A 68,340-nucleotide genomic window follows, 5' to 3' on the forward strand; every position below is an offset into this window, starting at 1 on the left:
TTTCTAGAAAACAGATCAATCTGAGGTTCTCCGAACTAACAAAACCCAAGAGATTTCATGACACACGTCCTGTCCTGAGAGTCCTAGCAAACCAAACCTCATGTCTTTTCTTTCCAGCTCCCACTGGGAGCTTCCAGTAAGAAAACTGCCTGGTTCTGGAGACCCGAGGGAATTTGGTCTTTCCTGTGGATTTCATTTGGATTTGAACGTCCCACCACAAGCTCACATTCTGAATCTTAGCCACCAGCTAGTGGTGCTAAGTCAGGAGGCTGTGGAACCTTTAGGAGATGGGGCCAGGCCGGCAGAAGTAGCTCGCCAGGGGTGGGTGTTTGAAGGTTTCCCCTATCCCCCGTTCTTTCCTTGTTCTCAGGTCTTCTGTGCTGTGAGCAGCCTCCACCACACGCTCCTGCAGCCATGCTGTCCCTGCTGTGATGAACCAAAAACCAAAAGGCTCTGAAACCAGGAGCCAAAATAAGTCCTTCCTTAAGGAAGTTCACACTGCAAAAGTCGCTAGCATTGTGTCAGTGCTTCTGAGCCTGATCCTGAGTGCCCGGCAACAAACCAAACCTTCACTCAGCGATCATCAGGGTCCCGCTTTGGGTTCAACTCAAACATGAGGCTCAGTTTGTGTTCCCAGAGGCCACGCAACTGCAAACACACACAGAAGTCAGTGGGCCTGTTATGGAGGTGTCACCCCACAGAGAGCAACAATGTGGTCTCAAGCAATAAGAGATGGTAGTGAGGACAGGCCCCAAAGTTCTCTGGGAGCAGAGATGAGCCTAGATGGGAGACTGAACTCTGAATTTAAGCATGGGAATAGGGGGTCAGGGGAGGACAGAAAGAGGAGCCAGCTGGTAAATCCACAGCAGCGGAAGCAGAGAAGCAGGCACAGGTGGCCTTCAAGAAATACAGTTACAGGGGGCTGGGGAGATGGCTCAGAGGTTAAGAGCACTGGCTGCTCTTCCAGAGGTCCTGAGTTCAATTCCCAGCAACCACATGGTGGCTCACAACCATCTGTAATGAGATCTGGTGCCCTCTTCCTGACTGTAGGCATCCAAGCAGACAGAATAGTGTATACATAATAAATAAATAAATAAATAAATAAATAAATAAATAAATAAATAAATGAAATACAGTTACAGAGACTCGCTGGTAGAGCAAGGAGCAGAGGGCAAATGGGCCTCAGAACAGAGCTGGTTACGGGAAAAAGAACTGGGCCTCAGAACAGGGCTGGCTACGGGAGAAAGAACGGCAGCAGCAGAAGTTAGACACGAGATGCAGTAGGCTTTGAGATCAGGTAAGAGTAAGGGAGCCAACCCCAGCACTTATCAGTCATGTGATCTACGGCAAGTTCAGCCAGCCAGGCTTTGATGAGAGGAGCCGAGCCATTGTGCATGTACGTAAGTGCACGTGTGTGTATGTGAATAGGATATTATAAAGATTTGATCTGACACCATTATAGGAGTTGAGCACAGTCTGTGTGGCCTTGTCTTTCCTATGTCTGAGGAAGAAGTGCTTAGGCAGGAAATTGGGAGGAAGTGAGCAGGAAGTAGGGGAAGCAGCGGTGTCTCTCCACTATCAGGCCTCCAACTTGAATATTCATGCAGGAATCTTGCAGAGATGAAGCAGCCGTGTGGAATATCCTGCAAGGGCTCGTTCCTGCCATCCAGGATGCCAACAGGTAAGCCATGCTCTGTGAGCTGTGACCCGATTCCACTCAATCCAACCCTCCCAAGAATGAGAACTAAAGCTGCGCACTCCCTGCTACCCAGTGAGCCCTGTGTAGTAACACTTGTTCCCCTCATTCTGACTCAGGCCGGGAGAGGAACTCTAGGAAGTGGGGTCACAGGTCACAAAGATGACACAATACAGATTCACTCCTGGGAACAGTACCTAGCTCTGATGGCTTCCAAATCTGTGCAACGGAGTCGGAACCTGGCGCACTGAGGGACCCAACAGTAGGAAATCTTTGGGAAAGGTGGGGCATATCCAAATCTTAGAGCCAAAGTTCATATAATATTATGTGAGCTCTCTTCATATATAATAATATACAATAAAGAATATAAAATTAGGCAGGATGGTAAATATTAATTTAGAATGGGAAAATAAACAACAGATAACCATTTTAAGGCTTCTAAATACACTAGCATTAAGGCTGCCAAGTACACTAGCTTCACAAAACCTAGAAAAACATAAGGAAATGTTGTGACCGCCCACCATGCTCGTAAGTCCCTTTGCCTGCTCTTACTAGTACGTCACTCTTGCCTCTGTGCCGACCTTGCACAGGATCATCTAGAGACAGGAAGGTGCTTGAGTTCCTTCTGAGGCATGACTTATAAATTATAAGTTAGAAAGGTCACTTTTAACGTCACAGTTGAGATGTGTGTGTAAGTGCGACATAAAATGCCAAGAGCTGATCTCTATGTATGTGAACACGTTCACATGTGTGTGTATTTACATACAATAAACCTCGTCTTTCCTCTGGCATGATTAGCCAGAATTTGCTTTTTAAAAATATTTTGCTTCAGAGTATGTGTGTCTGTGTGTCTGTGCAATGTGAGTGCAGGGCCCAGAGTCCTAAAGAGGTGCTGGATCCCCTGGAGCTGGAGTTGCAGGAGACAGGGCTGCTGCCATGGTGCGGAGAACTGGATTTGGGTCCTCTGCAAGAACAGCCAGTGCTCTTCCTGCTGAGCCAAACCTCTAGCCCCAAAACTGTTTTTTTGTTATTGTTGACTTAGAAAGTTTCTTTTTCAATTTCACAGCTACAGCTACTCCTGATCCGCATCGACATATTAAACATCACGGCATTTCTCAAGACTCAGCGACCTCAACACTTCCCTACATGGCAAGGGTGTCAGAAAGAGACTCGAAGAGGAAAGACACAGAGCTCTTACCAAAGCGGCTCAAATCTCCTTCTGACTTTGCAGATTTCACAAAAGCACATGACCAGGAGCTGGAGAGATGGCTCAGAAGTTAAGAGTGCTGGCTACTCTTACAGAGGGTAAGGCTGAAGGAGGGCCACTAGTTAGTTCCCAGTCTCTTAGCCCCGAAATATCCACACAGAAACTATATTATTTAATACACAGCTTGGCCCATTAGCTAGAGCTTCCTATTGGCTTAATTTAAGACATCTCCATTAATCTATGTATTATCACGTGGCTATGGCTTACCGGGTAAAATTCCATCTGGCTCCAGCGGGCTACATGGCTTCTCTCTGACTCTGCCTTCCTTCTACCTTGCTATAGGCCAAGCCAGTTTCTTTATTCATTAACCAATAAAAGCAACACATAGACAGAAGGACCTCCCACACCAGAGGACCAGGGTTCAATTCCCAGCACCCACATGGCAGCTCACAACCATCTATAACTTCAGTTCCAGGGGATGTGATGTCTCTTTTGACCTCACAGGCTCTTGCACACATATGGTACACACACAGGCACATGCATACACACACACAATGTACATACACATAAAATAAATATTTTAGGATTATGTAACTGTGTGCACACAGTGCCAAGAACAGCTCTTCCTCTCACAGTCTTGGAAGATGCGAATAAATTGCCCTGTGGTTTAATCTTTTTACTGTGGCCACGGTAAACTTGCCTCCAAAGGGGAGAAGGAGCTGGGAACAAAGAGAATACCCAGGAAGGAGGCACATGACTCAGGGCTGTACAGGTGCACAAAAGGGAAGACAGAGCCAAGAGTGCCATGCGCTTTCACAGGAAATGCCAGTCAAACCGGGTTCTTGTTATCGTCAGCTGCCAGATCTCAGTAGAAGTTTAGAGCCCGCTATCAGGGACATCAGGAAGGGCAGGAGAGTGCAAGCCAGCACTGAGTTGGCTTTGCCCTGACAAAGTCGCCTTGGGAGAGAATCACTTGCATTTGGGGTACTGTATGCTTAAGGCACAGGGTGCCAATCTGAGGAACACACATTTGCACAGTGTTTATGACTTCTGCAGGGAAAACAAATCCTCTTAGTTTCTGCAGAGGAGAGCTCAGGAGGGACATTCCGGAAGGGGTGGGGTGGGGCGGGGTGGCAGCGGTTCCCAAGATTTCCCGTCTAAAAGGCTCAGCGGCCACAAGCCCCTTATGGCCTCAGCTAAGAAACACGTTCCCTTTTCCTTAACCTAACACCCTGCATCCAAAAACAAACAAACAAACAAAACATGATTAATGGGGGGAGGGAAAGGAGAGAGAAAACCACTTCTCACTCCTAATCCTCAGCCTCTGGGTTAGACTTTCTCCCCTTTGCGTTTTCAACGCATCGTGTTGAAAAGATCCTGACAAACCCTGCTGTTCTCACTTGGCCTATAAGTACATGTTTGTGTCTTGAAATAATAAAGGCATAGTTTGAATTCTTGCTATGTATTTCACCACATATTTTTTATAACAGGCTGTTTTAGCTAGGGTTCCTATTGCTGTGACAAAACACCATGACCAAAATGCAAACTGGAGAGGAAAGGGTTACCCAGCTTACGCATCCACATTGCTGTTATCACTGAAGGAGGTCAGGACAAGAACTCAAGCAGGGCAGGGACCTGGAGGGGAAGCTGCTGCTACTGGCTTACTTCCCATGGCCAGGACTTCCAGCCCAGAGATGGCATCAACCACCATGGGTACCTCCCTACCTCTAAATGAGAAAATAAAAGCCTTCCAGCTGGATCTCAGGGAGGAAGCTCCTAGCTTATGTCAAGTTGCCACACAAAACCAGCCAGTACACAGGCCAACTTCAAGAGTTGCACACACAGAAAAGGAGGGTGTCTGGGCCCCTAGAGGAAATGACTGGATCTGAAGTTCAAGGCTAACTCGCTGACAGCCAGGCTACCTGCGACCTTATCTCAAAACACAATGAAGGGAATGGGGAGGACCCAGGGGCTAAGTGCAGCTGATCCCGAGTGGGAGGACCCACGTCTTTGACTAGGTCTCCATCTTCCCCTCCCTTTTGCTGCCCCTTCCTTGTGGCTGAGCTGGAGGACGGAGGGAAGCAGGTGCAAATTTCTCTACTAACAGGCTTGCCACTGCGAAGGGGTTGGGAGCCTCTGCTTGCCCCATTCGGGGTCACTTCCTCCTAAGTTTCACAGCACACAGGGCCAAACCCACAGATTCTGAAGCAAAGAGTCAAGTTCCTCTAGCTTTCCTTCCTCCTTCTCCTAGCGGGTCCTCTCTACTATACCCCTAAGTAACTTTCTGCTAAAAAGGGTTCAAAGGTTAGCAAGTACTTTGGGGCCATTAAAGAGAACAGAATTAAAAATAAATGGGCAGATCCTCCAATTTTGGGTAGCGGGAGTTTGGAAGCGGGGTAGGTGGGGCTTGGGTGTTCGCAGGCCCCCAGAAGGACGGTCCCGAAGGTCCCTGGCTACGCCTGGAGGTCGGCTCGGCGGGGTGCGGCCGGGGCCCCCGCTGCAGGGTGCTAGGCTGGAAAGGGGGGTGCTGGGCTGGAGCGGGGGACCGTGGTTCCCGGGAACACCCGGGAAAGTCCCGCGGGCAGGGCGGAGGCGGGGCGCGGGCGGAGCTGGGCTGGGCGGCTCTGTGGCCCGGCTGGGAAGAGGCGGGCGCTCGGCTCGCCATGGCCGCCTCGGTACCGGTCTGAGCGGCGTCCACCCCGCGGTCCCGGGCCGCCCGGGCCATGCGGCCTCCGCCGCTGTGGCTGCTGTGGCTGCTGCTCTGTGGCCTCGGCGCCACTGCGCCTCCGCTAGGTAAGCGCGGCCCTGGACCCCGGACCCCGAGGACTCGGCGGGTGTCGCGTCCACGCGTGGGTGACACCGGGAGCTTGCACCGGGAGGGCGCAGGGTGGAGGGGTCTGCAGCGGGTCCCGATCTACGGGCGTCCGCGATCGGGCGGGGAACCGACCCGAGGAGTCTGCGGGAGGGAGCCGCCGTGACTGTATGGCGGACCTCGGGGAATTCCAGGCCTGGAGCTGACCGAGGTCTCGGTCTCTGTTGGCTGCTGGGTGCCGGGGAGAGCAGCTGAAGGGCTAGGGCCAACATTGGCTTTGGGCGGCCTATAAAATCCTGGTACTCAGTTTCTCGGAGTCTTATAAATGAGGAACAGAAACGTCCGTGTCCCCTGCAGTGTATGAGGACAGGGGATCCCGTTGAGCCTGACTTTGAATTCCAACTCTGCCCTATCCCACCCAGATAGCCCTTTACCTAAACTCTACCTCCTGCCTCGGTCACTACCTCACTATATTTATGATCCAGGAATCAAAATCAATGAAAGAAGACCTCACTGGCCAAGACCATTCTGTATTTGTATATGCTCTGCTGGGTTCTTTCCCATGCGGAGATCGTATCAAAGCCCGGATTGCTGGAGTCTACAGCGAGTGCACGGTGCATGTCTGTGAAAAACACAAATAAACAAAATCCCCACAGATCTCAGGATGAGACAGGAGGGTCCTGAAGTTTCCTGGCCACTGTAGGCTACTCGCAGCCAGCCTGCTTTTGTTGTTTGTTTTTAATAATTTATTTAATTTTATTCTATGTGCATTGGTGTGGGGGTGTCAGATCCCCTGGGAGTGGAGTCATAGACAGTTGTGAGCTGCTATGTGGGTGTTTGGTATTGAACTTGGGTCCTCTGGAAGAGCAGCCAGTGCTCTTAACCTCTCCAGCCTCCCCCCCCCCCTTTTTTTAAGCATTCCCTATTTTGTTCTTTGATTTGCCATTAGTTAAATAATCTCATGAATTAGGAAGTTCCCTCCCATTTGAAGGTAGCTCTGGGGGGTCGGACCTTCTCATTGCATCCCTGGGCCTTAAGTTCCCTGTCTCCCTAAGGGCAGAGATTCTCACAGAGGGATGCACCCTGGTTACATGGTTAACTCTTTCTCATGAGTCAGACAAATGGTTTAAACCCACACTCTGATGTTCCCCAATTTTGCCTTGAGCAGTCTCTGGCTGCCCCTCCCTAGGTCTCCTTTGCAAGAGCCTGTGATTGTCCAAGTTGTGTGTGATGGACAAGTGGCAGTGTGGGCTGGGGCCACAGAGGCTGTTTGTGACTGTTTGTAACTCTGTGCTGTGAGCTCAGAGGTTGATAGACATATTTAGAAACTTCACAACTGACATCATGGAACATTATCATTTTCTAATGATTAACTTTTATTATATTCCATAAAAGTTTTGATCTGTAGCTTCTTGACAACAAACTGGATCCTTAGGTCTTCTGAACATGGGAGCCCTTTGTGCAAATCTCTTAGAGTCTCATACGAGGGTTTTAACAAGTAACAATTTGAAATTTTCATACTTTTTTATGAAAAAGACTTACTGGGACAGATATTAAAAACAAAAACCCTGCAGATCAGGGGATGGCTCACACCTTTACTCCCAGCACCCAGGAGGCAGAGGCAGGTGGGTCTCTGAGTTCAAAGCTAGTCTGGTCTACAGAGCGAGTTCCAGGACAGCCAGTGCTACACAGAGAAATGCTATCTGGGAGCTTTTTAGTCACAATGCAAAGTGGACAATATTCAAGGTGATCCTGAAGACAGCAGGAAATGGGAAGGAAGAGTCCCATAGGTTACAGACGGCTTCCTTAAGCTGCTTTTAATGATATATGTGTGTTTTACCTGCATGTGTGTATGTGCGCTGGAGTGGACGGTGCCTGTAGAGGCCAAAAGGGGGCGCCAGATCTCCCAGAACTGGAGTTAGAAACAGTTGTGAGCTGCTGAGTAGGTACTGGGACCCTGATGGAGTAGCAAGTAGCAACTTAAATGCTGAGCCATCTCTCCAGCCCCCAGAAACAAGGCTTTGGAAGGAAGGTTTATAATATCAAGCTCTTCCAGTGAGTTCAAGGGTAGCATAAAAATATTGGACCCAAAACAGTCCATGGTTGCTCTCCGTTGCTTTGCTAATTGGCAGCCCTTTGCTGTAGATCAGAAAAACAAAAACAAAACAAAACAAAACAAAAAAACAATGACAGCATGAAGCCCTTTAGTTACTTAATCACCTGCCCTGAAGAATCGAGGCTTCCACTCATACTGTGGATTGGCCATCGTTCCCAAGCTTGGAGGAATGTCTAGTGTCTCTAACAGGCCTGGAGGAATGTCTAGTGTCTCTAACAGGCCTGGAGGAATGTCTAGTGTCTATATTAACCACTGGCAAGGACAGTAAGTCCCAGACAATCTAAAAGCCATTGGAAAGGAATGGGCATTAGGGAGTCCCCTGTCCAGGTGCTGTCTCCGGCTCCAAGGGGAAAACTGTCTGCATTGTAGCTAGATAAGTAATAATGTGGGCTCCGTTTATTAAAGCAAGCTGCTAAGCTTTGTGTACATTTTCTTTGTTTTCAACTGTTCTTTTGAAGTAGGTAATCTTCAAATTATCTTAGAGGCTGGGAGGAGAGGAACCAACCAGACAAAACAAACAAACAAACAAACAAAAACTTGCTCTTGGGGGTTTACTAAAAAGGGTAACTTCCTGGTTTCGTTGCCGGCACATTTAAGGTGCTGGAGGTAAGACCGTGGCATTAGTCATGATTCACAGGAGGCTGACCAGGAGGCAGAGAGAGCAGGACTAGAGCCAGGGAGTGGGTGTAACTTTCAAAAGCTGGTCTCTGGTGGCCTACTCCCCCTAGTCAGCCCCTCATTACAGGTTACACAGCCCTGTGAGGGCGCCACAGGCTGCAGCCCCCATACTCACAGCATGAGCCTGTGGGGCATCTCAACTCCACACAAACTTTCTTAGTGGTGATGAGGAAGGCAACAGGATGCAGTGCAGGGACGAAGGGGCTAGAGCCACAGAATCCCGCCAGTCGGCACCTGCGCCTGGGCTTCCTCCCACAGAGCTGTCAGAGGCCTCGGATCATTACTCAAAGTGGAGCGGGAGAGATGGCTCAGCCCCGCTGTTGAGAGCACTCACTGCTCCTGCAGAGGACCGGGGTTCGGTTCCCAGCACCCACGTCAGGTAGTTCACAGCCACCAGTTCCCTCCATGGGCACCTGCAAACACGTGGTACACACAGCCACACACGGGCCGACTCACATACACATAAATAAAAAAATAAGTGAAAGGCAAGAGCAGACAGCAGTCTGTCATTGTTTTAAAGATGTGATTATTTTCAGGTTTAAGATGTCATTTTTTGGACAGTGACATAGCTGCTTGCTGCCAAGTCTAGTGACTTAACTGTGACATCTAGGACCTACATGGTAGCAGGAGAGCTAGCTTCCACACGTTGTTCTCTGTCTCTCTCAGTCCCACATACATATTAATTAATTAATCAATCAATTAATTAAAAATGATTGGCTAATAATGAATAATTGAAAATGATGCCGTTTTTAAGATTTTAAGAACATCTGTTTCCCCATGCCTGCCTCTGCAGGTAGTGAGCTGGTTCCTGAGATACGCTTGCAGTGACCAGCAACAAGTGGCCTCAGGCTGGTACAATATTCAATGGCTCTGCCCTGTCACAGGCCAGATTAGTATGCCTTCTTACCCAAGTTGCCAGTGTCCTGTGACTGTTAGGCTGCATGAGAAGTGGCGGGTCCTTAGACACAGGATTTTAGAACAGAGACGATTTGGGCATATCTGGTTCTGTCCGGTATGATTTTGGCTTATCTGGTTGTGTCCAGTACGATTTTGGCATATTTGGTTATGTCCAATATGATTTTGGCTTATCTGGTTATATCCAGTACGATTTGGCATATTTAGTTATGTCCAGTATGATTTTGGCATATCTGATTATGTCCGGTACGATTTTGGTGTATCTGGTTATGTCCGGTATGATTCTGGCATATGTGGTTATTTCCAGTACGATTTTGGCATATCTGGTTATGTCCGATATGATTTTGGCATATCTGGTTATGTCCGATATGATTTTGGCATATCTGGTTATGTCCGGTATAATCACCCGGGAGACTGTTTCAGCAGAGTCTAGCCAGGGTAAGGGAACAAATTCTTCTACTTGCAGCTCCTAGGCCCATGACCTTTGCCCCGAAACACCTGCTGCACTCCGACCTACAGAACTGTAAGATAATGTTTATTGTTTCATGCTGCCACCTTGCTGGTCATTTGCTGCAGCAACAGTAGGAAACCAATGTGGTGCCCATGGGTGGGCGCAGGGGCTTCAAAGACAGGGAGCTCCTACCTGGAAAGTGCCCAGACCTGGGAGGGGGAGCAGACACCGTGGTAAAGAAGAGATAAGTTGGGTGGAGCTCACTAGAGCACGCCCTCTGCACCGGGATCACAGGTCCTGCCAGCCTGCCTCCCTGCCCCACCCCTGTCGTGGGCCTGGGATCCAAACACTTGAGACTTCACATATACTTAAATAGGTTAGCCAGGCGGGGGATGCAGGCGGGGGATGCAGCCACACAGTGAGCTGCCAGTGGCAGCCTTTCTCACGTGCTTCCCCCCTCAACCAGCCAAACTCGGTCAGATGGTTTGGTATAGTGACATAAAGGTGACTACCACAGACCTTTGGAACCATCCGGAGAAGTCTCTCACCCAGAATCGTTAGCACCCTCGCCCTGGCCTGTGAGATGAGACAAAACTGTGGGCTCAGACACAAAGCAAGCAAGGACGAGAGAGTCTGGCCTGCCATGGCTTCCAAGTGGAAGGGCGCAACGCTCATTCCCACATCTTCTGTGTCTGTCATTCCAGACCCCAGGAGAAAACACCCCCAAACCCAACAACACCCCACCTTTTCAAAGTGCATGCTCTAGTGCTGAGGGGAGACTGACGGACTGGGGGTGCCGCTGGTGGGACACACCTACACATCAAATGAACTCCCTCCTTCCTCTGGATGGCCGGATTAAGAGTGCACTGTGAAGTCGGGCATGGTGGCACACACCTTCGATCCCAGCACTGGGAGGCAGAGGGAGGCAGAGTTGAACCCAGCCTGAGACAATGACAAAGAAGTCCAGGCAATCTAGACTTCAAGTCTATGCCTCTGACTTCTCTGGTGTGAGGGACTCAGGTGGGAATTGCACCTTGGGGCAGGTTTGCGAGTTGACATGTTCCAGGTGGTCACTGTGCTGAGGCCATGACTGTGCAGACCAGGAGACTTGATGGAGAGGGAAGGGCAGAACTAGGTCCCAAGGACAGGGTGCTAAGCGTTTCCCAGGGACAAACCGGGCTGGAATGGAGAGGCTGAAGTTCAAGGATGGGCCCTCCAGGCCGGGAAGAGGGCTGTTTGGTAAAGTGGAATATGATGTGTGGATTAATCTCTGGCACTTCCTGGTGGAGTCCACAGTCCTCAGACTCATTTTCTTCAGTGACTGTAACAAGATAAGGGTTTCCAAGACGGCCCTCGTGGAGACACAGCTGTGCTGGGTGACCTTTCATGCGCCTAGTCTGAAAACTCCCTCTTTCCCAGACATTATCTTTTTGTTGCTGGTTTTTGTTTTGGTTTGGTTTTTGAGTTTCTGGACATCAGACTCAGGGCTTTGGGCCTGCTAGGCAAATGCTGTACCTTGAGCCCCATCCCCCAGCCCTAACAAGTGTATAAAGCGAGGACCTGCCTGCTCCCAGCTGTGGGTGAGGCATGGGCTTTTGTTGTAGATATGAGAGAGAATACAGCTAGAGACATCTGGAGAAGGCCAAAGCAGGGAGAGAAAGCAGTAAACAAACATGGCCAGCAGATTGGACCAGGCTATGAGATGTGCAAGGAAGGGGGGGGGGGGAGGAAGGGAAGACGGCAGAGGAGCCCAGAAAGCGCATGGATGGCATGGCAGGTTATATAGGAATGAGGAGCTGGGGGAAAGGAAGCCCACCAGCGGGCTGGGTAGGGGTGGAGTGAGAAGAGCTGAGAGGAGAGCCTGGAGGTCAGCAGACACTTCCGTGTGCTAATAGGCACCACAGTTAGCCCTTGGTCCTGAGTTTCTTTTGAACCTGAGAGCACCTGTGTGGGCAGAGCAAGGTTCGCCATAGCTTGGGTCCCCTGGTGTTGCTTTTCTTAGATGGGTGTTTAGATTGGGAAGAGCTGGTCCCTGGCAGGCGCCTGCAAATGTGTGAGATAGTGGGGGGAGGTATGGCAGGCCGGGTAATGGGCCCGTTTCAAACATCTGACCAGAATGATGATAAACGATGCATGTGCTAAGATGATAAATGGGTTGTTTAAAGCTCTCGCATTTGGGGTGATAGGTACAGCAGCGACAAACCCCGGTGCAGGCAGGCAAAGTGCGTCCCTGAGATTCCTCTCTGGGCGCCTGGCCGCGGTGAGCTGAACCGGTCTGTCCTCTGCCAGGCTACTTCTCCTGGCTGGCTCTGCTGCACGTTCTCCTGCGGCCCCGCGTGAATGGGCAGCGGTGTTGACAGAAGAACTAGGCCGCGGGCAGCGGAGCTCGCAGAGGTGGAGGCGCTTGACACTCCGTAACTAGACAGGGGCTGCAGCCCGGTGGCAGGCGGTGCGGTGTGCCGCGGCGGGCGCGGGGGTGGGTGGGGTGGGGGTGGGGAGCCGGGTCTGGAAGCGCTTTCGGAAAACATGTGGTTTGAGTTTCCGGCTTTGAATTCTGGAGCGGTATGTTTTTCTTTCCACCTTCTGAATATTTCTCATTAATCTTTCTCGATCAGAGAAAGTGTTATGATCTCTTTAGAGAGAAGGTTCCACCGTTCTCAGACTCTAGCCCCGCCTGCAGAGGGAGTATCTGACAGGGTGGGTTGGAACTAGTTTGTCACCCCAGGAGGGGGAATCTGCTACCTCGAGGGAATGCCTTATTTTGTTATCTGGGTTTCTCAAAAGCTGGGAGGCTGAGAGCGCATCTCCTCATCCGTGGCATGGAACCTGGGATTTAGAAGCTGTCCCAGATCTCGGGGACGAGTACTGAGGGGTCTCGGAGGAGCAGGTGATGTCGCGTGCTTTTGGCGGTCGTCTGCCTGATGTGGGGGCCTCTGCATCTCCACAGACGTGCAGGGTCATCTTGGTACTCTGCCCGCGCCTGTTAGTTCCTCACCGACAGAATCTTTACCCAAGCTCTATGGGTGTTGCACTATTGGTCTGGGTTAGGGTTATTCCTGTAGGAAAATGGAGGCTTGGGCAGCTCAGAGTCAAGCACAGTCACAAATGGTAGATCTCAGATCCCAGTGGAGCCAGGCTGTGGTTCCCACCACCTGCTCTACCAGCTGGAGCCCGCAGGTGAAGGGTGGCCTCAAACACTTCTCCCACTGTCCCTAGTGTCCTCACCATCAGACCCAGAGGGTGTGCCAGGAGAACAGGTGCCCCCATTCCTGCACTGTGACGAGGGCTGTACTGCATAAATGCTTTGATGACATGCTCTGAAATGTTTTGTGATTGAGCGTTCTCTTATGCAATCTTCCTCTTCTCTCCCTGTCCATTCCCCCTCATCTCTTCTTCACCTCTTACCTCCCTCTCCTTCCCTACCCGCCCTCATCCCCCTCCTAATTTGCCCCATCCCCCCTCATTCCCTATCTGCCCCATCCCCCCTCATTCCCTATCTGCCCCATCCCCTCTCATTCCCTATCTGCCCCATGCCCCCTCATTCCCTATCTGCCCCATCCCTCCTCATTTCCGGTTCCTCTCAAGACTCTTTTTCCCAGCTTGCTGCTCCTCAGCACCTGAACCTTCACCTGTACAATGACGAACAGATTCTGAGTTGGGCGCCGTCATCCCCCACCAACGACACGAGACCAGTGGTTTACCAGGTGGAGTATAGATTGTAAGTTGATGTTCTATGAGTATCCTTGCTGGGACCTGGTGGGGAGTCAGACGGAGCAGTGGAGTCAGCAGGACTGTGGAGAGACCTGTGCATGGCCAGTATTTCTCTCATGCTTTTAAAAGCTCCAAGGACCGAGCTCTAACCTCCCACCCACCAGAGGTCCGTTCAAGTGTGTCTGGTGGCCCAGGGAGAACACTGGCTGCTGTGTACCCTCCCTTCCTGGTGAAAGTTAACCCCTTTACTCTCCTTACAGTGAGAACTGACTTCCGCCTAGGAAAAGGAAGGGGCGGCTTTCAGGTTTAAAAACCTCAAAGTCCAAATTCAGCCTACGAAGGAATTTACTCTGCAGACTACAATGAATTCTCGGTTTCTCACCTGGTTTTTCTGTTTTGAATGATGTATTGTTCTCGCCCTTTGTTCTGCCTCTCACCTCCTTTGCCTGTCTCTCCTTAGCTGGCTGGCACTTGCTGTGCTCCCTAAGAGCTATGCCCTGGGAGAGTGTGCTCAGTTGTAAGCCGATGGAAGATCACGGCCAAGTCACTGCACACGTACCACGTGAACAAAACTGTCTGTTTGTATATTTTGAGACAAGCATTCGTTTTGCTCATGGAGCCCCCGGAACTATAGATCTTCCTGCCTCAGCCTCCTGAGTAGCTGAGATTCTAGTCTGATGCCATTGTATTCAGTCTACTGAACTTTGTAGAAAATGTTTCCGTGTAGCTTCATAGTCTAGAGTAGCTCGTTTGACTCTAAGTCGTGTGTGTGTGTGTGTGTGTGTGTGTGTGTAGCTTCATAGTCTAGAGTAGCTTGTTTGACTCTAAGTCGTGTGTGTGTGTGTAACTTCATAGTCTAGAGTAGCTTGTTTGACACTTAAGTTGTGTGTGTCTGTATGCATGTGTGTGTGTGTAGCTTCATAGTCTAGAGTAGCTTGTTTGACTCTAAGTCGTGTGTGTGTGTGTAACTTCATAGTCTAGAGTAGCTTGTTTGACACTTAAGTCGTGTGTGTCTGTATGCATGTGTAAGTGTGTGTAGCTTCATAGTCTAGAGTAGCTTATTTGACTCTTAAGTCGTGTGTGTATGTGTGTGAGTGCACGTGTGCGTGTGTGTGTGTAGCTTCATTCTAAGTCGTGTGTGCATGCATGTGCGTTGCCTGTGTGTGCGTGGGGGGGGCATCTGGAGGCCAGAGAGCATGTCCAAGTGCCTTCCTTAATTCTGCCCCCCCTTTTGTGTGTGTGTGTGGTTTTTGTTTTTTTTTTTGAGACAGGATTTCGTTGTAGCTTTGGAGCCTGTCCTGGAACTAGCTCTTATAGACCAGGCTAGCTTCAAACTCACAGAGATCCGCTGCCTGCCTCTGCCTCCCTTATTGCTTGAGGCAAAGTCTCTCATTGAACCTGGAGCTCTCCCATTCAGCTAGATGGGCTGGCCAGGGATCTGCCTGTGTCTGTGTCTTGCTCTCTTGCCTGCTGCACTGGCGGCTTACAGGTTCCGTTGGGTGCTCAGGTCTAAACTCACGTCTGTGGGTTTAGGGTTGGGGGAAAAATAAAGAACTGATAGATGGACCAGAGAGATATCTTAGGGAAAGGGTATTTATTGCCAAGCCTGAGAACCTGGGTTCAAGTCCCTGGAACCCACACAGTGAAACTGAGACCTGTTCCACACATGTTGTCTTCTGACTTCCATGTGTGCTGTGGTACACATACACACAGAAATAGACATAAAATGTAAAGAATTTATACATGGGGCTAGAGAGATAGCTCGGTGATTAAGAGTGCGTACCTTCATTTCCTAACACCCAAATGGCGACTCACAACTGGCTGTAACTCCAGTTCCAGGGGATCCAATACCCTTTTCTGCCCCTCCTTAGGCACCTGGATGCAGACGGAATACATGAACGCTCAAAAGCACATACACATTCACATAAAAATAAAACAGAAATTAAAAAACAAAAAAAAAACAAAGCTAAAAAAACAACATTCTACAGCGTGAATAGGCCCGTCATGGGCAGCCATCTGATATGTATGGTTCCATTCAGAATGAGGGAACCTGTTGAAACAGAAAGTACATCGGTTGTTGCCTGTGACTGGGCACCAGGTTGAGGGAAAATGGAGAATTCTTATCAATGGATACCAGGTGGAGGTTTTGTTTGTTTGTTTGTTTGTTTGTTTGTTTTTGGTGTGGGGGATAGCAATATATTTTAAAAATTGGCCATAGTGGTAGCTAACTACCCTAAAACCATTGTGCCGAGTGTATCTAAGTAGGGATGGCATAGGAACTAATCCTTGGTAAACAGTATACTTGACCTATGCCAAAAGGAGAAACAATTGCGGCTATTTTGTAGAAAACAATGTTTCTGAAGAACAGTGAATTGAAATCTTGTTTTCTTTCCCAGCATTTCTGGTTCTTGGAATAAGGTCAAGGACGTGAATTGTACGGACATCACAGAGACGAAGTGTGACTTCACAAGAGGTGGCGGCTTGAACAGTTTCACAGGTTTACGCCAAGTTGACTTGCGAGTTCGAGCCAAGCAAGGAAGCCTCACTTCTGAGTGGGTCACCTTGAGCCACTTCGTGCACTATTGCAATGGTGAGAGGTCTTGGGGAGACACCTTACAGGGGCTAGAGTGATGTTCCTGCAGAGGACCAGAGTTCAGTTTCTTTTTTTTTTTTTTTTTTTTTATTGGTCTTTCGAAACAGGGTTTCTCTGTAGCTTTGGAGCCTGTCCTGGAACTGGCTTTTGTAGACCAGGCTGGCCTTGAACTCACAGAGATCCACCTTCCTCTGCCTCCTGAGTGCTGGGATTAAAGGAGTGTGCCATCACTGCTGGGCTAGAGTTCAGTTTCTAGGGTGATACTCCTGCAGAGGACCGGAGTTCAGTTTCTAGAGAGATGCTCCTGCAGAGGACCAGAGTTCAGTTTCTAGAGAGATGCTCCTGCAGAGGACCGGAGTTCAGTTTCTAGGGAGATGCCCTGCAGAGGACCAGAGTTCAGTTTCTAGAGAGATGCTCCTACAGAGGACCAGAGTTCAGTTTCTAGGGAGATGCTCCTGCAGAGGACCGGAGTTCAGTTTCTAGAGAGATGCTCCTGCAGAGGACCGGAGTTCAGTTTCTAGCACCCACATTGGAGAGCTCACGACTACCTTAAACTTCAGCTCCAGGGCACCCAGCACCCTTTTCTGGCCTCCTTGGACACCCATGCACCTACACAGAAATTTTTTTAAAAAGGGAAAAAAATTAAATGAATATATCTTTAAAAAGAAATGCTCTATGGTGCCCAGGTTTTCTTTTCATGCCTCTTCAATGAGCAATGTTGAACCTGCCCTAGGCCTTGGTTCTGGCCCTCATCCTAAATAAGTGGAAGGCAAATGGATAGGGTCATGAGAGACTGCTGGCTCTGGAGGCTGATGCTAAAGGAAGGTGATTTGCTGCACCAGGCTCCAAATTGACCTGCCTCCTGGCTACTGCAAATACTGTGTCACTGGGAGGCAGCTGCACCCCTTTTTTGTTCTCTTTGCTGTGGGTCTGGAGAGCAGGGACCTGATGCCTGCTGGACAGGTGCTGAAGGACAGTCCCCACCCACCCTACTGAGAGGGCACCCGCCTGTGTGTGTCAGTTCTCATCACCCTTCCTGATCCAGCACACTGACTTTACGAGAGAAAAATTTTCACTCAGACCTGAACAGGGCCTCTCACGTGAGGTGTCCGCGAATGTTGAACTGCAGAATGAAGCAGTGCATCTTGGGTACTCAGGTTCTGTGTCCGCCATGGTTCAGCCATGTCCGAAGCTTCCTCAGTCTGTGGCTGGTTCACACACAAAGAGGCTCACTTGTATCCTAACAAGTAAATCCAGGCTCAGTGGCTAAAGCTCTTGCCACACAAGCCTGAGGACCAGAGTTCAGATCCCAACACACCTATGCAGTCGCCAAGGGCATGGGTCCCGCCTCTGCTTGTAATTCCAGCCTCTGAAGGTGGAGGTGGGATCCCCAGGTGGGGTCCTCAGAGGAAGCTAACAGTGAAGAAGGGGTGATCAAGCATGAGTCCTGCTATCAACTTCCTGCTGCCACAGGCACGAACACACAGCCATATGTGATACTTACACACTTGAGTGTGCACACACATGCACGTGCGCACACACACACACATGAAATCCAGGTATAAGACAATTAGCTATGTGAGCACTGTCTAGATGCTGTATTAAATAGAGTTATTTATTTGGGCTAGTTTTTTTTTTTCAAAAAAATATTTATTTATTTATTTATTTATTTATTTATTATGTATACAATATTATGTCTACATGTATGCCTGCAGGTCAGAAGAGGGCACCAGACCTCATTACAGATGGTTGTGAGCCACCATGTGGTTACTGGGTATTGAACTCAGGACCTTTGGAAGAGCAGGCAATGCTCTTAACCACTGAGCCGTCTCTCCAGCCCTTGGAGAGAAGGGCTGACAATAAAGCCGAGCTTTTTATTATTGTTGTTTTGTTCTTTTGGTTTTCAAGACAGGGTTTCTCTGTGTAACTGCCCTGGCCATTTTGGAACTCACACTGTAGACAAGGCTGGTCTGACCAGGCTGGCCTTGAACTCAGAGATCCACCTGCTTCAAAGGCGTGCGTCACCACTGTCCAGCTGGACTAGGTTTTTTTAAAGATCTTGGGTAGCATGGCATATTTTATTGCTGCTACCATTACAACACAAAAATATAATAAAAATTTTAAATGAAAATAAGTAAATAAATTCAACTAACTAAATAAAAATTCCCTCCAAAAAATCCAGAACCATTAAACTGTCAGTTTATTAAAAAGTGACCTGAGATAAGGGTGGCACACGCCTTTAATGCCAGCACTTGGGAGGCAGAGGCAGGCGGATCTCTGTGAGTTCGAGACCAGCCTGGTCTATATAATGAGATCCAGGATAGCCAGGGCTGCACAAAGAAACCCTCTCTCAAAAACCAACAGTAAAAGAGAAACCAATGATATAGCAATGTTATACTACACCCACACTCAATCTTTTTTGCTTACACACGCACACGAACACTATAGACTAGGATCTTCATGCTATATCCTTTTCACTTACACACGCACACGAACACTACAGACTAGGATCTTCATGGGTGGGGGAGAACATGCATGCTTTTTCTTTCTGAGTTTGGGTCCTTCACTTAGTGTTGTGCTTCCCAGATCCACCCGTTTCTCTGCAGACTTCAAGTCTTACACAGCTTTTCCTACTCTGGGTGAAAACTTGACCTCTGACTTAACTTTCTGTCCTATTTGTCTGGGATTCTGATGCCAGCCATGATTCTGGAAGCTTTGCTTACTCTCAAAGACTTCCTGCTGAGAGCCAGCACCTCAGCCACCGTCATCCTGAAAGACTGTGCAAGGCCACAGCCCTGAGATGTGCCTTGTGCAGATTCTTGTAGCTTGGCCTCTCCCTCCCTAGCGGGAGCCAGGAAGACAACTTCCATGTGGTACTAATAGAAGCAGCTCAGAGGACATCAGCGGGGGTGAATCCTGCACCTGCCAGAAGCTGGTTTGGGGCTACATGTGGGATCGCAGGAGTGTTCCTTTCACTTGGATGTTGGCTTTTCAGAAAACAGCACATTCAGAGCAGGCACTCAAACGAGTGCAAGCCATTGTTTATCTAAGCATAAACGTGTGTGTACACACACATACAGAAGTAGATCATGCAGACTGTAGATACAAAGTGTGCACATACACAGTCTATATGGGTATGCATATTGAGTGTTTGTCGTTCATGTGAGCTTTTTTGTTTGCAATTCTATTTCAGTTACTGTTGGGCCTCCAAAAAACATCTCGGTGACCCCAGGAAAAGGCTCCCTCATCATCCACTTCTCCCCTCCCTTTGATGTGACGACAGAAGTAACTTTTGAGTATCATGTCCATTACTGGGAAAAAACAGGAACCCAAAAGGCAAGAACTTTTCTCCTTTGTCTAGGGTTTCTTTTCTTTGGAGTTTCTGACTCAGAAGAAAAACCAGGGCCCCCTGTGTCTCCTTGAGCTTGACCCTGAGCCTGTTTTAATCCTCCTTGCTGAAGATTAATCCTTCCCTCTGAGGGTCTGACCCATCTTTGGTGTCATGCGTTCCTGCTGTCTGGTTCCTTGCCTATAATGGGTTTGCTGTGTCTGGACTCTGGGGAGGTACAGTGACCTGTTTTCCTCCAAACCAGTTAGATAGTTAGGACTTGCAGACGGTCAGAGATTTGTGATGTCATTTCAGTTATGGTCAGGCCACAAAAACCATGGGAGCAATCCCAGGACAAGGCCTTCTTGACATCAGGCTCTCTTCCCCCCTTGATGGGACCACTTTTGGCATGGACTACATGATCTGCAATGTCATGCAAGTGGTTTGAATGGTTTGCAGAAAGGCCCCATGCATGACTAGGTGGGGATCACCTGGAAGGAGAAAGAACATCCAAGGATAATGCCTCCACCATGGGACAACATCGCCGATGAGAGGGCACACATGGGGCATCGCAGATGCTTTGATCAGTGTAAGCCGCGAGGCAGATGTGGTCAAAAAGAAGGCTGACAGGGACATCAGATCCAAGGGACCTTGTCAGCCTGAGACCATTGTGTCCAGCTATCTCCTGAGGACATAAATACCCATGGTCACTTTGGCCAAAACTATAAAGGGATCAGCAAGTTTTACTTCAAACCAGAGGCTGTTTTGGAATTAAAGGGAAAACATCATAGGATGTTTTTTCTCTGTTAAGACACAGATGTCTAATTTATTGTTGAGGGTGTGAGTGCACATGTGTGTGTGCACAGGTATACCTATCCACGCTTATGTGTGCGGAGGACAGGGGTCAATGTCAAGTGACCTCTTCTGTTGTTCTCCACCTTATTTTGTTTTTGAGACAGAGTCTCTCTTTGCACCTGGAGTTCACCATTCAGTGACTGGATGTCCACTGGGCTCCAAGGATCCGCCTGTCTCTGCTCCCCCAGTTCTGGGGATACAGCCGAATTCAGCATGCATGATTTTTACATGGGTGGTGATGATCTGAACTCAGCTGCTTGTTACTGATTGCACAGCGAACATTGTGCCCACCAAAGCATCACCCAGCCTAATGTATTAATTTTCTAGGAGAATTGTGTGTGTGTGTGTGTGTGTGTCTGGAGAGACAGCTGTGGGTGCTGGGAACTAAACTCTTCTATCTTTGGTTGTGAGCCTAGCCTTTAACGGCTGAGCCATCTCTCCAGCCCAGAGAATTCTTACCCTAGAAAGTAGGATTTGTTAAGTTCTGGTTGCTGCACAAGGCTGACGAGAGCTTCCAGCTCTGCGGTCTTGTTCCCGGTCGGCCATGCTCACTGTGCATTTGAGGAGGTACTAGAAAAGCTAGCAGCCACTGGCCCTGGCTGGCTGGCTCACCTGTGTGGCCATGATGCTGTCTACCCAGGTGAGCGGCCCCTTCGAGAAGAACTCCATTGTGTTGGATGATTTGAAGTCGGTTAGAGTTTACTGTTTACAAATTGAGACGCAGCTGATTGTGAAAAACAAAAGTAACTGTCGACCTAAGTCTTCGTTCAGCAACGTATCTTGCCAAGAAACAACAGCAAAGGGTAAGGCATCCCTTCATTTATCTGTCATGTGCTGTGTGGAGCGGTTGTGAAAATGCTTCTCCTGAAACGGTGAAGACGGGCAGGCTGCGGGGCTGCAGGCAGGCAGGCTATGGGGGCTGCAGGCGGGCAGGCTATGCGGGGCTGCAGGCGGGCAGGCTATGGGGGCTGCAGGCGGGCAGGCTATGGGGGCTGCAGGCGGGCAGGCTATGCGGGGCTGCAGGCGGGAAGGCTGCGGGGCTGCAGGCGGGCAGGCTATGGGGGCTGCAGGCGGGAAGGCTGCGGGGCTGCAGGCGGGCAGGCTACGTGGGGTGGCAGGAGGACAGGCTGTGAGGGGTGGCAGGCGGTAGGAGCAGAGAGGTCCAGAAGTGCTTACCTGGAAGTCTGATCATGTGACTAGGCTAAGTAGCCTCCACAACACCCTGGACCCAGAAGTATGTCTGATTTGAGGTTTTCTTGTTTCAGATTTTGGGATATTTGCATATACATAATGAAGAGTCTTAGGAATGAGTCCTAAGTCTGAACACAAAATTCCCTTATGTTTCATAGATACCTTATATAGCCTGAAGGAGGTTTTATATGATATTTTGAGTACGCTGGTGTTTTTATTTTTATTGGGAATTTTTATCGCATTTGTGTGTGTGTGTGTGTGTGTGTCCAGCTGAGCAGAGGTCAGAGGGCAGTTCTCCAGGATCGCACTGAGCTCTGTCATGGGGAGGGACCAGTGCCTTTACTTACTGAGCCATCCCACTGCCCCGCATGCACTCACGCGTGAACTGTGAGCCATCACGTGAACCTGGGTGAAGAGCTTTCCACGTGTGATATCATGACAGGGCAGGTTTCTATTTTGAAATAGAATTGTTCAGACTTCGCATTTTCAGATTGAAATTATTAAGTGCGTAGGACAAGGGCAGGAGAGGGTTCCTGTCGGTTTTACTGGGACACGGACATGGCAAGCAGTGGCGGGTGGCCCACACACTGCAGTTCGCCCTGCTCACGTTTATGTCGTTGCTTTTAGCCTACACCCTGCTGCAAGTCATCCTGATCCCCCTGGGCATCTTTCTGTCGCTGCTGGTGCTCACGGGGGCCTGCTTCTTCCTGTTCCTCAAATACCAGAGCCGGGTGAAGTACTGGTTTCAAGCTCCCCCAAACATCCCGGAACAAATAAAGGAGGTGAGTGTGCAGATTGGAAGCAGGGAATCCAGCTGGGCAGGGTGGCACACGCCTGAGCCAGCACCCACACGGTAGGAGGCACTGACTCCCGAAAGTTGGCCTCTGCTCTCCGTAGGTGGGCACTGGCCCACACACGTAAATCCGCACAATAAAGACGTGATACAGTGGATGTTGGGTAACATCCAAGTCCGTGTGAGCACGTGGCACAGTGGAGATGGGTTTAAAGCTCTTTGCTCGACACTGTCAGAGAGTAGGGTCCTGATGGCCCCTGGGGTTTTGCTGGGCTCGTTCTGCCTCTCAGGTCCAACCCTCAGAGGAGCTGAGTCAGGGTTCACCCCAGCTGTTTCTCTGGGGCAGGAATCCAAGGTTTCGATGCACTCTTTTGGGAAAGAATGAAAAACTGCCAACGGTCACTGATGTTCCCTGAGAACAGAGAACAGTTTTGCTTCCGTGTCTGGGTGTCACGGGTGGGTGTGACCCCGTTCCTCTTTCTGTTGGTCCTTAGCATTTGGTGTCTCTTGCAGCACTTCTAAGGGCTGCAGACAGAGCCTGAGAAACAGGGTGAGTCTATAGCCAAGGACCAAAGGGAAAGTTGAGGGCTGTGAGAACTCTCTTCCTGTAGATCCCACCCTACCCCAGTGTACCCTAGGGCTGTGTGCAAGTGGAAGGAGGGGCTCCCAGGGCACTTAGGGACATTCCCTGCTCTGCCCTGTCACAGCTGAATGACAGCTGAAGGTTACATTTTCTGTTATAGCGGGTGGGTGAGAAATGCATGCTGGGTATAAAAGTCGGAGGACAGTCTTCAGGAGCTGGTTCTCGCCTTTCATCACGGGGGTCCTGGGGATCTAACGCAGGTGGCCAGGCTTGGCAGCGAGCACCCTTACCTAAGGGGTCATCTCCCCATCAAATGTTGTCTATCACCAGCCGGGCGGTGGTGGCGCACGCCTTTAATCCCAGCATTTGGGAGGCAGAGGCAGGCGGATCTCTGTGAGTTCGAGACCAGCCTGGTCTACAAGAGCTAGTTCCAGGACAGGCTCCAAAACCTCAGAGAAACCCTGTCTCGAAAAACCAAAAAAAAAAAAGTCTATCACCCACAAAGTGTACACTGAGGACAGCCAGAAGTCCTACTTTTTCTGAGTTCTGCTCTTCACGGTTATCGTCAAATGAATATGGTTGGCCCTTAATTTTCACGTGGTTTGATTGGTTTTGATTTTACAATTCTGGGGATGGAACCCAGGCCCTTGCACTTGCTACACGGAGCTACACCCCAGGCCTGCCTCTGGAGCCCCATTACAGTTATTACTGAGATGAGAGGTAAAGATAGGTACATGCTGGGAATCAGGGCTGGGCGTGTGCCAGGGCAGACTGTGTGCTTACCGTGTACCAGGCCCTGGGCTTGACCCCAGGCGTCACCATAGTAACAACAATATTGTCGGTGGCAGTATGCATTGGTTGACGACATACAGTTACACAGGAATATCATGTAGCTGACTCTACCAACTGCAAGTAGAGACGCGGAGGCTTGGCTGATGAAACTGTTTGTAAGCGTTTTGTTTTGTAACCTTTCCTAGTATTTAAAGGACCCGGAGCAACCCATCTTAGAAGTCTTGGACAAGGACAGTTCCCCAAAGGATGATGCCTGGGACTCTGTGTCCATCATTTCCTCTCTAGAAAAGGAGCAAGATTGTGTGCTCCAAACACTATGAGCCTGGGCACCAGTCCCTGCTTGCCCAGGACGACGATGTGGGATGCTGCTGCCATTCTGCCCGGACTCTGCAGAGACCACAGCGCCCCCACGGACTTCTGCCTCAGGAAGGCCTTTCAGGGGGAAGATGGTGGACTCTTGATTCTTTATGAGTTTCTGGATCATATGAGTTTTTAGATAGTATCTAAAAGGATTCCACAGAAAAATAACTCAGGGGAAAAAACGTTTCTCTTAAACACTAAAAAGGCATACAGTCATTTACTGGCAGTAGGGCTGCCAACTTCTGATGTTCTTTGCTGTTCGCTGCCCTGGCTGCCGAGAGACTGAGCATGAGTTGTCCCAGCCATTTCTGCCTGTCACAAAGAGGGGCCCTTGGTATCCCCTTCAAGTCAAGTGTAATGGTCTCAATGTGGTTATTCCTAGGCCAGTATTTGCTCGGCATGGGCATGGCCTACCCCGCACCTCACACATGTAGAGATGATCAGTTCTGTAAATAGAGTCGTGATAATTTAAGTTAGGATTTTTAAGGCTAGAAATAAAGGATTGTATATTGAACTTTGTAAAAAGTCTATGTGAGTTTTTCTTCTTCATCCTCCCTCACTTTACCTTAGTTGCTTTGGCTGTTTTTCTACAAAGTTTTGATTTTTGAGAAGTTTTAGCCAGGCACGGTGGCACACGTCTTTCATCCCAGGGCCCAGGGGGCAGAGTCAGGCAAATCTCTGTTGAGTTTGAGGCCAGCCTGATATGCATGATAAATTCCAGGACAGCCAGGGCTATACAGAGACCCTGTGTCAGATCGAAACCCAACTGAATCTAAAACTTGGGTTTTCTTAAGCTACATCCAGTAGCGCTGATGAGCCCTCGGGAGACTCCAGCAAGGAAGAAGTCACCTCCTAATTCTTCAGAGTCTGAGGGTATTTCCAGAGGGGCCACCAGCATGCCGGTCACACGAGTCACACTGTACAAACCCAGGAAAGGGAGATGGCCACCAACCACGCCACCCACGAGCACACGAGCTGACAGCCAGTCTTGCTCGGCTTCCACCAACCACGCCACCCACGAGCACACGAGCTGACAGCCAGTCTTGCTCGGCTTCCACCAACCACGTCACCCACGAGCACATGAGCTGACTGCCAGTCTTGCTCGGCTTCCACCAACCACGTCACCCACGAGCACACGAGCTGACTGCCAGTCTCGCTCGGCTTCCCAAAGGCACATTTGAAACCCTTCTGTTTCATTTAGGAAGGCTGTACGGCTCTCCCCTCTGCCAGCCACGGTGACACGGCAACCTTGCAGTCTGCTCTGAGAAGCCCTGCCAACAGCCTTTGCCGGCAGTGAGAGACACTCAGCCTTAGGCTGGTGGCACCTTGTACACTTGTTGACAGAGCCTCCTCCTCCTGTTGGGCAGCATCTCTGACTAGGCTTGTGAACTAGCCATCTTGGTGGTGGGGTGGGGGCGCTAACGGTTAGGACAGGACCGGAAATACCGCTCAGTGGTAGCCTAGCATGCTCAAGGCCCTGAGTTCCAGTCCCAGCACTGCCAAAAAGAAAAGGATAAAGGAGGCACCCCCCCATCACAGGCCCTCCGGTTTTTGGTTTTAGTTCCCAATGTGGTCACACTAAAAAACGAAGAACAGCCGTTGTAAAGTGGTTTTAGGGTGGAATTGGTCTATTGTCCTGAGGCAGGAGGAGGCTGTGGCTGAGCCCCCAGGGTAGCACAGTTGGCTAAAGGTGGCAGTGAAGTCAGAGGGGACACAGAGCCCAAGCCCAGAGCAAACACTGTACGTGGGGAGCGGGCTGTCCATGCTTACAGTCTGAGGGAGGGGCTGAGCTGGACACACCCACCTACTGAGAATTCCAACAGGCTATCAATGGGTATATTTGTTGTGGCTGGTTTGTTTTTGAGTCAGGGTCTTCCTATGTAGCCCTGGCTGGTATGGAACCATCTATGTGGATCAAGCTGGCCTCGACCTCGCAGGACATGCGCCACCGTGCCCAGAAGAAACAAGCGGTTCTGCGTCACTCTTCACTGTATGATCTACTCGTGTAGCTATCGACGACGGTGTTGATTAAGCCAATTAAAAGTTTTAAGTCCTTTTTATTTATGGCCTGACTGGGCTGGTGCCTCGGGAAAGTCTCCTGGTGCCCAAGCTCAGGGATGCAAGATTTTAGAGCCAAAAATACCCCCACAAAGACCATCATTAACATCGAAGTTAGACGAAGGCCGGAGCAGCCTTGAAATGTTCGTTCCTGGCAGAACACAGTAATTATTCCAGATGTAACTTGCCAATTATTTTTGAATTATATCTTTTTCTAGTTAGTTATTTTGGTTTCTACATCTGGACCATGGTCAAGACCATGGAACTCTTGGAAGCAGAGTGATGGCTGTGGGGGAGGGAGGGAGAGGGCAAGCCCCAACGGGGAGGGAGCTGGAACAGGATGGCGAGAGCTGAGCCCTCTCACAGGGAGGCCTGCCTATGAGAAGGACCAGAAGATTCGAATAGGAAAACTATGCCTAGCTGTGTAATAAACAGCTAGAAAACAGGATTAATTCTTGTGCTAACTTGGAACTTTAATTTCTAATCAAGAGAACATCATCTATAAAACATCCAGTTGGACCCTCTCTTACGTTAGTCATTATAATGGAATCACTTCCTGATTTTCTGCAGCTTCTGAGCCAACAGCCATTTTTACATCTTTAAATAGCTGGAGAGGCAAACAAGAGCCTGGGGCTGGAGAGATGGCTCAGCAGCTGAGGGCTTGCTGCTCTTCCAGAGGACCTGGGTTCGGTTCCCAGCACCCACACTGGATGACTTAAGCACCTATGGTTCCAGTTCCATCTGACACCCTCTTTTAACCTCCGTTACCTGCACACATATGGGGACAAACAGAAGGCACAGATAAAAAGAATGTCCATGGTGTCCATGGAGCTCTACGGGAAGCTGGGGAGGCACACTCCTTCCGGGTTACTTTTGCACTGCCAGGCAGACCCGAGAAGTTGCAACAGAATGCATGGCTCACAAAGTCTGATATTTACCCCACCTGGCCCTTTGTGGAGCGCTTGCTGGCCTAGTTAATGAAGTGGTCCCTGTACCGCCACAAAGAGAGCCACTCCCATCATCAAGGTTTATGCTACAGAGGTCAGGGGTCACAAATGTTAAGAGGGGGTATTGCATTCTTGGGCGCATGCTCTGAAGCAAACGAGTCAGGGAGGGCTGGGCACAGTGTAGGAGAAGGCAGGGTTGCTCAGCCCATGCCGGCTGGCTGGACCAAGCACTAACCCGCATTAGCCTATGGGCGGATGAGATAAAGGCAGCTCCCTCGAAGTCACCAACACATTTCCTGCTTAAATAACAGACACACTGTCTGTGCCTTGTATGATAGGACCTACACAGAAGCATTTCAGACATCAGTCTGCAACATAGTGTCAAACACTTCTCACAAAAACAAGGTCACATGGAATTTTGTTGTTGTGGCTACTTCTCCGTGTAAGACTTTAGTTATTCAAAATAAAATGTTAATCTGAAAATTCACACTGTTCATGGCAGGAGGGAAATCCAGCTCTGCTCGAGGAACATGAAACGTCGTGGGGAACTGCACTCTATGTCCTTTGGCAGGGAAGAGGGGCATGAGGCAGGTGGCCCTTGGCAGGGGGCAGGGGTGGAGTGGAGGTCAATCTCCTTGACATCAAAGGGCTTTCCAGTTTCTTTCTCCAAAAGGGATCGTGGAAGTTTTGAAAAAGTCCGAGTCACTAACGAATGCCTTGATCTCTCTGAACCCAAGACAACTGCAGAGGAGAGAATATAGAATATAGAACACCCTGTCCCACCAGCTATCTGTGTGCAGCAGAAATGACTCAGGCTGCCCAGAAGCCAGGTGATTAAACTGGCAGCCATAAAAAGTAGGAGGGATGGTGGCCCAGCACAAGAATGCTGAGAACAAACAGTGTGGGAGGGACGAAGGCCAGTGGGGTGTGTGTGCCGGTGGGGTGTGTGTATGTGCCAGCGGTGTGTGTGTGCGTGCCGGTGTGCACGCATGCGGTCACTATACACCCTGTTACTCGGACCTACAATGGCCAACAGTCTACTTGCTGAAATGTATTTGTGACCCCATAGTCAGTATTTGGGGCAATTTCCTGATCCTTTAAGGATATGTGCAGAGTGATCTGAGGTACCTGGGGGGGAGGGGACGACGACTACTCTGTCTTTCTGCTCTGTGGTGGAAACAGGTGTCTGGTCTCTCTGGGAACGTGTCCTTTAAGCTTTTGCTCTTGCTGGTGTTTAGCAGGGCCTCTGAGGGCTGAGTTCAAGTTCTGTCTAGAGCTTATAGCTACAAGAAGGTGGTGATAGTGGGTCCAATGTAACATGTCAACAGTATCTATTTTGTTTTGGTTTTTTTGAGACCAGGTTTCTCTGTGTCACATCAACACTATTTTTTTTTTTTCCTGAGATTGGGTTTCTCTGTGTAACAGCGCTGGTTGTCCTGGAACTCCCTCCGTAGGCCAGGCTGGCCCCAGGTGCTTGGATTAAAGGCGTGGGCCACCACCGGGCAACAGTATCTATTAAGCAAAGTGAAACACCCACAAAGCTGATCACTTAAAGACACTGTTGTTTGTGACTAGTGCCTCTCAGGAACCCAGTCGTGCCCTTGCCTAGAGACAACTGTTCAGTACTCTTTAAACAGCGTCCACTGGGACTGAGCACCAACCGAGGGAGAAAATGGAGTGTACTCAGACGGTTTGCTTCTTAAGGGGAAGAAAGAGGTGGAGGACACCTGGAGTGGTCATGGTGACGTGTTAGTTAGCTTATTTTAATCTTTTCACAGTGTTAGTGTTTGTTGTTGTTGTTGTTTTTAAGAAACTACAGCCTTGTGTAGTGGCACACACCTGTAATTACAGCACTTTGGAGAGAGCGGCAGGTGGACCTCTATGAGCTTCAAAACAGCCTGGTCTACATAATGAAAAGGAAGGGAGGGAGAAAGGAATAACAATATAACTGGGTGTAGTGGCACACTCCTTTAATGCCAGCATTCAGGAGGCAGAGGCAGGAGGCTCTCTGTGAGCTCCAGGCCAGCCTGGTCTATAAGAGCTAGTTCCAGGACAGGCTCCAAAGTTACAGAGGAAACCCTGTCTCAAAAAACCAAAAAAAGAAAAAAAAAAGTAAGCTCTTTAAACATCAAACAGTCTGTGCAAACACATCATTTTTTTAAAGACTTATTTACCATGTATAGTGTTCTATCTGTATGTATGACTGAAGGCCAGAAGAGGGAACCAGATCTCATTACAGATGGTTGTGAGCCACCATGTTGTTGCTGGGATTTGAACTTAGAACCTCTAGAAGAGCAGTCAGTGTGCTCTTAACATTTGATCCATCTCTCCAACCCAAAACTAATTTATAAGAAAAAACATAATAAAAGACTATTTCTAAGAAACTAGGGATGAGATATGAAAAGAAAACCCGTGTCACAATTTCCTAAAGGTAAGAAAGGATTCTACAATGAAATCGATGTCCAGTTTCCTTCAACTGGGCCTGTCAATCACAGCAACTTCCAATTTCCTCACAGAAGGAAAAGAGCCAGAAGTGGTGCCCATGAATCCTGTTCTGTGAGCCAGGCTCTACTGAGCAGAACTAACTGTCCCAGGTGATCCTCTGGCCTGCACAGACAGACACCCCTACATACACAGACACACATACACAGAAGGACAACACATACACAGAAACACAGAGATATATATGCAGTCAGGCAGGCACACAGACAGACAGACAGATATACAGAATGACAAGAGACACATAAACACACACATGTAAATAAATAATACTAAAAGAAGCCCAACCCTTCATAATTTTGATCAGAATAATCAAGTACTCGGGAGAGTATTATTCTTTTAAAGCGTGTGTGTGTGTGTAGACAAACACAGGACAGACAAAACACGCACGAAAGGAGACACAGACACGCGGCTCCCACGTGGGTGCGCTTTAATGGGGGGTGAGGGGGACACGATAAGGGACAGGTGTGCAAGACACACAAGGGTAAAGGGCAAGAGAGCGAGACCTCGTGGAAGCTCGCTTTTTAACGAGAAGCGCAAGGGTATCTGGGAGAAATGTCCTGCACCTGTGCACGCCCGCGCTCCGTAATCCAGGAGGAAACTGGGAGCTGTAGTTTCCAAAAGGAACAACAGAGAGTACATGGAAAAATTGGGATACACTTGTGAGAATGGCAAAGACTGTTTCTTATGAAATGATCAAATCTCAAATGAGTAATACAAAGAGCTGGGTGTGGAAAAATGGCTCAGCAGTTAAGTGCACTGGCTGCTCTTGCAGAGGAGTTAAGTTGGGCTCGTAACACACACACAGCTGCTCACAATCACCTGCAGCTCTGGGGACCTGACACTACTGTCCTTACACGCTCACAGCTGCTCACAATCACCTGTAGCTGCAGCTCTGGGGACCCGACACTATTTTCTGGCCTCTTCTGGCACCAGATGCTCATGTGGTTCATATGCATCCATTCACAGAAACACACACACATAAAATCAAGTAATAAAAAATATATTTTAAGTGATCCTAAATTGACAATGACTGTAATATTTCTTCCATGAGGGAGAAACACGGAGAACATAAATTCAACCTGTCCATTACAAACACTCCAGAGTTTGCTACTCAAGAGACCAAGCTATGTGGTTTAGTACCATCCATCTTTCAATCTTCAAAGCCTGGCATGTTCGTGCCGACTAGTACTTAGAGGGGGAAATCTGTGTGTCTTCATCAGTGGCAATAGGAAAGTTATTGCTACAAGGGCGCCAAGGAGACAGAGCAGCTGGTAAAGAGTCTGCCAAAGCAGCATGAGGACCCGAGTTTGATCCACAGAACCCAAGTAAACCGAGGCTCGATGGCACATGTTGGCAATCTTAGTGCTGGGGAGGCAGACACAGCTGGGCTCTTACTGAGCAGCCAGCCTAGTCTCATTTGCGATCCCCAGCTCCCAGGGAGGGAATGTCTCAAACAACAAGATGGAGACCTCCGGCCTCCACACACATGCATACATATGCACACGTACACAGTAACACAGGCTGTGTGTGGTGGCCCATGTCTTTAATCCTAGCACTTGGGAGGCAGAGGAGGCAGATCTCTGTGAGTTCAAGGCCAGCCTGGTCTACATTTTGTGTTCCAGGGTAGCCAGGGTTACAAAGTGAGACTCTCCCTCAAAAGAACCAAAAAATAACACGGTGAGGATCTCAGAATGGCCTACAGAACGCTCTGGCACACAAAAAAACGCAGATTCAATAGTCTTGAGTTGAGTAACAAATAAAGACTTTTATTAGGAGAATCATGTGATTTAGAGGATCACCGAGGCTTCTACTGATCACAACACCTGGGAGAGGGCGCTAACAGCGTCTCTCGTTTATTGAGGTAACAGAGAAAATCAACAGAATGCTCACAACTAAAACAAAATTCATGAACACAAAAGAAGCCAGCAGCTTCGTCAGTAGGTCCTCAGGGCTGCCCTTCATAAACCTCCACACTGGCGTGCTGAAGTCATGATAGGGTTAACTCGGACAATGGAGAATAACAGAGAGCAGGGCTGCGGATCATTTTCCCCAGCACACCTAGCTGTACAATGCAGGTACGAGGAATATTTATTGCATTAGACTCTAAGAATGGAAATGTGTGATTAGCTTCGCCGTGTTCCGGAAGCCAGACAAAGCAGCATTTTGAAGGGCTGACAGCGGAGTAACGAAGCGAGACGCATCTAGATGAAGGCGCAGCAATCCGCAGCCACTTCACGCGCTGTGCTTGGTGAGGCCTCTCTCTCGGGGAGGCAAGCTAAGAACGTAAGGCCTGCATTGAAAGTTGCATATGCTACCACTAATATTATTGTTTTCTGCAAAAGGTTTTATAAAAATCCCTCTGGGGTTAAGAGTGCAACACAGAATCTTCACAACAAAGGAAAGCCTGCAGGAAGAGACACGGGGCAAGCACAGCACTCGGACTTGGCGGAGGGGCTTCCGGGGTGGAGTGTGGCTTTCAGCACACGAGCTGTTGTGCAGCATCTGGTCACCTGAAGCTGGAGGCGAGAGCATGGGAGCCAAGGGCTAGGAGAATCAAATGGCTGTGGCCCTTCAGGGGGAAGTCTATCTTTAGCTAATTATCCCACTTTGTGTGACACGTGTCTCAGGGTCACTGCTCCAGCGTGCTCAGCCACCTGCGGTCCTTTTACATTAACTCCAACAAATGGAGCTTTTCTGAGAGTGTTATCCCTTCTCAAATAAAAGTCACGGATGAGGAATTCTTTTTAAAGGGGGCTTCAAACTAGGCCTTTGAGCATTTAAAAAGTCTTCATATAAAAAGTCCAGTTCTCTAATACATACATACACACAAACATTTTTCCTTTTAAAAAAGTCTCAATTCCAAGCCAAAATAAATTACAGCTGGCAAATACGCTCGCCTTCTGATAGCTCAGGCCTCTGCAGAGACGCGGAGGTGTGCATTTTCTTCACTGTCCAACATCAGACACCAAGACAGAGTATTCACCTCTCAACACCAAGACAATAGAACCCCAGCTTGGGACACGGACTAATCTGAGCGCCTCGGAATAAACCCTGACATCCAGCATCACGTATTATGTATTGTGTGGTTGTGGATTATGTACATATTAGCTTGTCCGCCAATGAAAAACCAAGACAGACATTTTGCAAGAGCAATTCTAATCTCAGAGCATAAAACTGTGAAGAAATCAAACACTCAGTGTACAATCTGTTCCATTTGGCAATGTGTAAATTATTCCAGAGATAAAGTTATCTAAGAACAGAACTGAACAAGAGGAGGGTACAATTTGAGAGGCGATCTCAAGTCCAGAGTTCTTCAGTTCTTCCGAATTTGTAGATCAGAGTGCTAGAAAGGGACGAACAGAGCTGTGAGGTGACATGAACAAGCAGCACAGAGGTCACATCTACGTGGCTCTGACAGACATGCCCATCAGTGACGTCACTGACCGTTTATCAATGTCTACAACCAAATGCAAGACCAGCGCGCTGTGAGGGATGCCCTTGTTTTGTGAAGTAGCTGTACTATAGTGTCTGGGGGTGAAGAGCACCCCCACAATGCCTAGGCAGCTACCGCGTAGGAAATATGCTGGAGAGAGGGGCAGCCTTGTGGCAGTCGTGGGTCCAAGGCCACTTTACAGCTCTAAGGGCATCTTTTTTTTTAATTTATTTATTTATTTATTTATTATGTATACAATATTCTGTCTGTGTGTATTCCTGCAGGCCAGGAGAAGGCACCAGACCCCATTACAGATGGTTGTGAGCCATCATGTGGTTGCTGGGAATTGAACTCAGGACCTCTGGAAGAGCAGACAATGCTCTTAACCTCTGAGCCATCTCTCCAGCCCTCTAAGGGCATCTTTATCTGTGCTTGGTCACAGAAGCACCTAAAACAGACCAGACTGTAATTCTCCATTCCTCGGCAATGACTGTGGGTTAAACAATGGACTGCACAGAGCCTCTGGCTAAGAGATGGGTTATGGTTGACTCAAAATGAACAAATTTGCTCCCCGTGGAACAAACTGTCTAATGCAGGAGACAACAGGTACATGTCAAAGTTCAGCCATGAAAACAGGCTGTGAAGGACGGCGTGTGGTGTCGATCCTAACATAGGAGAATCTGAGCCCGTCAGCCCATCCTGGGAGGGAGTGCAGGGTCATCCTCAGCTACAGTGAGCTTGGTTTAGATTTTGTACAAAGTCAGAACCATAGGTGTTGGAAATTTTTGCTAGTAGGGCTAACCCTACGGCTGCTTGGAATATGTGAAACTTGGGCTCAAAAACACTGTATCAGAACAGAACCCCAACAATTTGCATAGGAAACTGCAAATGAAAAAAAGCCCCAAACTGAAAAATAACTAGAAATAATGAATGAATGAAAACAGTGCAGGTCATCAAAAAAGGTTTACATGGTCAGGTGTAGTCACATGAACAGAAACACAGCATGCTCAGGAGAGACAAGGAAGACACCACAAGACCTAAACTGAGCTTCTAGGGCTAAAAACACAGAGGCTGGAATGAGCATCTGCCTGGACACTGAAGCTCAGCTCAGTGAGCCTCAAGACAGAACATCAGAAACTAGTCACACAGGCATGGAGAGAAGACAACAGGAAAGCCAGGCACAGGGCAGGAGGGCAGGGAGCCACCGAGCTGTACTGACTTCTACAAGTATAATGTAAGTGCTGAATGGACATGATGGTTCCTTTAGTGCCAGCTGCCTAGGCCAAGGCAGGAGGATTATGGGAACCTGGAGTTTAAGGCCAGTCTTGGCAATACAAAAAGATCCTGTATTATGAGGAGGCAGGTGATGTAGGAAGTCCTTCTGTATTTATATTGCTTTTATTGGTTAATGAATAAAGAAACTGGCTTGGCCTAATAGGGTAGAACAGAGCTAGGTGGAGAAAACTAAACTGAATGCTGGGAGAAGGAAGGCAGAGTCAAGGAGAAGTCGTGTAGCCCCACCTGAGACTGATGCTGGAACTTTACCGGGTAAGCCACAGCCTTGCAGCAATACACAGATTAATAGAAATGGGTTAAATTAATTTGTAAAGTTAGTCAATAAGAAGCTAGAGCTAATGGGCCAAGCAGTAATTTAAATATAGTTTCTGTGTGGTTATTCAGTCTGGGCGGCTAGGAAATGAACAAACATCTTCCTCTTACTACAGGTGGGGATAGAGAAAAAGAAGAGGGAAGGAGAAAGATGCAAAGGAGGAAGGCGGAGAAGTGGAGAAGGTGAAGTGGGGGAGGACGGGGGGAGAAAGAGGAAGAGGGGGAAACCATAGGAAGGAGAGGCAGAGGAGGGGAAGAGGAGGGAAAGATGAAGTGGGGAGGAGCAGGAGGAGGAGGGAGGGGAGGAAGAGCAGCAGTCATCACCACCTAGTGTTAATATATCTAGAGCCTCATTTACTGGCCAATAACAAAGTGTTGAACTCACGCTATAGACCAGGCTGACCTCGAACTCACAAGTTCTCCTGCCTCTGCTTCCTGAGTGCTGGGTTTAAAGGTGTGCACCTCAAGCCCTGAATTATTCTCTTTCTTATAAATCTGCATGATTTTTGCTAAGCAAAGAACAGGCGATGGACTAAATCTACAGTCTGGATTTGAGTTCCTTCTCTGCATTTTCTCCTCTGAGTATGTCTCGCCTATGAATGACAGACAGTACAGCGGGTACTCATTTAAGCAGTGGCAGCAACTTAAAGGCAACATATCCTTATATGACGATGAGTGAGGTCCTGGTGGCAGGATTTCAGATGTTCCATGGCCACGCCACTCTTACAACGCTGTGGACATTTCCATAAATGCTTTAAGTGTAGGTGAGAAATCAGACGACTTGGAGCCCTGGCTGCCCTTGCAGAGCACCAGGATTCAGTTCCCAGCACCCACACCGGTGGGCGCCACAACCACCTGCAATTTCCAGTTGCTGGGGGTCTGGCGCCCTCTTGAGGCCTCCTCATGCAGGCACCCATGCATGCACACAGATAAAAATAAATCTATCAAACCGGTCTCTCTGAATGTGGCTGACAAGGAGGGCTGACTGAGAAGCCAAGGACAATGGCACTGGGATTTGATTCTACTGCATGTACTGGCTTTGTGAGAGCCTAGTCTGTTTGGATGCTCACCTTCCTAGACCTGGATGGAGAGGGGAGGACCTTGGACTTCCCAAAGGGCAGGGAACCCTGACTGCTCTTTGGACTGGAGAGGAAGGGGGAGAGGGAATGAGGGAAGGGGGAGGAAACGGGAGGAGGTGAGGAGGTGAAAATTTGTAATAATAATAATAATAAATGATAATAAAAAATAAAAGAGAGCAAAGGAAATTAGACAACTTACCTAAAAAATATAAGAGCATTTTGAAAGAACACAGCTAGTCCAGGATAAACATCAATATCTGCAAACAAGAATGAAACAGATTAGAGGGAACACAGCCGCAGGGCCCGTGCCATTCAGAGTGATGCGTTCTGTGTGTCCACAAGGAAACAAATAATTCCATTCCCTAAAAGATTACTTTAGATAAACGTCAGTGACCTCATGAGGCTCTCGCTGGCTAACTCACAGGACTCAGGCCATATCACAGCTGTTATGACTGGGCACCATGCTTCTACTGCTGTGAGAAGCTGAGCGCAGGACCGCGTCAGCCCGGGAGGCTGAGTTCAGCATGGGAAACACCGGGGTGCTGTCTTAAAAACAAAACAAAAAAAAAAAAAAAAACCAGTGACAAGAAAGCAAACCACCTGTGCCTGGCAGGGCCAGCACAGACTCTTACAAGGGCGTTAGCTATTCCTGATATTACATTCACTGACTGACCATTGCCCATGCTTACATTTCAAGCTTTTGAGAGCACAGGAAACGAAACAGCAGGTCAGCTGGAGAGCTCCAAGTCTGAGCTGAGTTCTCGGTGCTGAACCCCAGCTCTGTTACTGACTAAATGCACCGCTTTGAGCAGGTTACTAAACCTCAGCTTCTCAACTTCCTTTTCTGTAGCGCGGGCATTTAATAGTGCCCACAATACAGGAGTGGGATTAAATGGGGGACCCGTGTAATGTTTGCAACAGTACTTGGACCACTGAGCGATACCAGCAGATGCGTTCACCTTATCTGACACCTTATCTAAAATGCTTGGGATCGGATTTCAGCTTTTAGATTTGGGGACACCTGTATATGCATAGCTCGGGAATGGGACCAAGTGTTCAGTTGGGACGCAACATGAAGTTCAATTATGTTGCCTGTTTTAGTTTAGTTTAGTTTTGGTTTGGTTTTATTTTTTGAGACAGAGTTTCTCTGTGTAGTCCTGGCTGTCCTGGAACTCACTTGGTAGACCAGACTGCCTTGAACTCACAGTGGTCCACCTACCTCTGCCTCCCGAGTGTTGGGATTAAAGGTGTGCACCACCACACCAGCTTTAGTCCCCCTGTTCGGACTGCAACCCACCACACAAGGTCAGGGACAGACTGGAACATGGGTGCTGTCCTGTCACAACTCAGAACCCCTGCTTCCAATTTTGGAGCATTTTTGGATTTCAAATTTTCAGATTAGAGATGTTCAATGTACACTAAATGGTGGCTGCTATTATACATATCAATAGTCCCAAGAAAGGCTATCTGATGAACTTTGGAATATGTCAGAAATGACCCCGGAAATACTCCACTCACTTTCTAAGCAGCTAAGTGTACGGAATGAGCAGCACTGACCGAATCAGAAGAGACCGGAACTGAGGTGCTTCTCACTGTGAGCTGTTTTAAGAAGAAGACACAGGAACGAGCACAACTTTACAAAGTTCCTGGCCCTTCATGGGAATGCTGGCTTATTCCCATTTTCACTAGAGGAACAGGAAACAGTTCGTCTGTTCTCGGAGCAAACCAACAGAAGCCGCTGCCCGGCACTGTCTTTGTACTTCGAGTTCTAACTTAGTCTGGACACAAACGAAAAGTGAATGGATATTATGCAGCACCCCCGGCACCTCACCGCCAAATACACCTGACTCACATCCACTCCTGCAATAATACACCTTGAACACTTAGAGTCAACGTGGTAAAGACCACATGAGCCACATGTCCTTTCAGGTCAGGTTTCAGTGCAAACAAGGCAAGAGAAACCTGATTTTCACTGTTTGGGGCACAAGGGGATGGGTCTCCACACAGAGGAAGAATTTAACCTAATTCAACAATGGTGGTGACATGAAGGAGGGTGCACTGCACTGGTGACGTGAAGGAGGGTGCACACTTACTCTGAGTGACATGAAGGAGGGTGCACACTTACTCTGAGTGACGTGAAGGAGGGTGCACACTTACTCTGAGTGACATGAAGGAGGGTGCACACTTACTCTGAGTGACATGAAGGAGGGTGCACACTTACTCTGAGTGACGTGAAGGAGGGTGCACACTTACTCTGAGTGACATGAAGGAGGGTGCACACTTACTCTGAGTGACATGAAGGAGGGTACACACTTACTCTGAGTGACGTAAGCACCAAAGAGGATCCACATGGAGGCGATGAGCGAGCCGAACATCAGCATGAAGCCGATGAAGAGCCAGACGCGGGCACCTGCGGGAAGAGGAGGCTTCAGGACCCACTCCCTCGCAGCTCTGCAGCATCTTACAATGTGCAGCTTTGCAAAGGGCTGCCTGGTGCACATCATGTGCTTTCCTGCTGGAACACTTAGCTTCATGAAGATTTAAAGCACGCACGCACACCAAAACAAAGAAGCTAAAAAGAGTTAGACATCTCAGAAAGAGGAGAAGAAAAGTTACCTCTTTACTTCTAGAGAAACCACTATTTGAGGAGTCAGGCTCTGACAAGAATTTCACTAAACTGATTTATTAGACCATAATTGAAAGGTCACTTGCTGCCCATCAAAGTCCCAGCAAAATTCTTCAAAAACTTCCAAAGAACGGTACTCAATTTAGAAAAGCAAAAAACACAGAATAGCCAAAATAATCCTGTGCAATAAAAGAACTTCTGGAGACATCACAATCCCTGACTTCAAACTTTACTACAGAGCTACAGAATTGAAAACAGCCTGTTATTGGCATAAGAACAGACAGGAGGACCAATGAAACCGAATAGAAGACCCGGATTTCAATGCACACATCTTCAAACACCTGATCCTTGATAAAGAAGCAAAAAATATCAAATGGAAAAAAAGAAAGCATATTTAACAAATGGTGCTGGCACAACTGGATATCAACACGTAGAAAAATGAAAATAGATCCATATCTATCTCCATGCACAAAACTCAAGTCCAAATGGATCAAAGACCTCAACATAAAGCCAGCCACACTGAACCTTATAGAAGAGAAAGTAGGAAGTAGAAGTATACTTGAATGCATTGGCACAGGGAACCACTTCCTAAATATAATCCTAGCAGCACAGACACTGAGAAACAATAAATGGGACTTCCTGAAACTGAAAAGCTTCTGTAAAGCAAAGGACATGGTCAACAAGACAAAACAACAGCCTACAGAATGGGAAAAGATCTTCACTAACCCCACATCAGACAGAGGTCTGATCTCCAAAATATACAAAGAACTCAAGAAATTGGACACCAAAAGATCACATAATCCAATAAAAAAAAATGGAGTACAGACCTAAACAGAGAACTCTCAACAGAGGAATCTAAAATGGCTGAAAGACACTTAGGGAAAGGTTCAACATCCTTAGTCATCAGAGAAATGCAAATCAAAACAACTCTGAGATTCCATCTTATACATGTAAGAATGCCAAGATCAAAAACACTGATGAGAACTTATGCTGGAGAAGTTGTGGGGAAAAGGGAACACTTCTGCATTGCTGGTGGGAATGCAAGTGGTACAACCCCTTTGGATGTCAGTGTGGCGATTTCTCAGAAAATTAGGAAACAACCTTCCTCAATACCCAGTAATACCACTTTTGGGTATATATCCAAAGGATGCTCAATCATGCCACAAGGACATGTGCTCAACTATGTTCATAGGAGCCCAGAGCCTGGAAACAACCTAAATGCCCCTTGATCAAAGAATGGATAAGAAAAATGTGATACATTTACACAATGGAGTACTACACAGCAGAAAAAAATAGCGACAGCTTGAATTTTGCAGGAAAATGGATGGAGCTAGAAAACATTATTTTGAGTCAGGTAACCCAGACACAGAAAGACAATTATCACATGTACTCACTCAGAGGTGGTTTTTAAACATAAAGCAAAGAAAGCCAGCCTACAAAGCACAATCCCAGAGAATTTAGACAACAATGCGGACACTAAGACAAACTTACATAGATCTAATCTACATGGGAAGTAGAAAGTAGAAAAAGATCTGAGTAAATTGGGAGCATGGGGACCTTGGGGGAGGATTGAAGTGGAGAGGCGGGAGGCAGGGAGGGGAGCAGAGAAAAATGTAGAGCTCAATAAATATCAATAAGATAAAATAAAAAATAAAAAAGAAAGGTCACTTGTTGTACACATAATCAAATAATTGCTGCATCAGATGGCCACCTCCGGCAAACAGGGGTGGATTTTGACCAGGGTCCCCTGAGTCAGTCTGCTTCTAACAGCACACCCGAACCTCCACACAACAGCTGCCCTTAGGGACAGTCACACCCGAACCTTCACACAGCAGCTGCCCTTAGGGACAGTCCGACTGCTCTATGGCTATAAGGAAGATGCCCTGCACTACACGCTCTTGCTGAGTTCAAGGGCACAAATGTCTCTTCAGCCCAGGGTTCTGGACGTTCAAGTAGATCCAACCCATTTTTAGGAAGCAGGAGTGATGGCCAATCTTGACTGCCAGTCTGATGAGACTGAAGACTCTCGAAAACACATCCTGCACATCCGCACAGGAGTTTCTAGACGGCTGGGATGAGCAACTTGCCCTGTGTGGTGGTACCACTCCATGGGTTCTAAACAAGGGCTCCGTGGACAGCTTGCGGCACTGGCACGAGGATTTGTGGACAAGACCTCCAGCACCCACACAGTAATAAACCCCAAGTGCAGCAGTACTGAGTGTACCCCAGCACAGGGTGGCAGGAAACAGGCAGACCCTTGGAGCCCACGCCAACCACATCGATGAGCTAGTTCCGCGATCCTGTCTTAAAAATGAAGGTGGAGGGCTGGGGGGATGGAGTGGCTGCTGAGCAGACTTGCTGCTCTTGCAGAAGACCCAGGTTCCGTTCCCAGCACCCATGTGGCAGCTCACAACTGTCCCTACCTCAGTTTCAGGGATCTGACATCCTTTCCTGGCCTGCTTGCCACCAGGTACTGCACAGAGGGCACTTACACACATTCGGGCAAAGCACTCACACACACAAAACTAAAGACGGAAAAGACTCCTGAGGAGGCTCTGACTTCTCTCCGGACTCGTCCACGTTTGGTGAGCATTCCTCCCTTCCAGGGGTGCGCCTTACCTGTCCGTCCCAAACAGCCGCTCTCATAGCTGTCGCCTCTCACCTGCGCGTTGGATACGGCGTTTATCCTAGAACGACACAAAACCAGCCGGTGAGCTCTCCTGTCAGTACAACACACACCGGGATTGCACATCATTTAGAAGAAAAATGACTATTTCCCAACTAGGGACAACATCTGACAGCTAGGTAGTTAACAAAACAGAAACGCAAGTGCATCGAAATATTATTCTTTTTTGTTTCCCCTAAAGCACACCCAGAAACACACTTAGCTCATCACCTGTCCCAGAGACCAGGAAACGGCAGCTAACCTCCTCTCCCTCTCTTTCTTCTCTCTTTTGAGACGGGTCCCACTATTGCAGTCCTGTTAATATAGACCAAGCTGGCCTCCAATTCACAGAGATCTATCCACCTGCTTTGTCTCCCAAACACTGGGATTAAAGGTGTGAGCCACCACACTTAGTTTCTCGTTTTATTATCTACTTCATACAAGTATATATAGATGACTCAGAGTTCGTTATCCCATTTTCAAGTTTTCATTATAATGAAGAACTAAACAGGTAGGGCTGGAGATGGCTCAGTAGTTAAGAGCACTGGCTAAAACACTGGGTTCGATTACCAGTACCCACACGCTAGCTCCAGAGGATCCAGTGCCCTCTGCTGGCCTCTATGGATATTGCACGTATGTGGCATACCTACATACATGTATGCAAAACACCTATACACATAAAATAAAAATAACTTTTAAAAATATTGAAAAGACCAATAGGAGCTGGGTATAGCTTAGTGTCAGAGCATATGTACAGTATGAATAAGGCTGCAGGTTAAACAGAGAGAGGGAGAGGGGGGAGGACAGGTATGCTAATAGAAGGGCTACTTACGGTCGCTTTATGGAGAGTAAGCAGCTTTAGCCTTCATAATATAACCTTTCGAGTCTGCATAGCAAGTTCCAATAAGGTTACATAGAAAGAGCCTATCTCAAAATAAATGAATCAGTAACTAAATACATAAATAAAATTAAACTGTTAGGCCAGGTGTGGCGGAGCACACATTTAATCCCAGCAGGTGGATCTCTGGGAGTTCCAGAACAGCCAGAATGGTAACACAGAGGGATAAATCCATCATGCTAAAGAATCCATCAGGGCTGGGGAGATGGGTCAGCAGCGCTCAAGAGCACGGGCTGCCCTTCCAGAGGTCCTGAGTTCATTCCCAGCACCCACAGGGAAATAAACCCAGCCATCTGTAATGGGATCCGATGCCCTCTTCTAGTGTGTAAGTGCACATGCAGACAGAACACTTATACATAAAAAATTAAAAATAAAAACTTCCAAAAAAGTAGAAAAAAAGAAGAATGCATCAACAAAGTCCAGAAGTTGTTTTTAAAACCATTAAAGGTCAGGAAGACTATTTTTTTTTTCAAAAGGCAATGCTGAATTGAGAATCATTTCACACTTACATGAAGAAAGCCAGTGTGGAAAACACACCACATGTGTGAAAAGCGTGGTTCAACTGCTCAGGCTTAGGATAGACCACCGCGGCATCGATCATTATCCACCAACCTGTAAAAAACTGAGAAAGAGCCCAGGAAGGCAGGTCATGAGGCTCACAGCATCACTCTGTAGTGGCTACCTCCCCGAGCACAGGTGCAGCAAATGCTGCTTTTGTGTTTGGGGTGCTAGGTTACAAAGGTGAGCACCCTTCATCTACCTGCTCTTAACCTCTGATGGTGTGAGAAAAGAGTCTCATCAGGAATGGCTTGTTTCCTCCCTCCACCTCATGACTAGCCTCCTTAACCAGCCGGCAGCCTCCTTAAGCAGTCAGCAGCCACCTTAACCAGCAGGCGCTCCCTGGCTCCCATGCAGTTCTGCCCCACAGCAGGCTGCTCTACTCAGCTGATCACTGACCAGCACCCAGTTGCCACAGCTCCCACACTATAAAAGCCAACTACTGTTTTAGTTTATATCGTTTAATTAAGCACCCTGTAGCTGACTGGACATGAGTATATAAAATGTAAGGTTTCCATGTCAGCCAAGCTGAGCACACCTAAACAGATAGGTGCAAAGACTGTCCAGAGAAATGAAGGTCAGGTGTGAGAGCCCTTGTCTCAAACGACAAAATAAGAGAATTACATAATCTCAATGTTTAAGAGAGTTCAAAATTCATTTTAAAACATCTATAGAAATGCTCCCAACTCTTTTATGAGGTAAAATAACAGTTAAATATAGGGCAGAACTCGTGCATGCTTATGGGATATATGAGATCTTGTGTGAAAAAGCGTGGAGAAAAGAAAAAGAGGCCAAATGGTTCAGCAGGTAAACGTTTAGGGCCCTGAGTCCACCCCAGGCATACACATGGTACGAGGAGAGAAGCAGTTCCCAAAGTTATCCTCTGACCCACACACAAGCACCACAGTTACCCCACCAATCCCCCCCCACACACACACACAAATAAATACATATGACGAAAGAAAGCTAAAGCAAAAGAAAAGAGAAAGACAGGGCATGGTGGCTCATGACTGTCATCTCAGCACACAGAAGCTTCATGTCAAGTTCAAGACCAGCCTGGGCTTTGGTGAGTTCCAGGGGAGCAGGGCCCTGGTGAGACCTGATCCAAAAAAAAGGGGGGAAAAAGGAAGGAAGTAAAAGAGGAAAAAAGAGAGAGAAAGAAAAGCTAGGCAAGGTGGTACATGCTTGTAATTCCAACCCTTGGGAGATAAAGGCAGGAAGACCTCAAATTTGAGACCAGCCTCGGCTATCTGTATACCAAGACCCTGCCTCCAAAGCAAGCAGGGGAAGGGGGACAAACATCTGTTTTGTTTTAATGCAGTAGGTGTTACAGGAGACTTTCTTGAATAAGCACTCTGACAGCAAAGGGAGTGGAAGAGGAGATGTCACGACGGAAGGAAGCCAGGACAGCTCCAGGAAGGCCTTGATCCAGGTCCTGTTTGCACTCTTAATTTATGCTCTAAACCACAGGGTGGGCAGGTGCGCAAGCAAGATTTTACAGAAGTCTACAAGCCAGTCAGGAGGTTGTTAAGGGCAACGACCCATTTTCAGCTCTTCTCCGGGTCATTCTGCTCCAGGTAGCGAGTGAAGTCATATTTGGCAAGTAGGCAGTACAGGCGGAGCTTTAATCACTGGATAAATCGATAAATCCGTATCTAGTAATTGGCCTTTTCCACTTACTCTACCTCAGAGGCAGGAAATGGTTCACAGATATAAAGTAAGACTGTTCGGGTCATGATTTACAAAACAACAGAATAAACAAGTCGGGTATTCGGGAAGCGGAGGCAGGCCCAGGAGCGGTGCGGGCCCTCAGCCGGGGAGGAGCGAGAGACACCAAGGACGCGGACACCCCACCTCCCCACCCTTCTCAACCACTTTCTTTTAAAGTTTTGACATTTTCTATAATAATTAAAAAAAGGAAAGCAAAACAGAAAGAAAAGTAAGCAAGCCCACTCTGTCGTTCACACCTTCGATCCTAGTACTTAAGGTCAGCCTAGGATACACAGTGAGTTTGAGGCCAGCCTGGGCTACATGAGACCCTGTCTCAAAACAAAACAAAAGAGAAGACTTCTTTCTGAGTCTGCAGTGCGGAGGCGCCAGTCTGTACAAAGCATAAGGTGTCACCGCTGCGTACACAGTCACAGTGACTCTGTGACACCGGGTTCTGAGGCTGTGGCAGATGCTGCAGCCGAAGAAAAGACACCAAATCTAAACCATCCTCAGATCAAATGGACCCATGCATGGCGGGCTGGGACTCAGCTCAGCTGAAAAGGTGCCTGCCTAGCAACACTAACCCCAGCACTGCACCAAACCCTGCAACCCCAACAGCTGCAAGGCAGAGGAGGATAGACACGCAAGGCAAGCCTGGACTACATAATCTCCCCCTCGATAAACAAAATGAAACCCCAGCAGGCGACGTAATACCATGACCTATCCTCAGCAGCAGTGAGGTGAAGCGGCCCTGGAAGGCCGCTGTCATCTAAGGACACGGACATTCATTTCGAAGATGACCGCCAAGGCATCATGTCCCCAGTACGCTACCTCACTTACCAGTATGCCTGCGACCACAGAGGCCACGGCGTTTCTCCTCTCACTCCAGTCAATGCACTCACACTCTGGCCATCGGAAGTTATCTAGGAAGCCCGCCATTTTTACTCCGCAAGCATGAACTTTTCATTAAATAATGTTTCCTAGAGGAAAAAAGGACAGAAAAATAAATCAAATTCAATAAACGCTTTCTAAAAACATTTACTTTCATTTGTGTGTGTGTGTGTGTGTGTGTGTGTGTGTGTGTGTGTGTGTTGAGGGGGTGGGGTGCCCACAGGTGCCAGAAGAGGGGGTAGGGTCCTCTGGAGCTGGAATTACGTAGGTCTGCCCCCTGACATGGGCTCCTTCGGAAGAACACTATCAGGCCTTCATCCCCAGCGCCTCTCCAGCCCTAGGAAATGCATCTGAGAAGTAAAACATCAGCGGTGCACGGTGCACCGTTAGTACCAGAGCAGGCAGCTCTCTGTGAGTGCTAGGCCAGCTTGGTCTACACAGCAAGTTGTAGACTTTGTCCCAAATAACTAAATAAACTATCTTATTCCTTTATTAGAGTTGTAATCCTAAAATGACTTAAGTTCTTATCTACTACAGTTATGAAAAACCACACTTCAAGAAGTACCCATTGGCCTGGCAGTGGTGGTGCACATATTTAATCCCAGCACCCAGGAGGCAGAGGCAGGCGGATCTCTGTGAGTTCCAGGACAGCCTGGGTTACATACAGAGCGAGTTCCAAGACAGCCAGAGCTACACAGAGAAACTCTGTCTCCAAAACAAAAACAAAACCAAACCACAAAACCTATTGAGATGTATGTAGCTGTATTTGGACACCAGGGGGCGCTACCATTCTTTAAATGGTCATTTAGATTTTAGCACCCACAGGTGTTGGAGCAACGCCCAGCAGTGGAGAATAGGAAATCAGAGAACCATATTTTTTTTTCTTTTTTTTATTAATTAATTAATTTATTTATTTAAGATTTCTGTCTCTTCCCCGCCACCGCCTCCCATTTCCCTCCCCCTTCCCCAATCAAGTCCCCCTCCCTCGTCAGCCCAAAGAGCAATCAGGGTTCCCTGCCCTGTGGGAAGTCCAAGGACCACCCACCTCCATCCAGGTCTAGTAAGGTGAGCATCCAAACTGCCTAGGCTCCCACAAAGCCAGTACATGCAGTAGGATCAAAAACCCATTGCCATTAGAGAACCATATTTTGATCACAAGCACCATAAGGTGAAGCAAAAACAAAAAGGCTGTCTGCAAATCCTTTGACAAGTCTTTCATTCAGAGGAGAATGTGTGTCCTATCCTTAAATTTGAGTCAATGGTCAGGACCAAAATAATGGAACCTAAACTATAATTTCTCCCTCTTGAATTTGACACAATATAGATGATCAACTAAAACAGAAGGGGGACTACAAAACGAGCATGGAAAATCCCCAAAGCTTCCGCGCTGTGAGGAGACCACAGTTCCAGCTGAGTCCCTGCCAAGAGCCTCAAGCAGCAGACGTGTATGAAAATAGGAGACTGCTGTCCTGGACAGAGTGTCAGCCACGCCGTGAGCCTTCCCGGGTAAGGTGCCCAGTATACGAAGCAGTGAAACAATATCTCAGCGGGGCCCTTTCCAAAGTCCACACACAGAACCAAGCCTTCGAGGTTGATCTATAAGACAGCAATAGTAGTGAGGAGGAGAACGGTGTGAATGAAGATTGTTAGCAGTGTGGCACATGAGCCCACAGGAGTGCACACCCTTGACCCCAGCGCCCAGGAGCCAGGGGCGGCTAGATCACTGTGAATTACAGGACAGTCGGGGGACAGAGTGAGACCGTCTCAAACAGCAATCAAAATAAACAAATATGTGTTAGAGCAGTGCTCCACATTATATATAATAAATACATGTGAGAACAGTGCTCCACATTATATATAATAAATACATGTGAGAACAGTGCTCCACATTATATATAATAAATACATGTGAGAACAGTGCTCCACATTATATATAATAAATACATGTGAGAGCAGTGCACATTATATATAATAAATACATGTGAGAACAGTGCTCCACATTATATATAATAAATACATGTGAGAGCAGTACACATTATATATAATAAATACATGTGAGAACAGTGCTCCACATTATATATAATAAATACATGTGAGAGCAGTACACATTATATATAATAAATACATGTGAGAACAGTGCTCCACATTATATATAATAAATACATGTGAGAGCAGTACACATTATATATAATAAATACATGTGAGAACAGTGCTCCACATTATATATAATAAATACATGTGAGAGCAGTACACATTATATATAATAAATACATGTGAGAACAGTGCACATTATATATAATAAAAACAAAGACTGCCCAGCAGGAGGCTCAGAACATCAGAGCTTCCAAAAAGGACAAGAAAAGGCTTTGTTTTAAAACACTGGATACTGCTTTTCAAAAGTAGCAAGAACCTGAAGCCACTCAACCTTACTTGCTGGTTAGAGATGTGAGGTCAGCTGGAGACTGGGCAGGGAAATCCTGAGGGATAGGTCATGGGGATAATTCCAATGCTTTAGTGTGAACTCCTTTTTGCTACCTCCACCTGCCTCCTGAACATCTGTGTACGGAGACCCCGGGGAACCGCTGATGGCGAAAGACTGGGGAAGAATCTAACTGCTGTTCCTGCACGGGAAACACGGTGCTGCTCAGTCCAAGCCGGAGGGGATTTCCAGGCATATCCTAACAAGGAACAAACCTAGTCTCACAGTGTGACCAAGGTGACCGGCCAGCCGATATCTCAGCTACCTCATACAACAAAGAGCAATACTGGCACCTATGAGCAAGATATTCTGCAGACATGTTATCAGATTGTTAGCAAAAGATTGAAGATTAACCAGTGAAAAGTCAGGAAGGTCACCGTCATTGTGAAACAGCACCTGAAGGTTACACAAGGGAACTTCACTGCCCTCGAAAGCTCATCCCACACTACCTGCTGGAAGTAGGCCTAGAAACAGAAAATTCGCAGCTATGTCCATGCCCTGATTTGCGCCCCTCCTGTGTCCAGGGATGGCATAGGACAGGAGAATTAATGAGAGTAAGGATGTGCAAAAAGAGTATAGCAAAAATAAGACAAAGTATAGCCAAACAACCCTTGGGTCTCAACAATAGAGAATTCACCGGTACCAAAGACAGTCAGCAAGTAAGGAATTGGGGCAAGGCGCTTGGAATCACGATGGAGGAAGGCAGCTAAGCGCTCCATCCCATAAGGACTAGTAAGGACCTCACTAAAGATCTGAGGTTTTGCTGGCTCTAAGGGGGAAACCAACTGAAGATCTCAGGAGAAAAGAGCCCAGAATACGAAGACCCCAGAAGCATGGTGAGCATGGGAGGGGCAGTGTCACACCGAGAGCTAACGCTCTAACTGGGACGCTCGACCTTCATGATGATTCTAGTGCTGAAGCTCGCCACCCAGAACTCCAGTTCTAGGGCTCTAATGTCCCCTCTGGCCTCAGGCATCGTGAACACATGTGGTACACATTCGTACACAAAAGTACTCACATAAGAAGATAAAAACAAACAAACCTTTACAATTTTTAAATAGTATTTCTCTGTGTGTGTGCCCGAGTGCACATGCAGGAAGGAGCCGCAGAGGCAGGAAGGGAACATCAGATCCCTGGAGCTGGAGTTACAGGTGGTTGTGAGCTGCTATTGTGGGTGCTGGGAACGGAACCCAGGTCTTCTGTAAGAGTAGTGAGTACTCCTAACTTCTAAACTATCTCCTGCCACCAAATAAACCTTAAAGCCCAGAGGGACAGCCAGTGCAGCCCAGAGATTACCCTCAGGTCTCTGCTCTAAGCAACAGGAAACCACAGGGGTTTGCAAGCAAGGTGACTCCCGGAAGTGGCTGTCAGCTGAAGGAGGAGCTGAGAAGGAACATAAACAAAGCATTTGCATATGTCAAATGGGAGAGGATAAGAGGATACTGAGCCACACTGTACCAGCCAAGGAAAAGGTTTCATTAGACATCTTTTTAAAATATTAGCAACAGGCAAGAATGCTATCAGGTATCCTGGTTGAGTGCCGAGTGAGAGACCATTGATCAAAACTGGGGCTGCTGACAGGAAAACAGAGGGAGAGTGGATGACAGGAGCTGCAGGACGAGCAGGTGGAAACAGACAGCTGAAACAGTCTAGAAAGGAGGCTGACTGGTCATGTGACAGATGGGTCTTCTCCCATTTGCTGTCTTAGCAGGTGTGTTCACACAATGGTGTGGGCTAGCAGACAACTCCTCCTCTAGAGGTTCTCTAGATGTTTACAAAAGGGCCTCCTGGGGAAGGAGGCAAAGAGGGGAGGGGAAGCTCCATCATTAGAGTGCCCACTGCCAGGGCAGACTCAATTAGCCCTTCTAAATGCTTAATTCTCTTTTTGGTGTTGTTTGAGACTGTCTCATGCAGCCCAAACCAAGCTCACATTCACTATACAGCAGAAGCTGGCCTTGGAAGACCATCCCTCCACCTCTACCGCCTAAGTGCTGGGATTACAGGTGCCACCAATACATGGCTAATTATAGCTTGTCTCATTAAAACCTCTGGGGCTAGGGAGGCGGCAGTCAGTAAAGTACCTGTGACAGCTGAGTCTGTGTGCTACTTTGAATCTAATTAGCCCCATATGCTCAAAGGGAGTGACACTGTTAGGAGGTGTGGCCTTGTTAGAGGAAGTGTGTCACTGTGGAGGCGGGCATTGAGGGCTTGTATATGCTCAAGCCCTGCCTAGTGTCTCAGTTCAGTTCCTGTTGCCTGTGGATCAAAATGAAGAACTCTCAGCTCCTTCTCCAGAACCATGTCTGCCTGCACACCACCATGTCCCTGCATGATAATGGACTAAACCTCTGAAAACCTAAGCCACCCCAAACACAGGTCCCACATACCGGGCATCACATACCGACCCCTTGCCTGTGAGAGGCAGAACTATAAAGAAACCGCTTATTTTTAGGAGATCCACTGCTGATGCTGTGTACCCCAAAATTCAAATGTTAAAACCCTAATTCCCAGCCAAGTTGATAGGTTTGGGGACAGATGGCTATGCATTAGATTAGGTCATAATGGTGGGAACCTCATAAGATTAAAAAAGCCTGGTAGAGATCCATTACCCTTCTTCCCACAGCATCAAGGCAAAATGAGCTCATTGAGCCAGCCAGCCCTCCCTGGGGCAGAACTCAATCACTGGCCTAACAAATTCTATCTGATCACTTCTTTCTCGTCTTGTCCTGTAAGACAGGGTCACAAACTGGCATGCTTGGAACCTGCTATAGAGGCCAGGCTTCTGCCAAACTGAACTCTACCTGCCTCCATGACCCCAGTGCTGGCATTTCAGGTTTGTGCCATTATGTGCACTCTAGCCCATTCTTTTCTCAGTTACCTTAAATTCCAGGCAGGTTTATAAGATAAACATGCCCCAAGGAAATGGAAACAATCTCTCCAAAGACAGCAATCTCCTTGGCACAGGTGAGACTGTGGAACCAGCCCTAGGAGGATGAACAACTAGATTACAATCTGAACAGGACGAGCAAGCATGCAGAGACCCTGCAGTCTTGCTGTTGTCCCCTCCCTATGCAAGGTGTTGCCACCTTACAGTAGCCTCAGTTCTGCCTTCCCAGTGGGGGAGCTTTGGGATGAATTTCTTTCCTAGAGTCACCAACATTTATCTCCTGTTTGACTGGGGCAAATGGCTCAGTCTGGTCCACTGGAACCTGTTGGGGGAAGGGTCGCTTGTTAATCCCGGGCCGCCCAGCCACAAAATAACCACTCAGAAAACCATAGTATTTGCAATATTGTTTGGTCAATAGCTTAAGCGTATTTCTTGCTAAGTTCATATCCTAAACTAACCCATCTCCATTAATCTGTGCATCACCACGAGGTCGTGGCCTACCAGCAAAGTTTCAGCACATCTATCTCCTGTGGCGGATCCATGGCTTCTCTCTGACTATGGCTTCTTCCTCCCAGCATTCTGTTTAGTTTTCCCCACCTAGCTCTGTTCCCCTATAGCTCTGCTATAGGCCCAAAGCAGTTCCTTTATTCATTAACCAATAAAAGCAACACATAGACAGAAGGACCTCCCACACCAGGAACCCCTAGGGTTAGGTCTCCAGCTTAGGATTCTGGTGATGTCACCAGCCACCAAATCTGCCAGCACTCTGAACTCGGTCTTCCCAACCTCCAGCACTGTGAAAAATGTATTTTTGTTTATAAGCTACTTAATTTATGATATTGTGTTCCAGAAGCCCAAGTTGATTGAGAGAAAACTAGAAGAAGGGGAGCTCCTGTAACAGTTAAAAATGTGGGCGCACCTTTGCAATGGCCATGGGGAGAGGCTGAAAGCAACTGGTGCATGCTAAAAACAAGACAAAAAAAAGGAAGCACAGACCATTACGTCTGACTCTGGAGAGCTCAGGATGAAGAGAAGTGAAGACAGAGCTCTAATCGTGATAGACCAGTGGCAAAAATACGACAGTAAGGGACAAACCACTGACCTCTCAGGCAGGAATTGAGAGGGAAGAGGCAGGACGGAAGCAAAAAGGAGTCTCCTGCAAGCTGGACATGATGGCACACACCTTTAATGCCAGTACTTGGGAGGAAGAAGAAGGCCATCTCCGTGAGCTTGAAGCCAGCCTGGTTTATATGGAAATTCCCAGACCAGCCAGGGCCAAAGAATGAGAGAAGAGAAGGAGAGGATAGGAAGAGAGGGAGAGAGTCTAGAGAGCTAGGAGCTCCCAAGGCCTCACCCTGGGGGCTTTCCACCATCTCTTCCTACAAGCTGACAACAGGGCCAAGTCTGCCCTGCCCCGCCCCTCTAGCATAGTCCGTCATGATAAACTGGCCTTACGTTTCCATTTAACCAAGAATCTGGATGGGACATCTGTGTCTCGCCCTGTTCTAAGCAGGATGAAGATGTCATGAGACCTGTGTGGAAAAACGATCGCTGTTTTAAAGGACCAAAGAACATAATTTTGGGTTTACATTTTAGTGTTTTGTGGAAGATAGAACCTGTAATGTGTCAAAATTCAAAGTTGGCAAAGGACATTTTCTAGCTGTTGGGCTCTTTCTTTCTTTCTTTCTTTCTTTCTTTCTTTCTTTCTTTCTTTCTTTCTTTCTTTCTTTCTTTCTTTCTTTTGTTTTTCCAAAACAGGGTCTCTCTGTGGAACAGGCTGTCCTAGAACTCACTCTGTAGACCAGGCTGGCCTCAAACTCCCAGATATCCACCTGCCTCTGCCTCCCAAGTACTGGGATTAAAGGACACTGCCCAGCACTGTTATTTTGTTTGAGACAGAGTCTGTTGTATTATCCGGGCTTCCCAGGAACTCCTGGGCTCAAGCTGTCCTCCTGCTGCAGTGTCCCAGTAGTTGGTACTACAACTGCACACTGGCTAAGGCAACTGCACAGCAGGGTTGGGAGTGTGCGCCCTGTCCTCTCACGAGTCCTTCTACAATGTAAGAAGACTGTTAACCAAAAGAGAAGCAGAACTTAAAAATGTGGACTATTTTCTGAGCCTGCTCATATGGGAAGGGGGAGGGGTGCTTGCATAGGACAGAACAGAGGCCTGAGCACATGCCCTTCTGACAAAGGAGACTGGTGTGGGCCAGTGTGCTCGGCAGAAGGCAGGTGTTACGCGCTTTGAGATAATGGAAGAAAAAGATCAGAGGTCATCAGGACTACTACTACCCCACCCCGGGCCTGGGGTACAGCAGCCCTGAAACATGCAAGCTGGTATGTTTACAGGTCAAACGTCAATGCTGGCAACATATTATAATTTAGCAAAATAGTAACAACCAATGGGAGCTCGAGAGATGGCTCAGTGGGTAAGAGCATATATTGCTCTTGCAGTGAACCCAAGCTCAGTTCCCAGCACCCACAACATCCTGTTGTAACTCCAGCTCCAGGAGATCCAATGGCCTCTTCTGGATTCCACAGGCTCCTTTACTCACGCATATGCGTAACTGTGCACATACACATAATTAAAAATAAACTAAAACTTTAAAATTATTAGTAATACTAACAAAACAGTTGGGTGTGGGCGCTCACGTTGCCATCCTAGATTCTGGAAGGGCAAGGAAGGAGGACCACTGCTGGACTGTGGCCAACCTGAGCTATATGGTGGGTTCAAGGAAAGTCTGAGCACTAGCTGGCATGTGCACCGACCTGGGCTCACTAGGGCACCTACCTGGGCAGGTTCAGGTACTTACTCGCATCTTCCTGGACTAGCTAGGTGCCAGGCACTGTTTGAGTTTTAAGCCTCCATAAGCTACAGTCTTCTGGTAAATGAACTGGGATAATGGTGACATGTCCCTAAGAAAGTCAAGACTGGAGAGGTTGTAAGAGGGGACCAAACGGAAGTGATTTTGAGTCAAACTTCCACTCTGAATAAGGGTCAAAGTTAAGTTACAAGACCTTCCTGGGTGACTGACATCCTGGCTGGCAGGTGGGAACATGAGAGTGGGGCAAGCCACCCTGCCACCGCTGAGTAAAACCCAACAAGGAGGACGGGGAAGCATGCCACAAAGAAATGTTTCTAGGAAAGTCCCCTTTCCCCGAATCCTGACTGGTGGAAAATGTACCTGTAACTTGGCACAGATGTTAGTGAGTTTTGTGCTTAAAGCTCTATAGCATTCTGGCTGGGGGGTGCTCCGCACCCTCGAGGTGCAATCAAGGTGGTGGCTTGATTACAACAGGCATGTCTTTTCACATTGACTTGGTGTTTGTGTTGGGTCCAAGCAGGCTCCATAACAAGGGGACAGTGCCTGCTGCAAACGCATGAGAACCTGGTGGAAAACCTGGGGACGGCTGGCCTGTAACTCTTAGTTCTAGGGGGAGCAGGCACAGACTTCTCTACTGTTGTGAGGAGACACCATGACCAACGCCACTTATGTTTAAAAGCATTTAATCTGGGGACTCACAGCTGCAGAGGGCTAGAGTCCGTGCTCATTGTGGTGGAAGTGTGATAGCAAGCCGGCCGGCTGGCATGACACTGGAGCAGGAGCTGAGGACTTACCTCTGACCCACAAGCATGAGGCAGAGAGCTAGCCCACCACCCAGTGACACACCTCCCCGGACAAGGCCACACCTCCTAATCCTTCCCAAACAGCTTCACCAACTTCAGCCTAAGCATTCAAATATATGAGCCTATGGCGTGATTCTCATTCAAACCACACATGTGTGATGGAGGTGGGTCTTGTATCTATCTGTTGCTTTCATTGGTTAATTAATAAAGAAACTGTTTGGCCTCTGATAGGAGAGAAAATTAGGTAGGCGGAGTAGACAGAACAGAATGCTGGGAGGAAGAAGGCAGTGAGCCAGACACCATAGCTCTCCTCTCTGAGATGGATACAGGTTAAGATCTTACCAGTAAGCCACCACCTCATGGTGCTACACAGATTATTAGATATGGGTTAATCAAGATGTGAGAGTTAGCCAGTAAGAGGCTGAAACTAGTGGGCCAAGCAGTGTTTAAAAGAATACAGTTTCTGTGTAATTATTTTGGGGCATAAGCTAGCCAGGCGGCTGGGAGCCGGGCGGAACACAGCCCACCGCTTGCACTACTACACAAGTGGATCCCCTGAGCTGACTGACCAGATAGTCTAGCCAGCTGGCAAGCTCCAATTCAATGAGAGATCATGTCTCAAAAAATAAAGAGAAGAACAATTTAAGAGTAATATGCAGTGTCTACCTCTGGCTTCCTTATGAACACAAACATACACTCAGACCTGCCAATCAACCACAAACAGGTTTCACAAACACACTGCTCTGAGGTGTGCTGCTCCTGACTAAGCACCACAACTCTCAGGTTGAGAGAAATTATGACTGCTCCTGGGTAATCCTGCAACCTTGCTAAAACTACAGTAAAAGAGTGGCGGTACTGGCACACACCTTTAATCCCAGCATTTGGGAGGCAGAGGCAGGCGGATCTCTGTGAGTTCCAGGCCAGCCTGGGCTACACAGTAAGACTCTGTCTCAACAACCAAAGCAATGACCAACAACACCATTGCTAGGAAGGACAAAGGAGGAGCTAAAACCAGTGAAAGCATAGAAGCTCCAAAGCAGATGGGCAGCAAGTAACTGGGAAACTAAAGTTTCCACTAACCTAATGGCCTCCAGCAACGAGCGGTTCAAAAGTCCCGTCCACACCTTCGGAGCGGTCTGTCATCCTAGTCCCCTAAAAATTCTAAGCAGACTCCAAGAGTGCTGTGTGCATGAAGAACCTTTGAACGTGAAAGACATCGAGAGGGTCTAAAAAAGAAAAAGCAGCTTATCACAACAAACACACGGACACAGAGAAGAAGAAAAAAAAACATTCCAACCCCAGAAACCAAGAAGAGAATGCTATCATAGGATCAGGGAGATGGCTCTGCCACCATTCCAGACATGTGAGCACCTGGCACCTGAGTTGATCTCCACACTAGGAGAAAAACTACTCCTCCTGAAAATTGTCCTCTGGATATAAGCACACACATTCTCTCTCTCTCTCTCTCTCTCTGTCTCTGTCTCTCTCTGTCTCTCTCTCTCTCTCTCACACACACACAAATACATAAATAATAAGTGTTAAGAAGGAATGCCATGCTAACGAACATCAAGACTAGAAAACAGTCTTCGGATTTAAAAGTATCCCAGTGGAGCACTTGTGACCATGGGGACAGCACAGCCGTCCAAAGACACATGCTGCGGCACCCAAGCTTGACAGCCTGGGTTCCATCCCGGAAACCCCTGTGGTGGAATGAGACTTCTCCCCAAGTTGTCCTCTGACCTCCACATATGAATTGTGGCATGCACACACACACACAGACACACACACACATACATACCCAAATAAATACGGTTTGAAAAATAAATTAAGAGTACACACTTCTAATCTCAGTACTCCAGAGGCCTAGGCAGGACAGAAGTTTGAGGACAGCCTAGGCTACACAATCTCCAAATAAAAAAAAAAAAGAGAGAGAGAAATAAAGAGTCAAGAAAATAAGATAGGAAAAAAGAAAAAAATTGTAGAAAAAAAAAGGAAAAAAGGGGGGGGTGGGAAAAAAAAGAAAAAAATTGTAGAAAAAAAGAAAATAAGATAGGAGCTGAGGAGATGGCTCAGGGGTGAAGGGCATCCACTATCACACAGAGGACCGAGGTATGACTCCCAGCATACACATGGCCACTCACAACCATCTGTAACTACACTTCTGGTCTGGGAGATTGAAAGGCCCTCTGGTCTTCATGGCCACCAGGCACACATGTGACACACATGTAAGGGCAGGCAAAACACCAGCACAGAGAAAATTAAAAATAAACTTTAAAAAGTTCTAAAGAAAATAAAGTATCCATCTGAATCCTTAGCATTGAGAAGACTTTGGCAGGAAGGCTGTAACTTAAGTATGGACTGAACTTAGAGCAAGTTTTAGACCAACCTGGGTTCTGGGGGAAAAAGACAAACTAAACAAGAGGCCAGGCATAGTCGTCCTGCTTGTAGTCAGTGCGGGGAGAATCAGGTAAGACAGCTGTGGGCTCATGGAAATCCGAGGCTACATAATGAGTTCCTGGCCAGCCTGGGCTACAGCATGAGAGACTATCTCAAGCAAGCAATAGCAGCGTATGCGAGGGGAGAGATGTTAAGAAACAAAAGTAATGAGAAAACCACAAGTCAAAGTTCACACACAATGACACATTCTCGCACTCCTCTATTGTTGTGTTTTAAGGGTTCATGAATGAAGATAGACCCGCACTCCACTCTAAACTCACGGCATTCACAAGCTTCTCAGCTGACGGAGGAAGTCTGGCCGAAGGACCAAGCAATGCTCAACAGCAGGTCAGGATGGAGCGATCGCTTCAAAACTCCGAAGGAAAATGACTTCGACCAAAATTCTGTTAGCTAAAATATCAATCAAGCACGAGGACAGACCCAACGCATCCAACCTGCAAGAGATCCCAAACTAATTTCTATCAAAACCCTCCCAGACTTGGAGCCCCACTAGAGAAGGTAAGCCACTCAAAAAGAACACAGGATACAGGAGAGACCAGCACAGAAGAGCTAAGGAAGCCAGCTATGTCCCTGATGCAGAGGATACCAGGCCAAATGGAAGCAGCGCAATGTCCCAGCTGCTCTGGCAGCCTTCAACCTCAGCCTGCACACCCTGGAACCTAGCCCAGATTCCTGCCGCCACTTGGCAGGGCTGGCTTCATCTTGAGCATATGCTGATGGTGTTTCTCCTGCAAGCCCTGAGGCCCATGTCCCAGGCACTTGCCTCCCAGAGAGGTTTGACTTTGATGGTCCTAGCAATTGCAGAAAGGCTCGGGGTGAATGCAGAGGCAGAAATGACAGTGTCTGATGTCCTTCCAGTCCTAGGTACAGAGTCCCCGGATTCCGATTGAACTCTGATTATCAGGGCTCTCTCCTGCACGGCGCAGTCCTAATATCCTCACAAGGGGCCCTTATGGGAGCCAGATGAACTGAAGCCATTCAGTCGGTTCACCTCTTCCTGAAAGTTATAGTGACAATACTGTCCTTTCCTTAAGGCCAAGTTTGAATATAAGATTATAAAACAATGTAAATACCGCAAGCCGGGAAGGACATTCTCCAATAGTAAGGCTCTGTGGATGTCATATGGGTTCTAGAAGACTTGACCTTGTCCTAAGTTTATTTATTTATTTACTTATTTTTTTTTTTTTCAAGACAAGGTTTCTTTGTGTAACAGTCTGAGCTGTCCTGGAGCTAGCTCTTGTAGACTAGGCTGGCCTTGAATTCACAGAGATCCATCAGTCTCTGCCTCTGGAGTGCTGGGATTAAAGGTGTGCGCCACCACCGCCCAGCTGTCCTAATGGACAGTTTTCTATTGATGAAGATACAGTTTATAACTCTGAGGACATTAACAAGGTATGATTTGGATTTGTATACCCTAGTAGGGAAATTCATTCCAAATATTGTGATTTTTTTCTCACCCTGTAAAATGAAACCATATTATATCTAACACAGCAACTATGAGATATTCTTCTCTTTATGAACTACATAAACAACCATCCCTTTGAATCTTTTTTTGGAAAAAGTTTTCTAATGCTTAAATAAAGCTTTGAAACATGCTATTTTTCTTATTTATTTATTTATCTTTTCTTTTGGGGGGGGGTTCTGTAGACCAGGCTGGTCATGAACTCAAACATCTGCCTGTCCCTGCCTCCCAAGTGCTGAGATTAAAGGCATTTTTATATCACTTATAAAGTTTTTTATGGGGGCTGGAGAGATGGATCAGAGGTTAAGAACATTGGCTGCTCTTCCAGAGGACCTGAGTTCAATTCCCATCAACAACATGGTGGCTCACAACCATCTATAATGAGATCTGGTGCCCTCTTCTGGCATACAGGCAGAATACTGTATATTTTTATATATAATAAACCTTGAAAAAATTCTATTCACATGTGTGTGTCTATGTGAGAATATGCCTTGTGTAGGGGGTTCTCTGAGGCTAGAAGAGGGTGTTGGATCAGGAAGCTAGAGTTATAGGAAGTTATGAGCTGTTTGACCATGGGTGCTGGGAAATGAACCCAGGTCCTCTGGAAGAGCAGTAAGTGTTCTTTTTTTTCTTTAAATGAAAATACATGTAACTCACAAGCTTTTACTTAATTATATTATTTATTTATTGTGCATGTATGAGCACAGGTGTGTCGGTGCCCATGTAGAGTTCAAAGGTCAATGCCTCCTCCACTGTACTCCACCTTATGCTTGAGATGAAGGTCTCTCTGCAGACCTAGGGGGTCACCATTTGGGCTACAGTGGCTGGCCAGCAAGCCCCTGGGACTCACCCCCAGTACTGGAGTTACAGTCATGTCCTAAAATTCAGCTTTTACTTGCTTTGAATCCCAGCACTCGGGTAGCAGCGGCAGGCAGATTTCTTTATGTTCGAAGCCAGCCTGGTCTACAAAGTGAGTTCCAGAACTGCCAGGGACTGAGAAACTCTATCTTGAAAACCGCGCACGTGCAAACACAATGTATATATGTGTACCTGTGAGGAGCACACACGCATGTGAGTGCAGAGGCCCACAGCAGCCAAAAGACTGGATTCCCTGGAGTGTGGCAGCTGGGTTGTGAGTCTGATGTGTATTCCTTTCTGAGAGCAGGAAATAGCACTCTAACCTCTGAGCCTTCTCTCTGGTACTCCATGCATCCGCACCCCCACCCTTTTTTAAAAAAAAGATTAAATGTGTCTTCATCATCTCTTGCCAAAAAACATTCTGCTATGGCGGCCTCAGGAGTACAACTGGGGGCATAAAGAGTGGAGAGTGAAGGTCTGAGAATTTTGAGGGTTTCACTTTTTGACGTTTCTGTGTTGTCTAAATAATCTACTTGATAGCCTTCTGTAATGTTGAAATTGTGCTACACATTTTAGTTTTATTACGCTAAAAGGCAAATAAGGATTATACAAGATTAATTATTTACCCCTGGACCCCAGAAGTGAATTTAGAAAACGAAAACCAACAAAACACAGCCTTGAAGGCTGCCAGTTGGGAAGAAAGGGGAGGTCAAAAGGGCGTGTCTCCTGAAGAGGAAAAACTACGCCCTCACCCCGTTCTAATTCAACCTGCTTTTCTTGCAGTATCGCTATGCAGATTAACCCCTGGGTTTCAATTTAGGAGCAGGAAGTCCTTCTACACTACGCTCGCTCGGTTAAAGTGTAAAATCGCTTGGCTCTGCTCTTTGGAAACCCACGGAGTGAGGATGATAAAAAAAAAAAAAAAAAAGGCTGGCAAGCTAAGGAATAGGCGCCTCTGGAATTATCTAGAAATGAGACCTGTGGTCCCAGCAGGGTGAAGAGTTTGCGAGCGAGGGAAAAGGAGGCTGATTTTGTGAGCATATCCACTCCCGAGTGAGGCTCGAGTTCCCACGCCCCCTCCTCCCATCGCGGCAGCACTGTGGACGCGAGCCCGCCCCTCCACCGCTACAGCTGGAAAGGTCAAGTATCTGCCTTTCGGGCTGAAGTCCCTTCCAGTGGCGACCTCGGAAACCAACTCACCGGCTGAAAACCGGCCTAGCCCACAACAACCACCGCCACCGCGACCGCCATCCGCGCTTACTTCCCTGCAAGGGCCACTCGCCACGCCACTCAGGATGAACTCCCAAAGACTTCCCTCTCATCCTTGCGCTTGCAGGGGCGGAGGGCGGACGGGAAAGTCAAGGCAGCACGGACAGTTCCCGACCATGGCTCCGAGCAAACGGGAGAGTCCCTCGTCCCCAGACCCTCGTGGGGCCGAGGCGGCGGCGGCGCCCTGCAGGTCGTGCATCCCTACCGGTCGCACTGGGACGCTCCAGGGAACGAGATAGAAACCTCCCAGCCTCCGGAAGAGATGCGCGGCGGAGAGGCCTGTCCCGGCCGCGTCACACAGCACGGGCGGCCGAGCGGACGCGGGCGCAGGCCGGGCCCCGCGGGTCGCCCGCGCGCTCCTCCGCACCGACTCCGGCGGCGCCACAGCACATCAGGCCGTGCCGGGCCGGTACCCCAAGCTCGATCGGCGGATGGTGGAAGCCCGAGACCTGCCAGCCGCACTCACCCGGCTACCTGCGACGTCCACACAGTACCCAGGCGGGCGCAGGGACGTCGAGGGTGCGCGTCGGCCGGGGTTGCTGCGGCCCGCTCAACCTCAGCCCGGCAGCCGGCGGCGGGCGCGAGGCCAAGGCGCCGGTGGGGCGGGAGCGAGGCGCCGTGCGCACCGCAGCGACCAATGGGCTTGCAGCAAGTGGCCTGCGTGGGCGGGCCATAACGCCGGGAGGCGGGGCGGGGGCCTCGGAGGCGGGGCGGGGCGAGAGCCGTGCTCATCGCGGCGACCAATTAGAGTTAGGCCAGAGAGGCAGGGGCGGGGCTTGATTCTTGAGGGCGGGGCTGGCGCGGTACTCTGCTTGTTGTCCAGGAGCTGAAGTCTGGACCTCGCTGGCTGCGGATTCTGGCGGTGTCAACACAAGCACCTCAGAGTTGGCGAGAACACCTTCGTGGGGAACCCACGCCTGCTCCGCAAGATCACTTTGCATTTCGGCGGGTGACTATTGTTCACCAGCTGCCGAGAGTCGAGCACGTGCTTCAAGATATTCAGAAACCCAGACCTGAAGAAACGAAGTTACACCTCCAGCCGGTACTGGTTCCCGTCGCTACCCGCAAAATAAAGCCAAACTGCTATTTCAGCCTGATGATTCTTTTTCCATCCATCCAACCATACTTTTGGCTTTTTTAGGAACAAATCTCTACTGATCTCTTAATGCCCCTGGGTTTTCAGTATGACTTCAAAGGCCACATTTCCTACAGAATTTAATCAAATAAAGTTGAGGAAAGGTACGAAGTCCAAGTTATTACTAAATTGGATGCAAACACGATTTACCAAGAGAGAATAAAGCAAAAGATTTTTTTGTCATGTAACCGTCACAAATATTATCCTGGATTGTGTTACTCCCATGGTTCTTGTATGTAATCTGGGACTTAGATGCTTGATTAACATTTGCTGCATAAATTCCTTTATGAAGTATGGGGTTATGCATGCGCCCTAGCAAGCAGGCAGGAGGACACAGAGGGGAACAGCTCTGTAAGCACCTGGCCCAGGGCTAAGGGATGTAGCTCAGCTGGTATAGTATTAGCCTTGAATATGCAAGGCTCTGCATGGTACCCCCGGCCTCACATGAAGCAGATGTGGTGGTACATGCCTGTAATGCCTACATTCCAAAATGCCCCCGCTTTGCTTTGAGTATGGTCCCAAGCAGAAGGATTCCTACTTCCAGCAAGACTGAATTACACAGTAAATTCCAGACGAGCCTGAAGTGAGACCCTGTCTCAAAATACCTGAGGAGCTAGGATGTAGAACTAGGTGCAACTTGGTTCCACTCACCATCAGCTGTTTAGAAAATGGGACTGGAGAGATGGCTCAGATGTCAAAGATGCTCTTACAGAGGAGCCAGCACCCACATGGAGGCTCACAATCACCTGTAACTCTAGATCCAGGGAATCTGCTTCCCTCTTTTGACTTCCCTGGGCACCAAATATGCAAATGGTACACATGCATACATGTAGGCAAAACACTCGTACATTCATACACATAAAATAAATTAAAATATAAAAAAGACCAAACCTACATACATGTTTTTTATTTGAATTGGAACTCTGCCACCACATAGGTAATCATGTGCTTTGGGTTTTTTTTTTTTTTTTTTTTTTCTTTTTGAGACGGAGTTTCTTTGTGTAACAGCCCTGGCTGTCCTGGAACTCACTCTGTAGACCAGGCTGGCCTCAAACTCACAAAGATCCACTTCTGCCTCCAGAGTGCTGGGGCTATAAAGGTGTGGGACACCACGCCCAGCCCATGGATTTTCTTAAATTCTCTTTGCCTAAGCTCCTGCAGAGGCTCCCTGGACTGGGAAGATCTTGAAACTTTAGGATCATTTTCTCCCTAGGACCAGGACTAAGGGCCCTAAACAGCAAATAGACTAAAAGAAGCCGACCAGGAAGAGAGGAGAGCAATTCAGGACACTCGGGCTGTTCACATGGGACTCCATAAGTTCTGATATGTCCCTGTCAAGATTTCAATGAACTACTTCTAACAGTGCAATTCATACCACCACCATCTAAGAGTGCAAAACAAACACCAGCACCACAACTAAAAGACCGAAATGGCCTTTGTAAACACGATGTGTAAACATCCTCAAACACTCTCTCCTTCAGTAAGTTTACTGTGTTGAGCAACAAAAGGACTTCAAACTGCTGCCTGAAGAGGAAGGAGACTCCTTGTTAAGACCGTGGTGGCTCTGCTATGAAGGAAGGTCTGTGTGGCATTAATCATTTGGCGAAAATACTGAAGTCAAGGGCTAATCTAGATAAACTCTAAAGCTTTTAATTTTCTGCTTTTAGTTAACTTGAACTAATTTTGGAAGCCATGTGACTGACCAATACAGCATTAGTCACCCACAGCTTTGTTTTAGAAACACCCCTGGCATGTGGCTCAAGGTGACAATTGTTAAGGTTATTCTTCAGAGCTCTGATGGCCACTTCTGTTTAAAACACCTAACCCGGGGCTGGAGAGGTGGCTCAGTGGTTGAGAGCACTGCTTGCTCTTCCAAAGGTCCTGGGTTCAATTCCCAGCAACCACATGGTGGCTCACGACCATCTGTGATAGGATCTGGTGCCCTCTTCTGGCTTGCAGACATACATGCAGACAGAATACTGAGAATACTGTATACATAATTAATAAATAAATCTTTAAAAAAAAATAAAACACCTAACCCCTGCCAGGCAGTGGTGGTTGTAGGCGGAGGCTGCTTGTCCATTTCCCCAAACGCCCTGACTCGAAATAATCACACAGAACTATATTATTTGCAATACTATTTGGCCAATAGCTTAAGCATATTTCTGGCTAGCTCTTATATTTGAAAATAACCCGTTTCTATTAATCTGTGTATCGCCACATGGCTATGGCTTACCAGCAAGGTTCCAGTGTGTCTATCTCCTGCAGGTAGTTACATGGCTTCTCTCTGACTCTGCCTACTCTCTCTATAAATCTCTTTCAGCCTGGCTTTACTCTATTAAACTATTAACCAAAAGCAGCTTCTTTATTAACCAATGGCAATAAAACATATTCACAGCACACATCACCTTCCACATCAGGTTGTGATGGCACTCACCTTTAATCCCAGCACTTAGGAGGCAGAGGTAGGCAGATCTCTGTGAGTTTGAGGCCAACCTAGTCTATAGAGCAAGTTCCAGGATAGCTAGGGCGATTACACAGAGAAACCCTGACTTGAAAAATAAAACAAAACAGAAAAAAAGAAAGGAAGGAAGGAAAGGAAAAGAAAGAGAAAACGCCTACCCCTTCACTTAAGCTTGTGTAGGAGCCCGATAGGGGACACTTTGATGATAGCATACTGAAGATTTTGCCCTCGATCACACCAATGCTACCATTTCCTTAACATGTTTCGTAAAAGGTCATGAACATTTATTACATGTGTGCAGACATGTTTGTAGGAGATTGTCTGGATTGCCTTAGCTGATGTGGGCAGACTCAGCCTGAGAGAGGGAGGCACCATTCCCTGGTTTGGAGCCCTGGACAATATATGAGAAAACACATAAGGAAGAAGTGTGCGTGCATTCGTTTCTCTCTCTGCTCTTGGCGTAGGCTAAAAGGTTCAAGTCTACTTCTGGGTTTGAAAACTCACTAAAACCCACCAGTCCCTGAGCTCAAAAACCACCATTCCCTGAACTTGAAAATCCACTCCTCTGGGCTCAAAAAACCACCAATCCTTGGGCTTGCCTTGAAATCCCATCAATCCCCACCTTGGAAATCTCCACCCTGGAAAACCCTGTCCCCAAGAAACCCTATATAAAACCCACCTCCTGCTCAACTCCCTGATGCTTCTCAGCTGAACAGAAGTAGCCACCTTCTTGTGTCCTTCCCAATACATTTTTTGTCTGAGGTTTGTTGTGCAATGCGACTTTATGGTATCCCTTGGTTCCGTACTGCCAGGGTACCTTTCCGGAACCTCAGAGCTGCAACACTTCCCCTGGGGACGCCTTTCCCTTCAGCTATGACACACTTGGTTGTAGATATGATGGGACTAGCTGTCATAAGCCACACGTTGGGCTGACATCTGTCATAGGCCACATGTTGGGGTGACATCCGTCAGGATCCAACCCCAATTAGGTTTGCACGGTCCAGGTAAGAACGTGAGGATTAGAATTATTAAGCAAAAGGAACAGAGATATGAGAGAAATAAGAGACAGAAACACAGAACAGCATCGGGAGGGACATTCAGTGAATACTGAACCTGCCTGCATTTATTTTCCACACACTTATATACTTCACTCCAGAAGGGGAGAGGGGAGGCAACAGACTTCATTACCACGATATAAGGAATAGACCAGGTATCCTGCAGGCAGCTACTCCCTGGATCCTCCTGCCAATCCTTTTTGAAGAAGCAGTAATAGCAAGGTGGAACTGACCCACCTCTATACTCAAAATACCAATTAACCACACCCTAGGTCAGGAGCGCTTGTTTGTACTCACACCTGTGGTCAACAACTTTGAAAGAGCAAAAATAAGCTCAGACTCTCTGACATTGAGTCAAGGTGGAACAGGCTGACCTCTGTGGACCCTACTACGAGCCACTTTAAGTTCCTGCAGCCTTGACTTCTCTGATGGACCATATAACCTGAAACTATAAGGGAAACAAGCCCCCTCCCCCGTAAGATGGCTTTTGTCAGGGTGTTTTATTTCATGAACAGAAATGAACCTAGAACACATCATCACCTGGGAGTTCATTGCTCCTGGTGGGAGAGGAAGCATTTCTTTCTGTGGTGGAGATTCTAGACACAGCAGACAAGGAACAGAAAAATTCACCTCAAAATGACTTAAATAATAAGACAATTTGGAACTAGGAAAGTTGGCGGGGGAGTATGATAGAGGATATGAGCTGAAATTTTATGTCTCCTCGATATTCATGTGTTGAATCCTAATTGTGATTGGTCTCGAGGATGACGCTTTCCTGAATGAGATTAATGGCCCTTATAAAAAGAGGTCTCTGGCCCAGAGAGTTGGCTCAGTGGAGAAAAGTGCTTGCTGACGAGGCTGAAGGCCTCATAGGATCACTAGAACTCATGCCGCAGAAGGAGAAGACCGGGTCCTTCCAATTGTCCTCTGGCCTCTACCCGCACATGTGTGCGCACACCTATACAATCAAATAAATACATGTAAAAATGTAAAATGATAGTCTCAAAGAAATCGTCATTCCTTCCACCACTCTATGAGGTGGTGGACCCTACACCAGGAACTGAATCTGCAGACATCTTGATCCCAGAACTCTGGGCTCTGAGACTGTGGGAAATGAATTTCCATTCCAAAACGCTCAGCAGAGGGTGTTTTGTTACAGTAGCTCAGCTTGGTACCACTGTCATTTTACCAACTCAGAATCGCTTTCTCCTGAGCCTGGAAAGGAGTCCCCCTACTCCTGATTGGACAACCTATAAACCAATCCCTGGACATGGTGAAATGCTAAGTGATAACTGGGTTAGGCTCAGTTACATAGACCAATCCATGGGACAAAGGTTCATCTTTTTAAAAAAAAATTTTTAAGAGGTTGAAGAGATGGCTCACTGGGTAAGAGCACTTGCTCCGTGAGCATGGAGTTCAAAGCCCCAGCACAAACATAAGAAGCCAAGCATAGCTGAATATGTCTGTGACCCCAGCATTGGTGGGTGAAGACAGAAGGATTCTGAGAGTTTACTGGCTAGCCTAGCAGAAAAGGTCAGCTTCCAGCTCAGTGCTAGACTCTGTCTCAAGGCAAATCAGAGAGCAATAGAGAAAGACACCCAGTGTCCTCCTGTGGTCTCCACATGTACACACATGGAGGGTTCTCTGTCCCACCCCATCCCACAGCTGCTCTAAAATAATCACTCAGAGACTTAATATTAATTATAAAATATTTGGCCTATAGCTCAGGTTTATTATTAACTAGCTCTTACATTTAAATTAAGCCATTTCTATCCGTCTATGCATTGCCATGTCACTGTGGTTTTTACTGGTCTGCTAGCATTTTGGATTTTGGGTGGCTGATCCATGTCTCTCTCTCCCACTCCACCTCCGTCTCTCCCTCTCTCTCTCTCTCCATTTGGCCTTACCACCTAGCTTTATTCTGCCTTGCTACAGGCCAAAGCAGCTTTTATTATCAACCAATGAGACTTTTATTATCAACACATTCACAGTATACAGAAGGATTATTCCACAACAGAAAGACACCTAGTGTCTTCCTCTAGCCTCCATATATACATATATGAGACCACACACCTGCACACCAAGGTCCACCTCTCTCTCTCTCTCTCTCTCTCTCTCTCTCTCTCTCTCTCACACACACACACACACACACACACACACACACACACAGGGAAGGAGAGAGAGTATGTGAGAAGTGATATATCATGACTTTGCTATATTCTACTGGTCACATAGATCAAGTCTAATACAATGTTCAAGGGTATTTCTCAAAACCATGACTATCAGAAGATGGGGATCATTGAGAATCATCTTGAAGGCTGGCTCCTACCCTTATTTATTTAGTAATATTTTATTCTAAATTAAAGGATATCTTCACTGAATGCCACAAATGTAGAGTGTAATAGCTATGTAATATAGGCGACTCAGATAGCAGAGGCTAGGCAGATGGCTCAGTGGGTAAAGTGCTCACTGCACAAACACGAGGACCCGAGTTCAGATACCCAGCACCCACACGAAAAGCTGGGCAAAACTGGGTACATCCAGCACTGAATGAGGCAGAGACAAGAGGATGCTGGAGCTCATTGTCCAACTAGACTAGCAAATCACCAAGTTCCAGGTTCAATGAAACATCCTGTCTCAAAAAATAAGGTAAACGTGATTGAAGAACACCCTTGACATTGACCTCTGACCTCCACATTCACTAACACACATGGACACGTACACACAACACATAACATGAACACGCACAAACACATATTTTAATATGTCTTTCTGGTTACCACTCATAGTAAAATTCCCAAGAAAATGGAGTACGTTTTTTTTTTTTAACCAAGTTCACAGTGGTTGTATTGTGTATGTGTTAGCTTAGTTAATAGCAAGCAAATAATATGCTGCCATTATGTGTAATGTATAATTCCATGGTAGGCTTGGATAATGAGCAGGCTTTCATTCATATGACTGTTTAGTGGGACATTTGCAAGTCAGGTGAAGCAAGGAAAAATTCCTGGCTATGCTTAATTGCCCTGAACACTGAAAAACACCTGGCATCCCGCCTGTGGTCAGACATGATGCTTGAAATACCTATCAAGCAGGACGACATGGACTTAGAAGTCAATCGGAAAGAGTGCTGGCCAACGGAGCATATCTGCATAACTCCGCTGAACAGAAAGTCTGCTGGTAGCAATGTCCTATCATTGTAGCAACTAAGATTCCTCTTCAAAGGGCCCCACTGGAGAGGAGCAGCTTCCCCTGAGAACCAGTGATTTGCAACCAGGACTCTACCCTGCAGCCAGCATATTGTGACCCAGGAATACCTCAGTCCTGCCTGGTGGGCTTTATATCTCTCTGTGTGTGCATGAACAGGTGTATGTATTCAAGAGTATGTGCAAGCATGTAGAAACCAGAGGGCTTGACTGTCCTTCACTTTTTTTTTTTTTTTTTTTTTTGAGACAGGTTTCTCTTGTAGCTTTAGAGCCTGTCCTGGAACTAGCTCTTGTAGACCAGGCTGGCCTCGAACTCACAGAGATCCGCCTGCCTCTGCCTCCCGAGTGCTGGGATTAAAGATGTGTGCCACCACTGACCGGCTCCTTC

At 47.7% G+C, this 68,340-nt stretch overlaps 2 protein-coding genes across 2 annotated transcripts; one reads left to right on the plus strand and one right to left on the minus strand.

Moving 5' to 3' along the window:
• The first annotated feature begins 5,529 nt into the window (after positions 1-5,529).
• On the plus strand, positions 5,530-24,606 carry Ifngr2 (interferon gamma receptor 2). Its single transcript, XM_050164809.1, has 7 exons — positions 5,530-5,696; positions 13,461-13,593; positions 15,983-16,176; positions 19,373-19,515; positions 21,003-21,165; positions 22,181-22,335; positions 23,907-24,606. Exons 1-7 carry the CDS (start codon positions 5,627-5,629, stop codon positions 24,039-24,041), a joined length of 993 nt encoding a protein of 330 aa, XP_050020766.1. The 5' UTR covers positions 5,530-5,626; the 3' UTR covers positions 24,042-24,606.
• Positions 24,607-31,333: 6,727 nt separating this feature from the next.
• Positions 31,334-60,711, minus strand: Tmem50b (transmembrane protein 50B). Its single transcript, XM_050164810.1, has 7 exons — positions 60,562-60,711; positions 45,006-45,145; positions 42,407-42,519; positions 40,954-41,021; positions 38,026-38,118; positions 35,908-35,965; positions 31,334-32,931 (listed from the first exon to the last, which is right to left on the minus strand). The coding sequence occupies exons 2-7, from the start codon at positions 45,102-45,104 to the stop codon at positions 32,886-32,888; spliced, it is 477 nt and encodes a 158-aa protein (XP_050020767.1). The 5' UTR covers positions 45,105-45,145; positions 60,562-60,711; the 3' UTR covers positions 31,334-32,885.
• Between the last annotated feature and the right edge of the window lie 7,629 nt (positions 60,712-68,340).

The sequence above is a fragment of the Alexandromys fortis genome, unplaced genomic scaffold, assembly GCF_014885135.2.
Source record: "Alexandromys fortis isolate MF-2015 unplaced genomic scaffold, M_Fortis_MF-2015_v1.1 scaffold_162, whole genome shotgun sequence".
NCBI lineage: Eukaryota > Metazoa > Chordata > Mammalia > Rodentia > Cricetidae > Alexandromys > Alexandromys fortis.

Coding starts and splice junctions, on each gene's coding strand:
- Tmem50b (XM_050164810.1), bottom strand. CDS start 45,104: ATGGCGGGCTTCCTAGATAACTTCCGATGGCCAGAGTGTGAGTGCATT. Junction 42,520..45,005: donor CTGTGGTCGCAGGCATACTG/GTAAGTGAGGTA, acceptor GCTCTTTCTCAG/TTTTTTACAGGTTGGTGGAT. Junction 32,932..35,907: donor AATGCTCTTATATTTTTTAG/GTAAGTTGTCTA, acceptor GTCCCTTTCTAG/CACTCTGATCTACAAATTCG.
- Ifngr2 (XM_050164809.1), top strand. CDS start 5,627: ATGCGGCCTCCGCCGCTGTGGCTGCTGTGGCTGCTGCTCTGTGGCCTC. Junction 13,594..15,982: donor TACCAGGTGGAGTATAGATT/GTAAGTTGATGT, acceptor TTTCTTTCCCAG/CATTTCTGGTTCTTGGAATA. Junction 19,516..21,002: donor AAAAAACAGGAACCCAAAAG/GCAAGAACTTTT, acceptor CTGTCTACCCAG/GTGAGCGGCCCCTTCGAGAA.